The sequence below is a fragment of the Calonectris borealis genome, chromosome Z, assembly GCF_964195595.1.
Source record: "Calonectris borealis chromosome Z, bCalBor7.hap1.2, whole genome shotgun sequence".
In the NCBI taxonomy this organism is placed as follows: Eukaryota; Metazoa; Chordata; class Aves; order Procellariiformes; family Procellariidae; genus Calonectris; species Calonectris borealis.
This window is the reverse complement of record NC_134352.1, coordinates 28,174,368-28,246,456: the sequence shown is the minus strand read 5'-3', so window position 1 is coordinate 28,246,456 and position 72,089 is coordinate 28,174,368. Positions and strand designations below refer to the sequence as shown.

The 72,089-nt window shown below is 39.4% G+C and overlaps 1 protein-coding gene across 4 annotated transcripts; it reads left to right on the top strand.

The window, feature by feature from the left end:
* Positions 1-45,663: 45,663 nt before the first annotated feature.
* On the top strand, positions 45,664-67,290 carry FAM174A (family with sequence similarity 174 member A). 4 transcript variants are annotated; one of them, XR_012671105.1, is made up of 4 exons: positions 45,693-46,129; positions 61,337-61,471; positions 61,578-61,690; positions 66,818-67,290. XR_012671105.1 is itself a non-coding variant. In XM_075138439.1 (3 exons), the coding sequence occupies exons 1-3, from the start codon at positions 45,852-45,854 to the stop codon at positions 66,837-66,839; spliced, it is 435 nt and encodes a 144-aa protein (XP_074994540.1). In that variant the 5' UTR covers positions 45,664-45,851; the 3' UTR covers positions 66,840-67,290. The 4 variants fall into 4 exon arrangements, 2 of the variants coding, with proteins under 2 accessions (XP_074994540.1, XP_074994541.1); XR_012671106.1 differs by lacking the exon at positions 66,818-67,290 and adding an exon at positions 65,755-66,811; XM_075138439.1 differs by lacking the exon at positions 61,578-61,690 and having other exon boundaries at positions 45,664-46,129.
* Positions 67,291-72,089: the final 4,799 nt, after the last annotated feature.

Sequence of the window (72,089 nt, the reverse complement as noted above, 5' to 3'; positions counted from 1 at the left end):
GGCTGGGATTAAACCACGACATTCATTCACCCTCCTAAGTTTTAAGAGTTTTAGTAAAACAAAGTAACATGGTCTTATCTTCCAGTTTCAATCTGGAAAATTAGTTGGAACATTTGAAACTAAAATACTAGCCTTAAAATGGCTTTTTAAATAACGTTTTAATAAAAAATTTTAAGTGAACAAGAACATACATAATACACAGCTTGAAAGAAAGAAATGAAAAAGAAATGCCTACTTCAAACAATTCACAACAGACTATAATAAAAGACTAAACTTAAGTAATCTACAACAGAAAACAACCAGTTTTTAGGAAGAAAGTATTTTTTGTCAATTTTTTAATTGGCTTCAGAATGTTATTCAAAGAAAAACGATGTACTATTGTATTGATCACAGATTAAATGCAAAGCTGAATTGGATTTATACATAATCTATACTTGTTAAATGTAAGAAAGTAGATTTTAGACTTCCTGGCAGCTTTGTAAGTATTTTTTTATAATTGCAAAGTCCAAATCTGTATGTGGACTAAAAGATAAATTAATGTAACAACATAACAGTGTGAAATTATATTTCTGAATAAACTGTAAGGTAGGCAGGTATTGAAGGGTTCCCTTCAATATATGTATAGAACTTTGGTATATGGAGACACTTGGTTCAGTGTTTAGCATCTCTAAACAAAGAACTACACTCAGTCTTGTATAAGTAGGGGAAAATATTAACATTCAGATATCTGCTGAAACTCTGATCTGCACTTTCTTATCAGAAAAAAAAAAAAAGTATTAAATGTATTTCTCTGGTGCAGCATTCTTCTTCCTGAACTGAAATGTGCTCTAAGGCACAACACAGTGAGGTTCAATAAGGTACTGAGATAAGGAAGATGATATCTGGGAGGTTTCCTGATATGTGTTAGATATGATTTTATGTACTAAATTGTAAAGGTAAGGCAAGATAAGTTATGACAGATCTTTGTCATATACAGCTGTTTTATTTTTATCTGTAAATTTGTGCGTAGCCCACATCCTTGCTTTCATTCTTCTGATGTTTCCTTGTGGTGACACCTTATGGTGGTCCTGTCAGTGCTAAAATCCCAGTATTAAATTACATTAAGGAATAGCCTTTCAGCATATTTTGCTGTCTAGATCTATGTGTCTTCTGCGAAATACACTAAGCTAGTTGTAATCCTAGAAGAAACTTACCTCACAGAACAGATTTTTTTCACATATAATCCAATTCTAACAAATACTAAGAATCACAACAGCAAAAGTTGAAATCCATAGCAAATAGAACACATAATCTCAACATATATATATATTCACAGCCTTCAAATAAGAACTACTTTTTACATGAGATAGTCCCTATTTGTTTGAGCCCTGCAAAAGATTAACATATCTCATTTCTTTAGATCGTCACGAAAAAAATGTTTTCATCCCACTAAAGTTGGGTGTCGTAAAATTGTAAATTGTAAAATTTGAGGGTTTATTTACTATAGGTTTTTTCCTTCAATTAGACACTACCTTTCAGGATGCATTTACAGAAGCTAGTAATACGACAAGCAGAATAAGAATGAGAAAAATATTTGTCATGGTATAGGGTAAGAGAACGTACTGGTGCTAAATTATATGTTCTTCATTTTACACTTCTAAAACAAATTTTTATCCATCCTGCACTATATCGTGGGCTAAGAAATAGAGTTTAGGGTTGAGAAGATCTAGTCTGTCCAGGTCATTATGCCCTCAAAGTTGTTTAGTGGGATTTTATACTACAAAATCCAGAAGAGGGTCTGTGTATCTTCATTTAAAAAAGAACTTTTAGAATTAAAGGTAAATGTCAGAAAAGATAAGAGATTCAGAATTATCTTATTTTCAAAGGTCTTTCCAGTCTTGATTTGAATCTGTCTTTCCTTAGTAGCAATGACTAAATAATTCTCAAAGTGTTTTCTGATAAAGGGTCTGTTTCTAGGAAAAACACAGCAGAACAAGTGCTTGCAAATGAGTGACAAGATCCCAATGAGACGGTTTTCCTAGAAATGGAAAAAATCTCCAAGTTCCACAGCTAGAGAACAGCCACGGTATGAAGCTAAAAGAAAACTGTTTCTCTGTTTGCTGGAGCTTTGTTGCCATTTTGGTGAGGATTACAAAGGTTTTCCATACACAGCTTTACAAGTCATTTCTGGCTATTCAGATTTTTATGAGTGTATTCGATTGTAACTTCAAAAAATCTACGCAAGATTTGCAAAAAATCTGCAATCTAGCAGACCATTTTAACTATGGCAACAGTAAACATAAGTAAATTTTAGATATGCAGCACATCATCAGTATTAGTAAAGTGCAATTACTTGGCAATACTAGCTGTAAGTTCTATATTATTAATTATTTTATTGTATGGTATTATTACTTATTCTTATCTGCTTACACAAATTACAATATTTGTAATTCAGTACTGGATTATATTTATATATGTAATTTCAGTACTGAATCTATGTTGCAATTTAATCATAAATGGGCTTCAGAATGCCACTTTGTTTAGCATATTGCAAAAGCTTAGAATTGTCAATAAACTCAGGAAACAAATCTCAGGTTTTTTTGAGGTTTCTGGGTCATCTGTTTCAGTTACATAGTACAGCCAGAGAAATTCAGAAATGACCTAAAAGCTAGGACTAAGCCTTGAATTTAACATGGCAATGGTATACTAAAAACATAGTAAATTGTAATAAATTTATTTCTTCTTTCCACTCAGAGAAAAATTAATTGAAGTGTTGAAACAGACATAACATTGAAACATTTTTTCATCACATTCTCCATATAATCTCTCTATACTCTTCTGACAGTGAATCTCAGGTGGTTCTTGCCTCAAAATCATCTTGTATCACATCTGACTGTGAAAAAAACAGCTTACTGCCAGTTTCTCCCACACACCTTGCCAGGCCTTGCCTATTAGATTTTTTTCCAGGCAGTCCAAATGACCTCTGTGTGCTCTTTTTGCTGCTCACTTGTGAATGAGCGGCCGCTCGGCCGCTCGGCTGCAAATGTGAATCAAGGTCCAGCTCTCAACATTCTGCTTCTTGGCTCCATAGAATAGGAAGCAATTAAATACTTCTTGTAAGAAAATATTGGAAGGTCTAGCTAAACTAGTGGGGCCGTAAACAAAATGTTGATTACCTGAATGCTGTAAAATAGTACATTCAACAGTATAATTGACAGTCCTGTGGCATTTTTAAAACATTATATATACATCCTTGGACGTGCAAGGTCTACAGGGTTGGATGGAATAATTCACATCTCTTGCAGCTGTTTTTGGCTCGTTTTGTAAACCCAGGTAGGCAGTATTGTATTTGCTTTACATGAATCCATTTGAGGGCAATATGGAAGGATCATTATTTGTGTGCAGGTGATTCTTGTTCTGCTGATGGTCCACAAATGATGCTCGCAATCTTTACTCTCCTATTTGTGCCAAAAGTTTTAATTCCAATTTCTCTTTCGGGGTAAGTTATTAGAATTACAGTGGCCATTGCATTTCTGTGTCCACAGTCATATTTCTTTTGTGAGTCCTAGTCATCCTGTTAAGTAATATTTCTTTTTTCAATACATTTATTAGAGGGGCAATAATTATGTAAATTGGATTTGGTCTGTAAATGAATAAATAATCTATTATGTATCCAGATTTCACTTATCTGCTTCATAGACTTGTTCTGCCTGGCCACACTGCTGCACTGCATTTTTGCTCATTCCTGATATAATGTAACCCTTTTATATTTTAGCTCTGAGTGTGACTATTTTAATTTGTATGCTTTAGACTTACTTTATAAAAATAGTCTAGCAATTACTGTTAAGGTATCTGGATCTTCCATGTAATGTAAGACTATGTAATTAAGAGGATAATCTGTGGAATATGAATACAAAATAGGACTGAAACTAAGGAAAATCCTACTGAATAATTTCCTTCTCTCTGAGGGGGAGAAATATCAGTAGAAAAAACCTGAGATGTTCATTTTGCTCCTATGCTCACTAACAGCACTTTTATTCACTGAATGACAGAAATGCTGGCGGTAAGGGACCTCTTGGTCCCACCTCCCTCTTGAAGACTAACCACGATCAGGTCCTCAAATTGTATACAAATTCCATGCCATAAACATACACATCACCTTGTTAAAAGTGTCTGGTGGTTATAAAATGAAGTAGGCAAGAAAAGCGTAAAAATATTAATCCATGTATATAAAAAGTTGATAAATGTGTTGAACCGCAGAAAATTTGAGCTTTGACTCCACTCTGAGAAAGTCTAACCTGTTGTTTAAATTGTATTTCATAAGCTGATGACACAGTGTCTTTGGTCCTTTGCTAAGTGTTCTGTAAAATCAGATCCTATATCACTGACAGGGTATTATGAACAACTTAGCACTTTTCACCCTCATGTCTCTGTTTAAGATTGCCATCAGAAAATAAGCATAATACAATGCCTTCCTTTCACAGAAGTTTTGTGAAGATAAATGAATATATCTGAAGTACAAAATTACCCGTATTAATAACCTGTTAAAGCGTTCATGAAAACAGTTAAATATTTGATTCTACAATGAGAATAGTAATTTGCTTAACCAAGACCTAGAACTATTAAAGGATCAAAAAAAAAAAAAATCAAAAACCTTCTGAATAGCAGGCCAGTAACCATTTTATATCAGTCATATTCAGTATGTTTTCCTGCAAGGAAAAAACACTGCACTGAGCATTAAATGAAGGCCAACTTATTGTTGCACAGAAAATCTTCTCTCTGACAATTCCTTGTGTTTGAGTTTTTGCTTGCGAAGTATTAATTATTACTATTGTGTGCATATATGCATATTGTTTCCTTTCTTGTTCAAGACTACTTTCTGAATAAGTCCTGGTCCAGTCCACTAGAAAATCCTTCAGCAACAACATTTCAGATGTATTCGTAATTCAGGATTCTTAGTTAACAGACATTGTGTGTACTGCTAATAAGCTAAATGCAAAAAATAACAGTAATGGTTTAATTTGTTAAGAATATTTTTCAGAACGTTATTGAACTGGAGCCATTCAAAATATTTATTATTCTTAATTGATGTTAAAACTCCTAAATGCTTTCTATCTCTATTAAGGCACAATATTTCTGTGTGATTAAAAACAAAATTACATGCTATCATTTTTACTTCTTCAGTTGTCTCAGTTTTAGGATTACAAGGTTATGGTAAAATGGAGCAATTAGAATCAGTATGTACAATAAAGCAGTGAAAATAATGGCTTGACTGCTTTGTATCTGGTGTTGGGGTGATGAAAAGACTATATAATCCTTTCTATTCACTTGTACAAACTGACTGCAGGGGAATATGCTTAAGTGGGAATTTCTGTCAGTAGCCTAGATTACACAAGTGTGACAAAAATTTGTTATGGTATCAGCTGAAACTCTAAAGACATACTTTGTCATATAGATTTGAACTCACGCGCCAATTAAAGAAAATGTAAGATAGCTGTACATCTAGGCTTTACTATACTTGCAACAGGGAATTATCTGTTGTATCAGCAGATGTAAGAAGTGAAATTTCCTCTCATACAAAGACAAAAAGAAGGTTCCAGGTGAAACTGAAATTTTTATGAGTAGGATTACCATACGTTTATCCATGATTTTCCAGATAGAAATATGCTTGCATGCAGTGTACAGTTGAGGCATGTGGGCTTAATAAATATGACAGATGGATTAAATTTATGGGCAGTGGGCTGTATGAACTGCCTACCCCTATGCAAGTGCAATTGCTATTTGTCTGGAAAATCCTGAAACTCTGCTCATATGAAACATGAAGACAGAAAAACTTTTTTTTTTTTAAGGAAAAAGAAAAGAATTTGTCCAGAGCAAGCCACATTTAGCATCTCCCTGTTTTGGAGGAATTTCTATGAAACCTGAAGGTTACACACTAGAGCTTCTCCCTTCTACCACCAAGAGCTATGTTAAAAATATCAAAGAATCTTTAATGAAGTTATGGATCTAAATGATCAGAAATGAAGATGAAAATCATTGAGTAAATCATCGATGGTGACAGTATTGTGACATGTGCAGATGAGGTTCTAATGTGGCTGTCAGGTGAGGACCAGGTGGTTTTCATCTTGAAAAATGTATGTTGAAAAGTAGAGATAGCATGCAAAGTCAGTGACCTTGTCATAAAATATTCTGAAAGATCAAAATAACAGTAATGTCATTTGAATGCCATTAAATTCTGAACTGTTTCAGCCTTGGAATTTGTCTGACATATTATGACAGTGCAGCAGGCAATTAACCAAGAGGTTAGGGACACTGCTGTGGGATTATGCACAATTGTGGTTAAGCCTGAGAAGTAATGTTGCAGTTAAATGGCAGCTTAGTTGCCTGTGAGAAGAAGACAGTTTCAAAGTTGTTCAGTGCCAAAACACTGATGTTCTACATTATTCAGTTGTCTTTTTAATCATAGAAGGACAACAATAAAATATATGATCTTTTTTTTTTTTAAGAAAAAAGCTATGGTATTCACCCCTGTATTCTTGTACTTGATTTAGCGTAGTTTTAAGGCAAGAGGTGGTGGCATTTATTGTTTTTTTTAAAACTTATTTTCAACTTACTCTTTTAAGCATGTTAATAAGCATTTTTGCAGATGAACCATTGATACTACTAGAATACCTCTAATAATGTATTAATCACTGAGAACATTGTTTGCAGTCCCAAACAAATTGACATTCTATTGTAGTTGGCATCATGTTAATTCATTTTATTTAAATAATATGTGTAGTGAGTTTTGAAGAACTAGTGTTTTGTATAGAAGAGTAAATTTCAGGAAAATATTCAGAATTATATGAAGGAAACAATTTAAAAGTGCAAATATTTACATGAGTAATGGATTCTAGGCGTTACTCATTGAGATAAAGAATTGAAATAGCTCCAGTCTTGTTTCCAATTAAAAGTGATTAAAGCCACTTGAATTTTGAATATTAAATACTTCCTGTGAATAACTTCTATAATCCATCAACCATTAATTATTTCATAAATTATTCTGAAAATTAATTAAGCAAATCAAGCAATAAATTACATTTAATATAATCAGAAAATGCTTCATGGGTGATTTGCAAAATAAAGCCTATATTGATTAGATAAATTATTGTTTATGAATTATTAACCCAGATTTAATTTCTACCTCCTTTAAGGCTTAAACTTGTCTGTATGGTGGTTTCCTTGATAGTTCCAAGTTTTGAAGATTCTCTCAAGCTGTTTGTTGTTTATATGATTTTAAAGAAAAAAAATTTATATATGTATATATCTGAGATATATATCTAGAGAGAGAGATATAGATTCTACTGATGCAGCATTTTGAGACCTGTGTTCTGGAATTAGAGGTGGAATTCATTGACCTCTCCTGGAACCCCTGCAGAAAGAACCCATGCATCTTTCTGCAGCAATAGAAAGTGGAGATTCACTCGAGATAGGAACTATCATCTTTAAGTGTAGTGATCTATACTATGAAGAATTATATCATCTGGCCAGAGGTAACTCACACATAATACTGATGGGAGTTATCATATGCTACAAGCAGTGGCCTGTGACAGCTGGACACATCAAAGACTGTCAGGACCCATTAGAGAGAAATTGTTATGATGAGTGTGGTGTTAGATGTAGATGGTGTATTAAAAATGCTGAAAGCTGCAATTATCTACCTGCAACCACCAAAAAGCCACAGCAGCTCTTGTCTCTGCTGTCTGACCTAACCTTTCCAGATGGACTGCGTCTATTTGCCTTCCCTAGCTCTTATATTGTATGTCAATTTAGCATTGCTAGTACATCTCAATAATACAGGCGTTAAATGAACCAAAGCCACTACAGTTAACCTGAGTGAGCCCAGGCCTGTGCTGCGTTGTGTTGCACGTACACGGGGGCCTTCAGGTCTGTGTTGTGCAGCGCAAATTCCTTGGTCCCAGAATAAAGTCAGCCAGCTCCTGGGAACAGAGGAGCCTGCAGGCAGCTGCCAATGGCTACCAGTAAGGTAGCAAGGCCTTCTGTGTTGCCTTGCCCTTCTCGAACAGTGGAGCAAGAAGTTCCGATGTGAACAATATTTCTGTTTGACAGCAGAAATGATGAATAGAGTTGTTTTCTTCTAAGAAAATCCCATAATAGCTCAAAGAACCAAAACAGGAGAATCTCTTCTACGGATGGGGTCTGCCCAGCATGGATCAGAGGCCTGTGTGAGACAACGCCACCCCCAGTACCCAAGAGGACATAGGTTATCTATACTGTTCTCTCCTTATAGTGTTAGCTCTAATAAATAGCATTTTAAATTATATGTTGCAGAGTCTGAGAGCCTTTCCTGCTGGGATCATAACGAACTAGCATCTCCTGCTGCAATACACCAGATCCTCGCTATGTCCACTTGGCCAAGGCACACCTGTCTAGCTCTGCATCTATGTGGGCATCAAGTGTTCATATCTACATGTATGTTTGTAGGCTACTCACTTCAACTTCAGCTATAACTTACCCTTATTCTAGAAAGGTTCAACCTTCCTTAAGTATGATTTATCATTTTATTTGACACATGGAAAATGTATCAAAAGATACATGTCTTGAAGACAGAACTTGTACGACTTTCTTCCTGTTTTGTTTTTTTTTTTAATATCAGATAGTACTTCATTGAAAAATACTGTCAGTGTAGCAAAGTGGTAACAATAAGCAGACTACATGTAACATACATTTCATTAAAGACTCCCAAACCTTTCTTCATCTCTTGTTAATCAGCTAGTCAGAAAAAAACCTACAGCCTAAAACAAGCGTAAATGAGAACTCACAGGAAGTTCATGTTGTTTATGGGTAGTTCCAGGTGCTAGTGACTCTTTTAATTCAAGCTTTTTAGACAGAAATAAGGCTTTGGAGCTCTGCAGGAAAGCTGACCTTACAGCATGCAACTGTAAAATAATTTGTTTCCCCTACTTCTCAGTATAAAACTTTTCTTGGCAGTGGGGTCTAAATAAAGGATTATAGAATAAGTATCTCTTGCTATGCATGAGGGTGACAGATCAGGTTCTTACTGTTCGAAAATATGCCATACAATTTATTTTTACCCAGCAGCACAGCCTTCTTTCAGGTGCTGTTCAGGGAATAAAAAAGCAAAATATCTACCTTTAGTATATTAAAGTCTATTCCAGCATATTTTCACTGCTATTGTATGTTGTTAAAATTAATCTCCAGTATGTAGCAAGAATGGTTTTTGAAGAGCTTTTTCACAAATTACTTTCTCTCCCTGTTGATTTGCTATGGACAGTGTAACACAGAATATGCAAAAGAGTATTTCACAAGGGTTTCTGCAGGTATAAGGAGAGATTTATCAATCATACAGCATTGCAATTGTAATGTCGTACCTCAGTGGAATTGCCTATCCCCCAGCACTGTATTTCTCAGATCTCAGATCAAGAATGAGTAACTGAATCAAGCCCTGCATCTTTCTTCCAACAAAATGAAAGGGTCAGAATTTCAAAGACTGAACAGTTGCTCTGTGAAATTTTGAAGGTCCCTGCACCAATTAAGTACCTCATTCTCCAGATTTTGACAGGATTTTGATGCCTAAGCTTTTTGACAAATCCCACAAGGCACCTACATAATCTTTACTTAGATGTCTGAAACTCTTCATATATGCAAATAAAGAAACACCAGATCGCCCTGACAGTAGAATGTGTAATGACACAGAACTGGAGGAATTAATTTACAAAATTTTTACTCGCAGAAGAGGGGAATATTATCACAGAACTGCAAATAGAAAGAGATCACACTAAACACAGTTCTTGAAAACCAACACAGGGGATTGGCAGTGCTACAGCATTCAAAAGGCCTAGTAAAGATTGTTTGATCAAATAGCTATGCATCCTTTCTCCTGCAAACATGTGGAGCTGTTGAGGTTTTAAAAATACCCTCATGGTGCACTTGAGTAAACAGGATAAAGCCATATTTGTAGAATCTTCATTTTTTGAATGTACAGATGACTTAGTTATTTTTCTATGTGCACAGGGACATATTCACACTGCACAGCTTATAGAATGCCCAGAAAAACGATGTAGATATGAAATGTGGATTTGCAGAGAGCAATTTTGTTTGTTATGCTTTAATCACTTTGATTAACAGAAACATTATTTTGGTTCAGCATGATATTAATCTTAAGTAAGAATTGAGAAAATAAAAAATGTAAGAAAAAATCAATGCCTGAAGCATTCTCTAAATAAAAAAGTTTATGTAACACATAGTTGTCATTGGTCAGACCCTAAATACTGGTCAGAAATTTCAATCACTGTTGAAAAATGTAAAATGGAACCAGTTCTGCTAATTACGGACTTCCTTTCTTTTATATCACTTAGTGATGCAGATTGGTGGCTAGTTTCTAGAGTAAATACATTCTAACTTCTTTTGAGGGAAATGAGAGTTACACATCCAGGAACTTTGGGAATATTTTCCCAAATATTCATTATTGGTGGCTATACTTAGGTGTCTGAATGCTTTAGAGCATCTACCTAAAACAGTTCTGACTTTTTTCCCATCACTCTTCAGTTGTCATTAACATGACAAAGAAATGTACCAAAGATGCATTTCACCTGTTTGGAAAGATGACGTTTTTATCTTCCAAAACTCATGTGTCTTAATTTATCTGTACAGAAATATAGAACACAGAAGCCTACCTTTTGAAAAGCACCTTTATTGATTGCATATACTTATACCACCAAGAAAATGAAAATAATCTATGTGACACTGTCTTAGGTGAAAAAAAGGCTTTCAAGTAATCCACCCTGGACAAAAAGAGGGCATCTCAATTCTTCTGAAGAGAACTCTAGTGAAAGTCATGGCCTTTCATCCCTCAGTTCTCTGAAGAATGTCTGGGACATTGTTGAAAGTGACCAGTTTCACTCAATTTGGTGGGATAAGCATGGAAAGTGTGTAGTGATTTATGAAGAACTGCTCAAGAAGGAAGTGTTCGAAAGGAGAGAACCTCTGAGAATTTGTGAAATTGAGTGCATGAAAAGTTTCACTTGTCACTTCCATCTCCATGGATTCACCAGAAAGCAATGGGATTTTCCAAGATCTGGCTTGCTCAATGACTCACTAGAATAAGCAGCAGCCAGCAAGGTATGTCAGATTGTCTACATGCAAACTAACTCTCAGAATATTCTAGTGGGATGGATTCTAGTGAAATAAGCCTTTGCAATATGGGAGATGAACACGGTAGTAAATGTTCTGATTGTCATTTGTTTCTCAGCTTGTGTTCAGGAGTTTTTGGGGTAGTTTTTTTGAGTAGGAGAAATGCTGAAAAGTATAGGTTGGTTATTTCCAATTACTTTCAACCCATGAAACAGAAAGACCACATCATGATTTATTTTGGCCTTTGCTATGTGTCTTGCTATATACGTGCTATTTTCTTGTGGCATCTGCTGAATGCTAAGAAGGTACGTGTCAGTATCGCATGATTGCCCACAAATTCGTTCCACACTGAAGGTGCTAAAAATTAGTGCTGTTTGGTTTTTAAATCAGTTTGTATGCTTTTGAAAATCCCACTTCATTGCTCCCAAGTGGTGAAATCACAAGGCTGGTTACTTCCTAACAGAACTGTATGATAAAATTTTATTCAGCCTAAACTTCAGCTTGAGAATGCCCCGATAGTCCTTTTTTTCATATCCACATTTGTCCATTGCAATTAAAATTCTTAGTTGTCATATCTTTCTGTTTTTCAGTTTTTAGGTGGTGGCAACTAACTCTTTCCTTTTCATTTTTCAGTTGCTCTTCTACTATAACTCAAATTTTATGAGAGATTCTCCCCACCTGCTAATAAAGTGCAAAAGAAGCTTTGGGGTGAAAAAGAGAGCACTGGCAGCCTTTTCACTGGACCCAGATTTGACCAACCGCTGCCCAAGAAGAATCCCTGATGCCCAGCCTGCATAGGGAGCTGCTTCTGAGGAGGATCTGTTCGCAGCAGCTCCAGAGGAGAACACACAGACACCTGCACCCAGGAGGTTGCCACTTGCCAAACGACGTGCTAACGCGACCACCCGAGTCAGAAATACCTTTACACCTTCACACACAGCTCATCCAACATTTTCAGACCCTGCTGTAGCAATCAGCAGGGAGAAGTTAAATCCTCTGCCTCATTCCTCCCCCACCGCCTTTTACCATAGCACAGCAGCCATGGCCCAGCTGGCATCCAGGGTGCTGCTCCTGCGGTATCTGCTACTTCACCAGGTCATGCTATACCCACCGTGCCAAATAGTCCCTTTGCACCAGGGCTGGAACTTCCCACCTTTCCAGCATGCCAAATAGTCCCTTTGCACCAGGGCTGGAACTTCGCACCTTTCCAGCCATGTACCCAGCTTCAGTAGCTATGCAGCCTACCTGGGCAAGCCTGCCTGCCTTGGTAACCCATGGCTTGCAATGCCTATGCTGGCAGCAGCCTCTGCTTTTTTCATGCCAAGGCAACCTCACAGCCAAACGCCAACGTACCATCACTGTCCTGCTTCCACCTGTGGTCCAAATAGCAGACCTACAGGTGACAGCCTTGGACCCCAACCCAAAGTATGCTAGATACCTCCAATAGCTGTTTCAGAAGTTGCATAGACCAAGGAAATAGTTTTGTAAGCGTTCAAATAAATTATCTTCCTAAAAAGTCTTCATCAGTTCTCCTGTCCTGCTTTTACAGTAGAATCCCACGTAGGCCCTAAGAGGAGAGAACAGCAGCAGAACAAAATCAAGAGAGAATAGGGTTGTTCCTTTTCAATGAAGAGAAGGTATGCACTTGCTAAGAGAAAAACAGAAATGGAAAAGGATTCAGAATGCACTGTCTTGGATCAAATGTCTGGAGAAGGTCCCTCTGATTCCAGGGTCCTTGGCTGACAAGCAGTCTTTGAAATCAAATATCAAGCACTGAAACATTTCCTTTTTTTTCTGAAGGAAATCAAGAGTGATACTATTGAGGTCACTAATAGGATTTGGGAGAGGAATCCATCAGTTTTGGGTTTTTTTGACCTATTTGGAAAAGATAGGTAGGAGGCAAAATAAGAGTTTCACCTAGAAATAAATAGCACTGTAGTATTATTCCTCTGTTTCATGTGGGAAACAGCCTCAAGATCATTGTGTGAGTTGTATACACTGCAATCTAATAAATTCTTCTTCACAGTGGTGGGCCAGTCAGCTCCCTAGTTTTCTTGTAGTAATCAGTGCTTTTTTTGATTATCCTCTAAAGCATGAAAAAATGGAAAATAGAACATAAAGCAAAATAAGAAGAAATCTTTCTTGCTACCTAGTTCCAGAAGAACGTACCTTCAAAACCAAGCCATTGCCCATGCCAATTTTCTGTAGAAAAAAGTTTCAGGATATAATTGTCAAATTTTTCAGGTCTCAGTCCTGAACCCCGTACAGTTGGCTCCTGCACCAGATTCTCCCTTTGATGGGCACATACATTTTGTTATCAGCCATGAAGCATCGAAGTTTTGGGTGTGCCCCCCGGACATGATAATTTTGCAGCTGATGACTGCACCAATGATTTACTGCGTTAGGTCATGGGACAGAAAAGAGGGTGAGAGGTTACCCTAGAGTTGGAGCTAATGCCATATGCTGGAATTCATCCCTGAATTCAGACCCCACATAATACAGTGACTGGTAGCCTCCAAAGGAAGAAACAAAATTAAACCAACAGAAATTAAAAGAAATAACCGCTCTTTCTTTTGGAAGAGGGGATAAATTTTTTAATTTTAACAAGTACGCATGCATTGCATGCTTTTTCTTTGCTGGATTTCCAGGTGCTGTGCGTTTGCCACAGTGTGAAGGAAAACGGACCGGGCATCTGACACACTATATAAGGATTTTGGTTCTTTAAACTTTGAGCATAATGGCTGCATCACTTTTCTATTTGTAATACCAGCTTACTGAAAAGCATGGCAATCTTTCTCTTAAGAGACCTTATAGTTACGAGTTCTGACTCATATTTTCCATCAACAACCTTGAAAGTCCACCACAATAAAGCAGACAGCGGTTTTGACTTTTTCTTGTCAGGTTTTTTCTGTCACAATGCAGGCCACGGTTTCATGGCAGCCAAAGGTAACATGTCATTTTTGGCCTCATGTTCCTGAAAGTACCAGTGCTTGTATGGCCCTTCACTGACCTATTTTAGCACACAAATTCAAGAGGAAACTATTTGCTTTTTTCTGACAGAGCAGTGCTGAGTGAATGGTTAGACAAGTGCTAGAGCCAGCACAGGGAAGATGGCAAGAATCCAACACTGGGACTAAGGGAAAAGACAGGACTACAACAGACAGCTGCTACATTGGCTTAGATTATGAATGGCCTATACCCTCAGTATGCTTTTGATTGAAAACTGTTGCTTACTCCACCTTAGACCAGCCACACCGCAAGGAGAGCACTGTCTAAATCAGGAGAGGAAAGGCCAAACGCTCCAGTTGTCTATCTGGCAACAGAAATACCAATTAATTAGTTTTTTTTCCTTTTTGGTTTGCAGATTGCTCAGAAAGAGACTGAAGAACATTCAGGTTGGTTGCTGCTATATTTTTTCCACACATTTCTTCAGAGAATAATTTATGTGGTACAGACCATTAACTGAAATTAATAATTCATATGGAAGGGGTGAGCTCAACATGTCATGTTACTTTGTCGGTTCTTGGACTGGATGCTATAAGCACAATGCATCAGCACAGCACGAAGAGCTGTCAATTCTACAATCAAATATAAAATTCATTTTAAGGGTATCTTCAAGCAGCCAAGCTTAACAATTTCTTTTTATGGGTATTTATGCAGTTAGATCTCAAGCATTTCAGCATTTCATAGCTAGTGAACACAAAACAGTTATGAATACAGTCAAATTGAGCTTTACTTTTGAACTGGAGGAATGTTTACAGAAAACATACTGTGGTCAGTACACTATGGTATTACATTGCTAGTGAAAGAAATAATGTGGAAAGTCAAAATACTGATTATTTAGTGTCAACCACTGTATTCTTCTGAAGGACTATGAAAAGAAGAAGAGTGTGGAATGGTAACAGAAATACACACCCGCTGCTTCTCCAAAGAAATGCCTGGAAAAGATTGAGTGGTTGTTTCTGCTTTGTAAATTTGTAATAAGAAGAAATATCATATATGAGCTAAGCACAAAGAGGCTAGTTAGCCTAACTAGAACTAACACAGTAACTCTCTGTAACAACTTGAGAAAGGTTTCTCTTTTGCACAGAATCTATTCTCTGCAATGAATGCTCCTAACAGCTAGCTAATTTTGCAAACTTAGGAAGCGTCACATCAATTTGGCTCACCTGCAAGTAATAGAGTACCAATTTGACAAATATGGGTGACTCCGTACTTCTGAGAGTTTGTGAGCCTATATGCAAGCAAGAGTGCAAACTGCTCTTTCCAGCCATTATCTACATTTATGCCATTGGAAGTACATTCACAATTCATTTGTACCTCTCAGAAAACAAATTGTGCTTATAAAATTCAAAGAATCTCCTCAGCAGAACCTTGAAAGTGTTTTTCAAATCAGAAAGATAATTTGATTTCAGTGTATGTTTTTGTTCTTAACTAAATGTGAGAATTTTTAAAAAGTAAACAAAATGTTTTAGCAGCTTAAGGAATCATTGACAACAGGTATTCTTACTATGTCAAAATCATTCTCCAGAACAAAATTTGTATTTTCTTTAGTGCTTATTTTCTCTGTGGCATACTAAATATATTCAGCTACTACTGTTGCAACAAAAACAAATGAGAAAGGATCAGCTGCTACAGCAACTACAGATCACTTAAAAAAGAGTATCTGTGTAACTCTTGTATCTGTTATCTTGAGCTAGATAAGAAGTTAGACAGGACTTCCTTTGTTTTTCCCAGTGTTTTAAAGATTGCAAAGGCAATATTCTTAGTAGAATATTTTCTTAGCTCTTTACAACTTAGTATTGCTAAATTTGACTCTGCAACTTTAATGCCAACCAATCTCATGTGCAAGTATTGCGAACATTTCTTTAACATTCCTTGATTCTGCTCACTTACATTGTTCTTGGAAGTTTTTCCCAGTCTGTTAATTTGAATGAGGTCACCAGACATAGACAGACACTCTATATCCTCTCCTTGATGTTTATTTTGGGCTGGATATTGTAATGTTCAGGCTTTTGTTCTTAGCAGAGTACAAAAAGCTCCCAAATTATTTGAATTATTGCTTGTGACGTAATGGGTTGTACAGTATCTGTAACCTTAAACCATTTTGACACGTTGGAATGACTAATAACATTGATTCCATCAGGAAATTCTAGTGATCATTTTAGGGGTAGAAACTCTGAAGATTCAAAATTTTTATATAAAATATATTTGTCACACCTCTGATTCATTAATGAACATGAAAACCAATACAGTAGTCAATGAGGGATATGTTTAGAATTATTACAGCAGAATATTTTTTAAAACTTTTTTTTTTAAATTGGAAAATTTAATTTTGTCAAAACCAAATGTAATAGGAAAATACGAGGATTAATAAACATGACACTAGGAAATATCAAGTTTCTGAGATTTTTGTTACATGAGCATGAGATCTTAGTGGCCAATAGTATGATGGTTACATTACACATCAAGTTCTTGCTTGATCAGTCTCTTTACCCTAGAGAACCTTGATGATCAAATTATTAGCTATTTTGCAATATGTCTTTCTGAATTTCCTTTAAAAACTTTGAACGGTCTCAGTTTTATCTTGGTATAAACAGGGAAATATATTTTTCAATCTCAGGATTTCAAAGCCAGTAGAATATATTTTATGACCAAATCTAATAAGAGACATCAAGAACAGTGGGTAACATTTTCATACATTTTTCTTTTTTTATGGTATGTTGATTACTTGAGTTTTCCAATTGTAAAAGTTCTTCTGCTTGTCCTCTGCAAGAGTGATTCCCTAATTGGAATAGTTTGGTTCTCTCTTGTTCAGCTACTGCCTGTTTTGCCCCCAAAACCTGTGTAATTTTTTGCCAGGCTGCTCTTCTGAACCTGATGGGCCAGGGGATGTCTCCCGCTAGGGTAGAAGATGACCCCCTGAAATGGACTTTCCAGTTACTCCAGCCATCTGCAAAGCAAGATGCTGTCAAACACAATGAGGGTGTTTCCCAGGGGTCCAACAGCTGCTCTCCCAAGGCCTGAGGGGTCATCTGAAAGCCCAGCTTTACCTCTACCCTCAAATGTAGCAGTGTTGGTGGAGGAGGCAGCAGTTGGAATGTCTGGCAGTGGGAATCCAAACCCAAAAGTTCAGGCCTAGGCAATATGTAGAAGATTATATTCTTTTAACAAATTTATATATTTGTTAATTTAGATCAGATATCACTACAGGAATCTTATGAAATATTGCTTAGGGTGTAAAACAATTTTTTGATCATTTACACCAGATCTTTGAACGTCGTGATTATACTCAGTTGCGTCTACATGCCCAACTCCTTGTATTTTCCTGCCATTAATGTAAACAATATGAACACTGGGAATTTTTTAGGTTGTCCTGCAAAGGAAAAGAGAGCTGTGTTTTTATCAGAATTTCCACCTGGCTATCGTTAATGTAAAAGCTGTTGAGGGTGGGTACATAGGCCTCTATAGGATATCCCTCATTCCAAAATTATAGACAAAAAGTAGTGCTATTTAATTGATCTAAATAACAGTGATAATAAGCTCTGTTTTGCTTTGATTGCAGTGCTTACAACAGTGAGGGATCTGAGAGATAAAAAATTGCTAAGAAGAACGGAAGAGCTACATGACAAACTGGGGTGGCCTGTGCACAGGAAGGTCATGCTGAACAAGGGTCATCCCCTTGTCTGAGGATCTGCTACATGTTAATGTACACATCATCCTTCTATCTGAGGGGAAAAATGGTTGGAGGGGGTCAAGTCAAACAGCAGTCTTAGATATCACAAGACCTGCTTCCTCCTTGTACACAATGAACATTAATATGGTGCTGAGTATGTCAGGAAGGTATTTGGAATGAGAAACATTTGTGAGCTTTGTTATGCATTGTATAGCTACAGCCAAAGTGGTAAGTATTATTGCTGGCTCTGCTTGTCTTGTGACTGTACAGTTAACTTCGGGATAAAGATAAGGTGCCCCAGCTGGAAGCTGCTGCGTGGAGTGTTTACAGAGGCACAAAGTCTTGGCTATTAAAAAACAAATTGATTGGCTATTACTTTCTATAAGAAGTGCAAGTCCTAAGTAGATTAACATAATGAATGTAAAGGATGCAAGTGTGCCATGGGAAAAGGAAGAGGCGTGATCAGATTCAGCTACTGGAAATAGACTGGCCCAGATGATCTACCCTACCTATAAACACTTGCACTAGTACAAAAGATGAGTAACAGTCAAGATGATTTGCTGACAAAAAGTTATGATAGATGAATGTCATGTGCAGAGCAAGAAGTCTGATGAATACATAAGAACTAGTAGATGTCTTTACTTGATTTCATTAGACTCCTGGTACTACTTCATGTGGAAAGAGAAAGCAATGTTAGATGAAAGTATCATAGCATGGATCCAAGACTGACTGGAAAATAACTCAGTGTAATTGTCTATCAAACGGAAGAGAAACATAACATGGCACTCAGGAAAGTCTGTACTACCCATTAAGAAGCTTGGCAAGATAGTATGCTTACTTGAGTGACAGAAAGATGTCATGAAGCCAGAATACACGAAGTTCAGTGAAGAACAGAATTAAGAGTTCCCACTGGAAAATGATCCTGAGCAACTGAAGAAATAATCTGAAAAAAAAAAGATTTCATTTAACAGAGGCAAGCATAAGATACTACACCTATGCAAGAATAAGCTTTTAATGGATTATTTAAGTCAGATGAAGGTAGTCTACTGGAAAGCAATGTAAATGATCAGAAGTCTAGAAAGCAAAATCAAAGCGGAAGGGTTGAATGCATTGTGGTAGTTTAGCTCTAAGAAAATAATATGATTCTATTATTTATCTACTAAAAGGTTGTTGTAAATAGAAAAGGAGTAATCTGGTTTCCATACTCATTTCTAATAACTATAGAAACAGATATGCCATGAAGTTTAAAAAGGCAGACTACTGAGCTATGATAAGCTGAAACATACACATTGAGAGTGGGTTTTTGATTCTGGACAGGAAAAACATGATAAAACTCCTGGCCTGGAAGTGAGAGGTCCTGGGTCAAGTTTCCTGGCTGTAGGGTGACATTAGCCAAGTCATTTTGGCCTAACTTCACATAAATTGAGGTCCCTAATTGGGCAACTTTGGACCACTTAATCCAAAATAAGTTGTTATACTTCATGCACTTGCTACCTAAATTCATAGGTGCCTGAACATCTCTTGAGAGTTTAATTTTCCCAGCTTTAATTAATTTTCAACTCCATTTCTCATGCTAGTGTTGATGGACTGGTCCACATCTGGGAAACTTGCTGTAAGTGTTCTTCCTTCTCTTCCCAAATGTGTTTTATGCAGGAGAAGACTGACATGGTCTTAGCAGGTCATTATATACTACTAAGATGGGTATCTTATTCAAGGCTGTGCTATACTGCAGCAAAACTTTGTGAATCTAGTCCTTCCTGCTGTGGTTTCTTCTGTACAACAGTGTAAGACTGTTCCCCTCAATCACTGGGAAATAAATATTTTTATTGGATTTTATGGTGTTCAGATGTCGTAACACAAAGTAGTAAAAGTTTTATCAAAAGGAGTCTAAAAGTTTTAGTAGCAAGACTTTCTAAGAATAGCCCATGCAGGGGGAGGATAAAGAGGTGACAAGATCTATGGAGTAACTAGTGCTTGACATGATGCGGAACTCTGCTAAATCTGAGAGGCTCCTGCAGTTCTTTGAGACTTCATGAGCAGCATTATACAAGCAGCCACTGACTCCCTGCAAGGCAAAATTTGCAGGTCCAGGTAATTTTCTGTGATGACTTTCCTTCATACTTTGTTAAAGCCCTGACTGATTTGGCACTCTCACTTGGCGTTTGGAAGAAGTGGGTGTAATGAATAAATCCTGAAGGTGCCAGAGACAGTATATGGTAGTAAGGAATGAAAGAGTCATCTTTCAGATCTGTGGAACCTGTAAGGCAACAGACATCTCTAAGTAACTGAAGCAACTCTGAGTATGTGATTGAAATCACAAATATAATAGTATATTTAATAACACTTGTTCTTTGGTTTTCCAAATGGAATTAAACAGGAATCAGATCAATTCTTCCAGGTACAGAATGCTGCCCAATAGCCCAATAGATAAAGCATCTGCATTGACATATTCTTCTGGTTTGAAAACAGAAACATTTTCAGAAAAATGTGTTTAACTATTGAGTATTTCAGATATTGTAATGGTAATGATATTGAGTCTTGCCTTCATTTCTGTAGACTAAGAAGTATCAAAACTTACTTTCCAGATAAAATCTTTCAGGAAAGACAATGGGAGAAACACATAATAAAAAAAAGGTACAAATTTAGGCAGTTCTGTGCTTGCCTGCTAACAGAAATTAGGTGTCTAGAGCTGATTTTCAGTGGAGCTGAAAGCTATCAAGAACCAGCTTGTGAACACTAGTGCCACCAAGATGTTAGAAGCATCAAGTGTTTCTGTTCCAGTTTTAAATAGAGGCTCTTTGACTGTGTAGACGAGACACACTTATGATTTCAGTAGTATTTAACCAATGAAAAAGCAGAGAGACTTCGTTGTAAAATTTTGAATTCCCAGTGTGTTTTCTGTTGCTTAGTGACATAAGTCACCCAGTCAGACCATAGAAATAATACCAGATGATTTCTATAATTTGTGTAGTGAAAAAGGCAAATGTCTGTAATGAACTTGAAGCTCAAAAGCATTCACCGAATAACAGTACATCTTTTCAATAAAAGCACATTCAAGTATTTTTCAGCTCATCTAACAATCCTTTGGAATAGGGAAAAATACATTTTCACAAATTACTGGACAAGGCATGAAAGTGGTTTCCTGTGAGACAAGCTTGAAGTCTATGGAGAGATATCAGTTTTGTACAAAAAATATATTAATAGCACACAAAAATAATAACGGAAATTGCAATTTATAACAATTTCAGACAAATCCTCATCTGAGACAAGAGTAGCAAAGCAGAAAAGTTATGAAAGCAAGAGGCACCATGTCAGAAACAGAATTACTGTAGTCTCAGATAGCCATGTACCACTTACTCAATGCATCAGGGACCAAGAAGCAATATAATTTGTGAGCTGCAACATATCAACATTTACAGCAATTTGTAGAGATAGAATATATCCTCCCTATGTAAGGCTGCGTATTTCTAAAATACAACTCCAACTAAAATATATTTCTGGATGCTTGGCTTTCTTTACCTTCCTTGCTTTTTCTCAAGGGCCTATGTAGAAACAAAGATGAGAAAGGAACAGTATAAGCCTTTTGGAATTGTAGGAAAACAGTCTGGGACACAGACGGAATAGAGAGACCAAACTTGGTTTCAGTTATGGTCCCCATTCAGTGCTAGAGAGAAAAGCAGCTTGTGCAGATTCTCCTCCTTCTCACCAAGACGTACATCAGAATGTAATTAGAAGAAACTCACCCTGCTGCCAAATGCAGTGATTGGTTCAGCTGCGATGTTCAAATAACCACTACATGAAACAAACTCCATGAGTAATCCCAGTGCCAGTAGTCTCTAAGCAGAATTCTTGCATATTCTTCAAATTAATATTTTCACACCATAAACAGATGCTCTGCAAGAGGGGAAAAAAAAGTCTGTGAGCTAATCTAGCCATCTTTCTAGTGGCTTCTTCAAAGATTCTGCCCGGTTTTGAATTTAACATATTTACTACCTACAGGGCATAAACCTTGAAGTGCATTCAGTGTCTTCCTGTATTTAACCTAGATGGTAAGTAACACTTAGGTGGCGTGTAGATCTATGCACACACATATATAAACATACCTATGCAGGTACCCACACATATCTCTCTTTAGGGAAGAATTACTAATATGATCTAGTAGTGAATTCAGCTTTCAGTACCTATTAGGTGAACAGTTAATGCATTTCTTTTTCATCCTGGTTTTATGCTACTACAATCACCAGCTTCAATGAAGCTGGTTGTTTTGTGTACATATATGAGGAGTACAAGCCCATATGCAAGGAAGAGTTTCAAGAAGAGTTTTGAAAACTACTGTGTTAATTGCATTTGCATTGTAAACAGTTGGTACTGTCCCCATACCTTAAGTTCTCAGTATTAGATCAATCGAGTGTCTGGGATAGAGTCAGAGCGGGTGAGAAAAAGCAAATTACAAAAGGAAATCAAATGAAAGAAAAAGATAATTACATATAAGTTCTTAAATCAATAAATTTATTCAAAAACAACAAAACAAGTAATAATTATACAGTATGAGAACTGCATCACTGTTGAACAACAGTTCTGCTTTGCATGGTTGAGAGGGCCTGGACTCTATGAGGTGCATGTCATTCCCTCTGTTGGACTGGCTTCACAAATTAGTCTGAGGTTTGGACTACTAGCCAAAATGCTCTCTCAGCTACTGGAATTCATAGTTCAGGAAAAGCTTAGCAGAAATGAGGAAAATAAAAGCCAGGAAGCTCAAAAGTGAGTTTCCTAGGCTTGTTATAGGAAATGTGAAGCAGAGGTTTGTGCCTTAAACTTTGCTTTTCCAGTCCTACTCCAGCTTGGCAAAAAATGTTTTGTATTTTCAAAACAGATCTGTCCTTTTCTAAAAAAGCTTTTACACAACAGAATTTGAGCAGCAGTCTTCTCAGTGTAATGCTCCTTTGTTTTCTGGAGCATGTGATGAGCAGGTCTATTAAATTAGCCCCTGAGTGGTTGGCCAGACGGAATCCTGCTAGCACTCAGTCATGACAGGCATTGAGACATGCTTTTCTGACATAGCCAGTTCTGCCCGAGAAAAGCAGAAATATAAGGTGCCTAGGAACTTTAGTGGTCTAAGTGTAATTTAGATATTCTTCAGGTTAGGCAGATTGGGGGATATAATAGAATCACTCTTGAAAAACTGTGAACCCTTTCTGTCTAGTATGGTGATGGGGTCTTAGTCTGTATTTCTAAGATTAAGTCATCTAATCACTCTTACAACTGCCCTGTTTCTAGCCCTAGCATTCCCCCCATTATTTTAACTTTGCTACTCCTTCCCACTTTTCCTTGTATGCTTCCTCATGCTGATCTCTTGATTTCGGATGGATCTTACTGTCCTGAATACATTGTCCATTTTCACATCATACATCAAAGATCGACTTTTGTTAATCAGCTTCCAAATCTTGTGCTAGCTATATTTGTCTCCTTCTGAGTCTTATTCATTTACTTGATTTATATTTAACTTTTTTTTCTGTTTCACTTACACAAATCTGTGTTTATCCTTTCCTTCTCTGGTTGTTTTTTTTTTTGTGCTTGCTTCACACTGGGTATCTTTGGGAAACAATGAAATATGTATTAAAACCGTAACTAGAAGGAAAGATAAAAGTAAAAAGAATTAAATTAATGCTGTACTGATTGTATTGATAAAATCTTTCTGAAAAACAGATTTCAAATGCAAATATGCAGCAGCGATACAGTTAACTGCAGTTTGATTTTTTTTTTTTAAACTGCAAATCTAGCTGACCAGAATGAGGGTGATTTTTCAACATCACTGTGTCTGTATAGTGGCAAGAGCCACTACTTTTTAAAGTAGCTCTCATTTTGAAAAATGGGTAAAGCAGAATGTAGATGGAGAGAGTGGTTGATTTATGCTCTATCAAATACCCTGTATTTTCCTACGTCTTCAAGCATCACTAAGAAAAGAACCTGTGCTTTTTCTCCATCAGGTTTTAATGGATGGAAAAATTCGAAGAAATGTGTAAATGACCATGGGAAATAAGTGAGACCACTGATTAGCCACACCTTCATTGATTTCCAGACTGAAAATAGTAGCAGAACCTTTTTTTTTTTTTTACATACAGTATTATCACAATAAATATAAATACTGAAATGATCCCTAAAATCAAGGAAGTATATTATGTAGTTAGCAGAAAATGATCCACTATCCAATGGTATGAATACAAGTATTCTCCAGGACTGTAAACTATTTGGAATTACAGTTAGCTTTACTTACAGAGGGTAATGTTTAAAACAAACAAATCTGTATTTTGTGGGTTGTTGTTTTTATAGAGATAAATGAGCCTTGATGATAGGAATAAATTGGATATTTGTATGAAAACTGAAATGTTACAGTTGGCAACTCTCAAAAATGTGTTCTGCGATGACTTGAACAGCAGGGTTTCTGAGGATTTAGCTCTAGGAACCCAGATAGAGCACACTCCAGACTGGCTTCAGGATTGCTCTAAATTATACCTCACTGGCAAAGGTCTTTGTTACAATCTGCATTTAGGGTACAGTTCGCAGTATCCACAACATCTCTCACTTTGTGTTTGCCCCCCTTGTGCAGGCTAGCAGTACTGGTACAGTGCACGCCAGTTCCTGAGAGTCTTTGGCACTCCATTGAATAACAAAGAGATTACAGTGGTAGGGTGTAGTTTACCCTTGAATATACGGTGGTGCTGGGTAATATTTTCTCATCAGGGCCTTTCACAGCTACTATGCAAAACCCAAGGCATTTGTTAACGGCAGTGATAACCCTAGGGACTGAAAAAGAAACTCTTTCCTGTGGTCTCCATACAAATGCTGTCATGGACAGCAGCACAGAGAATTCATAAGGAGTTCAGTATTTCCTCCGTAAATCTACAGACAGCCTGAAACAAGAGGTCTGAAGAGGATTTACATACCCTATCCTCTCAATGGAGTATTAAGGGGAAAATAAAAATTATAATGCAATGCCTGCCTTAATGATAGAGCTGGTGAGTATTCTAGTCGAACCATCCAACTAAGATATTTATATTACAACTCAAAAGCTCTCTGACATTATCTCTGTTATGGCCCAACTCTCCCTTACATAGCCATTAAAGCCTGCAGATCTGTGGTCCTTACCAGTGCAGCTTTGTGTTACCAGTCCAGAAACCTCCAGCACACAAACAACTGGAAGTGTGGTGATGGCTTAACATAAACTGAATTTAATCTCCAAGAAAATAACACAGGAGACATTCATTGATTAAATAAATAAGAAAATGAAAAATGCAATCAATTTCTACTTCTTTGTGTATTAAATTGTCCCAGTCTCTCCAGTCTGCCACAGCATGCAGCAGAATTTAGTTCTGATGATTTGCAGAACATAAGACATGAGTATGATTTGGAGTACTTAACAAAATACTGAGGCTTTGTATTAATAATGATGATTTTCAAAAGCTAACACTACAAGAGACACGAAAACTTTTGGCATAGCAAATACAATGAGCCAATTAAGGTGCTCTAGATCAAATACTCATGTTTAATTCTGACAGCTCATGGTTTCTTCCTGAAGTTAGGTAAGTCTGTCCCTTTATCTGGCAGAGATGAAAGTTTAATTGGTAAATCCAGCCTTGTTTCCAAGATAGTCTGTCACTCATAGCCATGTATTAACCCTATTATTAAAATTAATCTAAGTATTAAAATGCCTTTTCCTCATTACTTGATAAAAAGATACTATAGCTGATCACAATTTCAGTGACTGGTGGTACTTTGAATGTCCCCAAATTCCTTTCCTTAGATCAAATGTTCTTTTGTGATGAGTTTCTATCAGTCTTCCAGTTGCCAACTTTTCTTTCTTAAGAGGACCATCATTCCTTTTCAAAGACTGACCTTTTGCATTAGGGAATGGAAGCATTTGTAGTGCTAATATTATTAGCTAATGTTTCATACATCTTTCTCTCTTTTGGCTAGTTTCAGCTTATCTTATCTTTTTTCTTATGTTAACTTTCTATTTTTATTACCATATCTATCTCTAGCAGCTACTGCCTTTAACTCTTAAAGTTTATAACTTCCACTCAGATTAATTTACATAAATTTATTTGACCTTTAAATGACTGCATGGCTCCAGTGATCATTGCCAGCAGATTCTGATGCTGAACTGAGGCTGTACACTGTAATTAATCCTACTATACTATTCGTTCATTGGTATTTTTATTCTCTCCTCTTTCTTAATAAAAATTTATAATATAAATATATACCTAATACTTGAGTAACTTTTACACATTATTTTAATTTCTCTCGGTTTAATTTTTAACCCTTACTAGTTTTGGATTTTTTTTTTTTATTTCTGCCCAGTAACATGGTTTAAGTGGGTCTTGTGGAAGGATTCACTGAGGAAGTAAGTTTAGAGTCTGTAAGGATAAATACAGAAAACTTAATTTACCAGAAATGGAAAAAAAAGGATGACAAGGCCCAGTCTGGTGGACAAGGACTGCATAGTATGAGGGAAAAACAGAAATGAGAAAAATAGCAAGCAAGGAGTGCGTACAGGCATCAAGAATTTTGAAGGCAATCAGAAGATTTAGTGTATTGCAAGGAAGAAGATGTTTCTAGCCAAGGGATTCAAACAACACATAATGGAGCTGATTGAAAGTCCAGGGGGGTGTAGCCATGTCTTTGCTGCACTTAGCTATCCAGGTCTGGATGCAGTCAGGCTGCATCCCTACTCCATATTAGGACAAGACTTAAACTACGTCTAGCCTGTGAGGGAGGTGTGCTTCATGACTGTATCTATTCATTCACAAATTAAAGCATCATTGAGAATACAGGAATAATTGAAAAGGAATAATGTATGTTAAAGTAGTATAAAAAAGGATTTCTGGAATCTTTGAGCTAGTGGAAAGGAAAAATAACAGAGGCGTTTATTAGGTATTTCTGGAGTGTGAAGAGCAAAGAGAGAGAGCTGAATGGTGAAGCACAACTGCATTGCATAGCACGGCATGGCATCCAAAATAGTTGTTCTCAGCAAGAAAGACACTTGTTCTCTAGTCATTGATCTAGCTTCTCTAAAGCCACCTCTAGTATTTTGTATTTCTTTGCCAGATTTTAAATCAGACGAATGGTCCCAGTAAAGTACCCTGTCCCTAACAGTGGGCAGCAGCTTAGGAAAAACTGCATGAGACAGAAGTACAGAATATTCTTTTTCTACGTATGTCTTCCCAGTTCTCATCATGTATCAGGAGTTCCTGATCCAGAGACTACAGAATGCACCTTTATGACTATGTTTAATAGCAACTGAAAGCTAAATTCTCCATGAATTTTTCTAACATTTTTTGGAACTTATTAATATTTTGGGTGTTTAGAATATACTGCAGCAATGAACTCTACAATTTAATTATGCACAGCAGATCTATTTCTAGGTATTCTGAATGCAAAAAACAGAACTGAATGTTGCTTGTGAACAAATGAAGCTGAGCGAGAGAAAAGTCAAATATTTAAACCCTTTCAATTCTCCCTCATGCAAGGTCACACAATCATGGCTGGTCCAAAAGTGACTAAGAATGGAGGACGAAAAGACTACAAACCCTGAATACTGGCAGGAGGTGAAATGATCGAGTAATGTAACATTTGGGATAACAACAACGTGACTTTGCGGCCTTTAGCAACCAGGCAAGAAGTCGTATGTGACACGGAATAGTTTAGTACTTCTAAACAGTTCTGAATGTTATGTTTTTTCTGTGCTGTAGTGACTAGAGAATTTTTACAGTTATGACAAAATTTTTATATTTCTGATCTTCTGTGAATTAAATTAACTTGCTTTAAGGCTTGATTTGTTAAAGTCGGCTCTGGGCATCACAGATTGTGTGTCTGTATCTTAGTGATTTAATAAAAGAATCATGCATATGAGTAAACTCTAATAATAAGCTGCAGAATAAGAGACTAAAGTAATCAGTGACACTTTAAATCTGGTAACATACCCAAGATAAGAGACCATGGAGAACCATCTCAATTTAAAGTATTGGAGAGCAACCAATATTACTGTATCAAACCATCATTTTTCAAACTTCAGAGAATTGGAATTCTAGGTATAATTTTAAAGGAATATTTGTAATAGTGAAACATTACAGTCATAATTAATTTCTTCAGCACATACTGCTTTGTTTAAACTTAGATCTGACAAGCATTAAGCTTTGAAAAGGGTAGTGCTGTTTATTTGTGTAATGCTTTTGATATGATTAGCTATTCCCTTTTGTTAATAAAGCCAAGCTTCAGTTCTTTTTTCTGCTGAGTGATTTTAATTCTTTTTATAAAGAAGGTAGATCATGTCTATCAAACTGATGTGCTAGAGAAAACTATGTTATTTGCAGTCCCTAATAGTGATCTTTTTATGATCAGCATAACCATGAAAATCCGTATGTATGCAGAAGACAGTGCTTTTTAATGACACTTAGCAACACAGAATGTGACAATTATGAAGTGTTTGCAATTGGTAAGATTGCATGCCAGAATGTTTTAAATAGTATATTTTAATATGATGGTTTTACATGGAAATAAAACACGCTTTTTTGGACTAAATGAAAAGAGAGCACTTTATAATCTAAGCTTTTTGATATTTTTCTTTTAGATAGCAGAAATGTATCCAGATTTTTTTTAAATTAGAGCCTGTAGAAATGTAACTGAACAACCTGCTATATTGTCAAATCTTTTTTTTTAACTTTGTCTGAATACAAGGGTATGACATGATCTGTGCAATCCAGCAAACAGTTCAGTGGTAGCTGCAAAGCTTCCCTAACAGGTAATTGGTATTGTACACTTCCTCACTGCCATTTATGTGGCACTTTTAACTTCCTGTTAAAACTACAGCTTTTAGCATATCCTAAATTGAAAAGGAAATAAAAGTTGGCTTATTAGAGGTCCTTTCTAAAATATAGGTATGAGAATTTTGAAATAATTCATGTGTATTTCCTTGGTTTGGATCAGTTAACTTAGAGCTCCCTTTTGCAGAAAGTTCAATGGCAAATAGTAAAACAAAAACAAAAACATTTGAAAAATTATGTACTGTGTTTTGTATTCACTCCTCTGACTGCTACAATGCATAATTTGGTGGAAAAAGCAAAGCTCTTAAGACCCTTTGTATTGCAGACAGCTGGATACAATAGTCATGATAGGGAGAGTTTCCACTGGAAATCCTTTACTGGCCTTTGATAGATAAGCAAAGATGCTACAATTTTAGAAAGATCTCCTCCACTGCTCCTCTGTGAGTGACACTGGCTTTGAGCAGAACCTCCCACAGATCATGCTAGCAAAGAAACATACCCATGGGCTATGAGAAAGGGCAGTTAGAACACCCTATTTCTACCTCCCTCAAACTGCCATGGGCATCATCAACAAATAACAGTATTTTTATTATTTCTTCACTGTTTGTTTATTTTTTTTAAGAGATTAACCTATGAACGCGTATTTCGTGCTGAACAACTCCCTCCTACATTTGCCTCATTTACATGTCTGGTTTTTTGTTCTTTCCTTTCTTAAAGCATTTAACAGAAGAAGAAACTGAAACCACACAGAATATGAAGAAGATCCATACTGCAGATGACCTGGTTCCAGTCGGATTTCCCATAAGATTATTAGACTTTTCTGGTACAGGTATGCCATTCTGTTTGCATGTTCATGTCTGTGAAATATGCCTGCCTCTCAGCAGGCTGGCAACCATGGAGATAAAAGGTATTTGGGCCCCACAAAAAACTAATAATCCTTAGAAAAAAATTACTCTGCCAAAAGTTTTGCACTTGAGTTTTGCACTTGAGAACACAGAACACCCGGCAGCATTGCAGCCAGAGCCACTGTTGTAGTTGCCTGATTATTTGCTACTTACTTAATAAAACACTAAGGGTAAGAGACTTTTTTGGTGCCTTTCTACTATGCTTCATGTTTTTAGTTTTTTTTCCATCTGAATGCAGTTTTTGAAAAGGATGCTATTAAAAAGATACTTTATGCTGCTACATTTGACTGACATCTAAAGGGCTCATCTTTATTTGGCATGTGCAATTCTTTAAGGTAATGCAGCAAGGAGCTCTTTGCTATGAAGAAATACTCAAGTCCTGACTTTAAAAAAAAAACCACCAAACAACCTTATAGCTGTCGTATAGCCCACAAAAAGCACTGGATTCATTTTCAGAAGTGTTAGAATTTCATGCACAAAAAATCATTATTGTATTTGAAGCACATTACAAATTTGAATGTTATACTCCTTTCCACTTACTTTGTAGGAGGTAGCACCTGCATGGAAAGACGAGCAAGAAGATAAGCAGAAATGAGAGAAAAAGATGAAGTATCTGCAGTATGTTCTTCCTTTTCAGCCTTTATTCTCTAAAGCTAGGGTCCATAAGTGTATGGAGTTGCATTGAATTGCTGGGAAGGCAAGAAGTGGCTAATTGCACACCGGCAGCCTGAGATGAATTGAATTTAGACCACCAGGCAGCTTGAATTTAGATCACCAGGGATCTCATGGCAAATTACTGAGGTCACAATCACTGCTTATAGAAACATACACTCTTCAAAAACCTCTCATTTTCTAGCCCATCACCCTTTCTTCACCCTTATTCTCATTTCAAATGTGACCACACTTAAAGAGCAGATAATAAGTGTACACGAGAGGGAGTACAGAAGATCCTCAGACAGCTGAACACACTTCCAGGGATTACCTGGGAGAGAGGAGGCCACGCTCTACTTTCTTTGCATTGTGACTTTTGATATCTATCACCTGCAATTCAAGTTACTTAGTCTGAAAGCCTGTTTGTATTCAACACAGACTCTGAATTGCTCACCTTACACAAATAAGGAGGGAGTGCTGGTCCTGCATGTCAGAAGGATGGGGTTGCTTTGAGCTGGTGAATACAAACAACTGGCTATCCTGGTTCCTGTCTGAGTTCCCTAGGAACAGCTGGTTTCTCTTTGCCTCACAGGGCCATGTTCAGAAAACATTTCAGGAAACAGTTTCAGCATTTTCCAGAGCAGAAGAGAACTGCAACTTAGACCTACAATTTAATTTAGAGTAATTCACATAAAGCATACGACTTAACTAAACAAAAATAATATGTTTTGCACATCATCAGTTTTCTCAGTCAAAATTCACTGGGGCACAAAATTTATTCCAAGTCAGATATAAAAATTTTTTTCCAGTCTTTCTGGAGAAGCCAAGTATATTCCTTTTTCAGCCTCCTGTACCAGGTAAATACATTGTTTGTAATACCTCTGCAGGCGCTCACTAAGAGCTCAGATATAAAACTTTCACCTTGATTCTACAACTTATAAGAATTTAGCCAAGTACTAAAGGTCAAGCATGTCCTTAAGTACTTTAATGAAAAAGACTGGACATGATGTGGCTTTTGAATAGAAATTCACTGAGCAAATAAATTCATAATTAAATGTTCTCCTTTGCAAAGTAGGTATTGCAAGTTTTAATTATCAAACGACAAATGTAAACTGTGCATTTACAATGATCAGTCAAAAAAATCCTATCTTTTTCTACAAGCTTATGGAAGAAAATGAGCTATATTAGTTCAGTGAAAAAGAACCCCAGTTGAGAGTAAGACACTGACCTTTACTATTTCTTTAGCTTTATTATGCACTAGAATAAGCTTTGAAATTGCTGGATGTAACTAACTTTCACACTGAATACATATAAAATGAATCAACTTCCATCATGTAACCAGGTACGTGAATCAATAGCATCTTCTATATTGTAAACAGGCACAAGAATTACAGAATCTTTGAAAATTTGATTGGAAGGAATTGATGGAGATCACTTAATCCTATCTCCCATTCAAAGCAGGATTATCGCCAATACTAGATCAGGTCAGTTATGACTTTGTCTAGCTGAGTCATGGAAACGTCTATGGATGGAGATTCTACAAACTCTTGACCCACTTGGATCCAGTTCTTACCCTTTTGGTACAACAGTTTTTCCTAACATTCAACCTGAACTGTCCAAGCAGCGAATTGTGGGTGTTGCTATATTATCTTATTATACTGTCCACTACCAAAAAGTATTTGACTCCATTACCTTTGTAATTAACCTTTAAGTAGATGTAGGTTGCTATTAGATTTTCCCTTTGCCTTCTCTTTGCTAGACTAAAAAAGCCCAGTTTTCTCTTCCTCTCCTTGTAAGTCATGTGCTCTATGCTCCTAAATATTGTTAGTCCCTGTTGGACCTACTCCAGCATCTTAAATGTTCTGTTTGAACTGGGGAGCCAAAACTGGACTAGCATGTCATTGGCAGTCCCACCACAGTCAGGCAGAATGGAATAATCACTACCTCAATATCCTAGGCCATCCTCATATACTCCTTGCTGAACTTCACAATGTTGCTCTTGACCCAATTCTCAAGTTTAACAAGGTTTGTCTGGATTGAAACTCTGCCATTTGTATGTGTCAACCACACTCCCATAATTCAGTACCATCCACAAATTTGCTAAGAGTGCATTCTATGTCATTATTTATACCACTGATAACAGTATTTGACCCTGACTCAGCTTGTTGGCAGCTACCAATCATATATTACTGTATTGGTTGTTAACCTTTGAACCAGGTGCTACAGCCCATTTTTATCCCATCTGACAGTCTGCTCATCCAGGCCATACTTCCAAATGAGAATCCTGTGAAAGACGGTGCCAACAACTGCGCTAAAATCAAGGCATATGACATCCACTGCTTTCTGCTCAGCTATTTCATCAGTGACGGCCATCAAGTTGGTCAAGCATGATTTGCCCTTAGCATATCTGTTTTGAATGTTCATGATTACCTTCTTGTCTTTCACATGTGTGGAAATGGATTCAAGACGACATACTCCATAATCCTTCTAGAAACTGAGATGAGGCTAACTGGTCTGTAGGCCCCACATCCTCCTTTTTCATAAAAGATGGGTATAGCAATAGCCTTTTTCTATTTGTCAGGGACCTCCTGTGATGTCCCTGACTTTTATTCAATGACAATGACCTCACAGACACATCAGATTACTCTATCAGCATCCTCACCTGCATCCCACCTGATCCCAATACATTTAACTTCTATAAAAGATCTGTTGTTCCCTGTTAGCTGTCCTCTCCTTCCCAAATATTGGTAATATACCTAGAAACCAGGAGCAAGGTTGCCGGTGAAGTCTTTGACAAAAATGGCATTGGGTACTTCAGTAGTTTTCATGTTGTCCATCATAAAGTTGTCTCCATGTTCAAAACCAGATCAGTTTTCTCTGAACCACCTTTCATTATTTCAGTGTATTTGTAGAATCCTCTTTACTTCCCTAGTAATTTCTTGTTCAGTTGGCTTTCCTGATATTGTCCCTGAGTACTTTTGTGATCTTCCTTAGTTGGCTGTCCATGTTTCCACTTCTTGCATCCTGTCTTTTTTGCATTTCGGTTAATTAAGATGTTCTTAACTCAGCCAAGCAGGCTTTCTGTCAGAATTCCCAGTCTTCCTGCACAACACAGTTGTTCCTTCTTGAGCTTTCAGTAAGTTCAATCAATCTGATCTGAGCACTCTTCCTCTTAGGACAGCTTCCTAAAGCAAGGCCTTTGCCTGGCAATTTCATAAGCAACCCAAAGTCTGCCCTTTTGAAGTCCTAATTCTACAGCTTGCCTTCCTCTGAAACTGAAGTTCAATCATCTTATCATGGCAACCCAAGCTGCCTTTTATGGCTACTTTTGCCACCAACTCTTCCCTGTTTGTGTGCCGCAGGTCAGGCAGAGGATGACCCATTCTTTGCCCCTCTAGCATTTCTGCCACTAACGCAGTTTAGGAACTTCCTGGATTGCTTGGGCAAAGTGTTGTCATCCTGACAGATGTCTGGATGGGCAAATCCCCCACAAGAACAAAGAGGATTAGCAGAATTGGGTTAGTTTGTCCACTTCCTCCTAGGTGGCCTGTTACAGATCCCAGTCACATTTTTGGTATTACGTTCTCCTCTAAGCTTGACCCAGACACCCTAAGCAGACATGCACTCAGTTTCAAACTGGAGTGATGTGAAGACACAGAGCTCCTTTACATACAGCACGATACTCTCTCCTCTTCTTCCCTCCCTATCCTTCCTGAACAGCAACCTGTTATTCGCTGCGAAAGCTGTGAACGTGTAGTTGTGGTATGCGGAGAACCCCTGAGGGTGCAGGCTGGGAATGCCGGCACCAGCGCCAGCCAGTGGCTAGGTGCTGTAGGAATCTGAATATGCAATCAAGATCACATATCCTCTACCCAATCTCCTGACTGAAGTTGTCTGTCACCCCAGGGAGACACCTGGAAGAGACCCCAAGACACATTCCAGACAGAGAATGCGGAGATGTCACAGACACTTGAGAGGGAACAGAGAAGACACCCAGCCTTGCCCCAAGACGATGCACTGCAGGGCTGGAACGGCCTCCCTGGCCTGCCCCAGCCTGTGCCGTCCCATGGGACAGGGAAGTTATATAATTAGTAGCACTGCACATCTATCCGTGACTGAAGTATCCAAGTCCACTTAGTCTCCACATTTCTAATTTGGCATTAAGTTGCAACACCATCGACCCCCCCGATGAATTTACTAAGTTAGCAAGTGTTCACACTGACATCATCCAGTAAGAACAGCACATGTGAACTGTACGAGTCTGAGCGAGAAACCTTACCTCTGGCCACCAGCCTCATTCACGTCTTTAAATTTCCACAGCTACAATGAAGTACTGCTACACAAAGTAGCACATTCAGTTTATATAACAAAGAAAACCAGCAAGAAACTAGCAAACAATGAAGTATTTCAGTTAAATGCCAGCAGTATGAAAAAATGATCACAGAAAAGACTGTAACAAGTATTTTCAACCTAGCCACAAAGATCAACCACTGCAAGACTGGAAGTGAGTGGAAAGCAAATGAAAAGACTGGATATGCAAGGATACACAACTGCTCTATTTAGTCCAGGGCACTTGCACAGAAGCATGGAGCATTTATATATTACAAGTATAATGGGATTTTTTAAAAGAAGAGGATTAACAGATGCTAGCTCAGTCATGAACTGTTAGATCAGATTTTCTAGGGCAACAGGTCATCAAAAGTCTTACGGAACCTAGAGGCTGGTGACAGAGAAATTTGTTTTCAAAACTGGATTTCTGGAATTCAAGCTTAAAATTCTGGGAAGTTGAAATTGTGCAGGAACTAGTAATTTGTTTGGATTTAACTTTATGGTGTAATAGCTGTGTACCAGAAGGTAGAAACAGCATGTTTTCAATCTGAAGAAGTTCCCTTGAAAATTGCGGCTCATGATAATTTGCATAAAAATCTTTTTCTAATTGTCCAGAAAAAAAAGGCCACATGTTCAACACAGAAAACGACAACAATTGGACAGACTGCCAGAAAGGATGGGAACTGGTTGAAATGTATAAGGGGAATTGGTATGGCTTTTGTCTTTTCTTGTGTATTTATTGAATGTCTGTGAAAAGCAGAAAATGGCAAATAAGGAATTCTGGTTACAACATATTAATTAACAGCTTTAGAAAACTAATCTGCAAGAAAACCACAGAGACTTTGCATTTAACTTACCTACTGGCAATTAGATATTGCTCTAAATTTAAACGGAGAACTGTCCAACACAGAAATTACTAAACTTTTGAGATCAGATATACACTTCAAAAGTTACTTCCTTTCTGATATACATACAAGTCATACAATGACCTACCCTAAACCAATACACTGCAGCCCTGAGTCTTTAGCTGTAGGAGTCCACACTACCTAACCTCCACCACCCTTGCACTGTAAGATCTAGAAAAGCCATCCTCACCCCTGCCCTACTAAGCATTTCCCTAAACCCTAGACCTCCAGTCCTGCCCTACATTCTCTTAGTCACTTTTAGCCCTAGTAGCCCCAAAAAAGCCCTTCCATTCTTTCATCTCATGTTAATTGTCCTAAGTTCCTATATGCCCCATCTGCAAGGACTTCCTCCAGAAGAGGATGCTGTCGTGGTTTAACCCCAGCCAGCAAAAATAAACGCCACGCAGCCGCTCGATCACCACCCCCCCGGTGGGATGGGGGAGAGAATTGGGAGGGCACAAGTAGGAAAACTCCCGGGTTGAGATAAAAACAGTTTAATAATTGAAATAAAACTAAGTAGAACAGTAATAATAACAGTGAGAACAACAACAATAACAGAATACACAAAGCAGGCAATGCACAACAGAACCGCTCACCGACCGCCGACCGCGTGTCACGAACGGGGGGCGAGCCCCCCCACACACCTGGTTTTTATACTGACCATGATGTCATATGGTATAGAATACCCCATTGGCCAGCTGGGTCCACCACCCCGGCTGTGTTCCCCCCTCCCGGTGCAAGCATCACCCAGCAACAGCCAAAGCATCAATGGGCCATCAACGCTCCTTTCACACCGAACCCAAAACACAGCACACCCCCCAGGCTACTGGGAAGAAAGTTAACCCTGTCCCAGCTGGAACCAGGACAGATGCCTTTCCTGACTCCCCATATCTGTGCCTTGGCAAATTGACAGTCCTTAACCTTCCCTGTTGGCGTGGTTTAACACTAGCTAGCAACACCACACAGCCACTCGCTCAGTCCCCCCACCTCCAGTAGGATGGAGGACAGAATCGAGAGAGTAAAAGTAAGAAAACTCATGGGTTGAGGTAAGAATAGTTTAATAATTGAAATAAAGTAAAATAGTAGTAGTAACAATAATAATAAAATAATATACAAAGCAAGTGATGCACGATGCAACTGCTCACCACCTGCTGACCGATGCCCAGCCAGTCCCCAAGCAGCGATCATGGTCCCCTGGGCAACCCCCCGCAGCTTATATACTGAGCATGACATCATATGATATGGAATACCCCTTTGGCCAGTTTGGGTCAGCTGTCCTGGTTATGCTCTCTCCCAGCTTCTTGTGCACCTGGCAGAGCATGAGAAGCTGAAAAGTCCTTGACTGCGTGTAAGCACTACTTAGCAACAACTAAAACATCAGTGTGTTATCAACATTATTCTCATACTAAATCCAAAACACAGCACTAAAACAGCTACTAGGAGGAAAATTAACTCTATCCCAGCCAAAACTAGGGCACCTGTGAAGGTGAATCTCTCTCCTGCACGTTTCAGTGCAGTTATCACAGCACATCCTGTGATCCCACTTGGCTTGAGTAAGAAAACCACCTCTGTTCCACCAGCAATTAAGTGAGCCACTGCCTGGACACAGTTAACAGCTCCTGTAGCTGTTGATAAAGTAAACTTGTACTCTCTGCTCCTCAGCAGAAAGGAGAGGTTTTAAGGGCAGGAGAGGGAGGGCAGACAGAGGAAGGGAGAAATGGAAAGTCAGAAAAGGAAGGTTTGATGGGATTTCCTTAGGATTTCGTTCTGACTGGATACATTCATTAGGGCCCATGGGTGCCCCCCACATGCAAAAACTTCTGTGACTGCAGTTAGGAAAAAGGAGTCAAGCCAAAAGAAATGCAGACTGATAGCTGTATCTTTGTGTACCGATTTTTCATTTTATCTTCCATTACAGTCATTGCCTCATGCTTTCATAGAAGGTAAGCTTCATGATACTTTTGAGAGACATAAATACTCAGGAACATTATGGACAGTCCTTTGCCAGAGAAGCAAGGAGAAATGTCTCACTGAGGTAATGCTGGGCACTGAGATAATACTGGGTACTTTGATGAGCTATCCAGAAGGGGCCCTTTTTTCACCTGGCCTGAATTTTACTCACATGGGATTTCTGTCTTAAGTTACACTGATCTGGTCCAGCAAAAAAAAAACTCATTTGGGGAAAAATCAGTGTTAATGCTATTAAAGCACCCCAAAAAGGCAAGTGCTACCTTTATAACTTAAAATGTAAATTTAGATTTCTCTAGAGCTGATTGTGGGCTAGTTTTAACAGCTCTTTCTCTAAAGCTTTGCTCCACTTTTCTAAATAAGCTGAACCATGAAGGTGGCAGGCCATCACTGCATAACAGCAGTTACCAAGCTTGTAAGGAGGAAACATGACTAATACAGACCATGTCATAACAGGCATTACAGCACCCAGGCAAGTCTGTATTCTCAACACTCTTCTTTCTTACCCTTCTGCAACCCCTTCTCCCTCAGTTGTGACTTGGCTCCACATACCCAGAATGTCAGGCACCTGGGATGAGGACATACAGGAGGCAGCTCTTCTTTTTACCAATGCCACCTGTACTACCACCAGCATCTTCCTCTTCAGAGCCTCTCAGAGCTCAGGAGCACGTTGCCATTTATTCACCTCCGTGGCTTCTCTGTCAGAGACAGGCACAAAGGAACCTGCTCCCAGCCCTCTGAGGCAATCAGAGATGGGAAAAGACAGAACTGATAAATGAGGTACGAAATATGCACACTGTATTGAGGAAGGGAGAGTGAATCATTCACGGAGGTGAAAGAGAAGGAAGAAGGAGGACCACAGACATAAGCATCATCACCACATACTCAGCTTTCCCGCAGGCAGAAGAGGCAACAGCAAGGGGGATTTGCCTCTCATACCCAAAAAAGACTTTTCAAGTCTATGTGTTACCATAGATAACACATAGGTGCCTTATATCGGCTTCTAGTATGTTCCTGCTTACTGCAGGACTAAACTATTTTTTAGAATGCTATCTTTTTCATTTTTTGTTAGTCAAAGCTTTCATTAAGAAATACAAACTTCTAATTATGTTTTAAAATTATATTTTGAAATTTGTATCATGAATGATACACATAGATATAAACAGTCACAAGTTTCTCAGAGGCAGACATTCCTCTGAAAAAATAAGGATGTAAAAATGAAATTCTGACTGAGTGTGAAAAACTGGTCTGAAAAACAATTCTATTACAGGCATCACTCACAGTCAATATACTTTTGCATTGCCCCCAGACACAGAGAAAACTTACGTAAAAGGTTCTCTCACTTACGTTCTAAATCTCTTCTGATACAACATGATCTCCTACATAGGAAGAATTAGGCATTACAATATTCATTTAGATGTGGCACATAATTGTTAAAAGGTTGCAAGCTTCTTTTTCTATCATAAAGTATTAGATTCAAATACCAGTATTTGATTTTGATATTGTCATTTTCCCCTGACATTAAAAGATTACAACGACATTACAATTTTAAAGGTATTTTCAACCTTCCTGTGAGGCATTTTTTTGGAATAAAATTGTACATAAGAAAGTATATTTTGAAGGTGTTCTTTTTTCACCCCTTTTTGTAAGTACTCTGCCGATCTACTTTAGGTGGAAAAGATGGGTGTTATGACCCTAAGAACCTAATTTGGCAATGTCATCTGTCATCAGCCTCACTTTACATTTGTCTATAAGGAACCTGTGTATAAAAGATGGTGAGAAAAATCCCCAAAGCCACTCTTGAAACTTTCATATTGGAAAAGCTGTTAATGATAAAAAGGGCTGACATATAAAAGGAAACTCACTATAAAAAATTACTTCCTATAACAAATTAGTATAGTATTACAGCATTTGATCACACAATTTTTTTTAAGTATTAGTTATGGCAATCATAGGTTCTCTTTTCTGCTGTATTATGATAATCTAGTGAAAGAACACAATGTAAATGTGCAAGACATTCTTGCTGGTTTATCTCCATAAACCCCTGATTTAAAGTACCTCTGAGTCTTGGTGTATGGCCTAGACAGGCCCTATTATGAAATTTTCTGCCCTCTTTAGGGGTCTATTTTTTGCCTACATCTTGCTTGGATATGACACACTTCATACTTTCTTTTGCTAAACTTCTCCTTCTCAACAAAAGGTTACCAATTAAAAATTATTTTTCTGTCTGTATTGTATTTCATTGTTGACAGGTAACACCTCCAAATATTTAATAATAATAACAAATAACAAGTGTCATAAACAAACAAGTGTTCTCCATATTTTCTTTAAATAGAATTCAACAGTTCCCCCAATATGGTCTGCTCTTCATTTCCCTCTTTCACTCAGTGTGTCTTTGAAGACACAAAGTAAGGAAAGATAAAAACATTTCTTAAAGTCCAGTTGTAAAGCTATGCTTTTTGACACCTGACTTATGGGTGTAGGCTGTATGTGAAAACATTTCTAACTCACTTTTATGTTGAAAACCAGTTAGGTATTAAACCAACTATTCTTTTAACACCATCATCTGTTCTAGGATTACAGTAAAATTTGATAATGAACTCTACTTTGTGCATCTTCAAAGTACAGTTGCATCTAATCTTACGAGTTTTAATGTAAATTAGGTGCGTGCACGTAAGACTGAGAGTATAGGCCTTTGAGATTTAATTCACACTTTGTGAACAGCCCAGGCAGTTCTAAGCAGATAACCATGGTATCATTTCAGAGTTTCACAGAGCAAAAAAAGTGCATTTCTGTAAGTGATTTATTTAACTGTTGTATTTTTATTATTCCTAAAACAATAGCTTTTTTGGCAATGTTTACAACACAAGAAAAACTGCAGAGACTTTATTTTTGTTCTGCCTTTTTTTTTAATCCCAGTTCATGAAAATCATCTTTCAGGAGTGCAATAAAGCCCTAAACAGTATACTTCTCCACTGAGGCAACATACTGAATTCTTGGTGCTTTTGCAAGGAAGAATGCAAGCAAGCAAAACACAAAAGCTTCAAAACTAGGTGAACATATAACTTTAAAATGTAAATAATCATGCAAGCCAAGAGCGTACCCATGCGTGTGGAAATTATTGATAAATTTCTGGCATCTAATGAGACAGTCATAAATCTCTAAAACGGATACATTAGATTTTTAAGAAGTAATAAAAGTGGTAAGCAGTACTGTTTATTTTGAAGCCCCAATCTCCAATCCTTTTCAACAGCGGACATCCTACATGCTTTCAGCATCAGGAAACAACCACAGGCTACTTACCCTTTTAGAGAATATTCCATGTTTCCAAGAAGAGACAGGACTACCATGGGTGCATCAGTCATGCATATCATGCAGACAAATTTTGCCAAGAGTAGCACATAAGTGCAGGTGAGTCTCTGTGTACACTGGAGCAGGCCAGAAAAGAAATGAGCTGCTGTCACGAGAACAGTTAATATATTGTGCTCACTGTGGCGCTCTCTATTGGGGCCTTTTTGTCCTTTTGCTCATCACTTGGCCAGGACATAGCTGTGATTTAGGGGGAGAGAGCAGAAGATTTTCAAAAAGCACTGCAGGTGACTGTTTCGTAGCAATACTTTTTTACTTCCAACCGAAACACAGTGTGCCTCCAGGAAGTTTACAATGTCTCTGTGACAGAGGAAGAGGCTGCAACGGTCCATAGGCTGAAAACATGTAGGAACCACTGATTTAGGTCAATTCAGTTACGAAAAAATAAGCAGGGGACTGTGATCGAAGGTCAAGTATAACAGTGCATGATACAAATCGTGACCCCTTCTGGTTTTCATCTTTAGGTAAACAGCCCAGATTCTGTTGGAAGCTGTTGGATCTAAAGATAAATGTCAGAGTAATGAAAGAAAAATACTGTTCACTGGAATACTAGAAGACACTGATGTAGATGAAAACTTTCCAAAGAAACATTTGTTCAGACCAGTAATAAGAACTCATTTTAAAAGCCTTAAGCCAATTTCTTGCTGCTATAAACTACTGAATTTTTTATAGTTGTATATAAAATGAATTTTTCTTTGAAACAAATTAAAGTAGCTTGTCTACCCTCAGTAATTTGCCTTTATACTAAAAGCAGACTGCATCTGGCAACCCAATTTTACAAATGCACTATAAAAGAGCAACATTTATTGTTAACTCTTATTATAGTCCTGCTTAAAATAAGAAAGCAAAATACAGACTGCATAAAATGCTGTGATTTTATTGCAAATATCACCCCAAACATTCTATTCCAAAAAGAATTTAAACTTATGTGATATATTCCTAAGTACATGTTCATGATTTACAGTAAAAAGCATAAGAGAGATGGGTTTTTTTGCAGCATTCTTTTTTTCTCTTAATTACTTCATGTTCCTGAGCACAAGAAATTGATCCTGGCACTACCAGAGCCTTTTAGTATTACAAGGACAAAAGGTAATAAACAACCATGAAAATATAATACTAAACATGGATGAGATTCCTCAGTCCCTTCAAGGCGTTTTGTCAAAAACTTACACAGAAATACAACCAATTATTTTAATTATCATAAACATTTTGTGCAAGACTACCATGACAAGAACACCATAGAATTGTTTTACCTCAATGGTACCAGATACAGTAGTCTCTGGTTCTGTAATTGCACACGTACAGGAAAAGCCATTCCACGTCTCCTCTGGCGTATGTCTGTGTGAACCACCAGAATACCATTCAAAACCAAATTTTTAGAGAGTATTTTCTCAAACTTTGAAAAGATTCCTTATCTTCAGATTCTAGATAACATTTTTACACCCAGGGAATCATACTGTTTTTTTCACAAAGTTTTCTTTAAATACAATAGCTTAATTAGTTTGGTCCAGGGCTAATGAAGACATTCCAAATAACAATTATATAGACCTAAATAGCTGGATTTTTAAAGGCAGCTACCTGAAGAGGCACTCAGCTGCATTCTAAAAAGCAGTCAGGGACCAATTTCCAGTTGACAGTACATAAATGTAAAATGCATGACTTTTTTTTTTAGAAAAGTTATATAAATTTACAAAATGTATCTGTAAATCCTTTGCAGAGTATATTCTTCTGCAATCCTCTGCCACAGTTCATAGTTACTTAGCTTGCATATCATCGGGGGAAGAGTCATTAAAAGAAAAGGGACAGATTAACCTCTGGGCTTTTTTTAATTAATTGCTCAAAAAGATTTCTGACTTATGCAAGGGTAAGTATAGCTATATTTGTACAATGATGTCCTCAGAGAGCATAAATAATAGTGAATAGAATGTGGTTTGGAGACCTATAGAACTGGATAGTGCTATTCAGGGTTGAAGAGCTTAATATGGCTTATAGGGGCAGAAGACACCTTGCAGCTGGGTAGCTTTGTATCAGAGCAGAGAAGCACGGTCACTTCTGGTTTCTTCATTTTTTAATACCACCTGAAAGTCATTCTGTAAGGACTTCATAAAGGATGACATCGACAGACTGACAGGGCTAAGGGAAAAGGAAATAGATGTGTTCTGTACTGTGCCCTTTGTCGCTACAGGAAGCGCACAATGCCATTTTATTTGAACTAGCAAAACGAGAAAAAGAAAGAATATACAGAGCTCCTAAGTGCCTTTCTCCGAATTACCATTTCATTTCCTGATGAAAAGGCCCCTTCCCAGACATCCTTAACACTCACATAATCTTGCAAAGTAATTTCTCTGCTCTTTCAATTCATCTACAAGGCCTATTTTAAGGAACTCAAAAAAATTGGCCATTATGTTTTTCTCAAAGGTGAAAGTCAAGTAAGCTCCATTAATTTTAATGGACAATTTAGCAGTCTCAGGGTCTTTCACTGGCACTCAAGTTCTTTCACCTTTTGGGTGTAAGATATGAAAGTTCTTTATGTCTTTTGTAAGTGAGAAAAGTTTTACAATTTACACATGGAATGGGGGAATATAACCCTAAGACGCCTCTTTCAAAAGCTGCTGTATACGAAGATGATCGCAGAATGTCACCATTTGTTTTTCATTCTCTTTCCTGTCTTTGGCTTCAAGCAATAACTTAGACAACAATTACTAACAGGCAGGTACACTTAAAAACTTAAATATGACTGTCAAATCAATTTCCACATGCAGGTTCAAAGTTATGTCACATTTCGTTGAAGAATTATCTTACAGCTCTCTCAAAGCAAATTTTTGCATACAAACTTGAAGTCTATTTATACCTGACTTGAATACTTCTTAAAAATTTTATGCATTTCAATGATTAAAAAAAAAACAACAAAGAAATCTACCAAGACTTCAATAATTGTTTTTGTTTCAAAATAAAGAACACAAATTGCTGTACTTTTGTTTTCTATTCTGAAAATTCAAAGACTATCTTACCTTGCTGAAATAAGAGCACTAGCTTCTCATTTTGGAAAAAAAACTCAAAAAACAACTTTCCCTGGCCATACAGCACTAGAACCCTTGGTTTTAAGGAGGGTAGTTTTGCAAATACGGACATTGGAAAATGAGAATATTAAGTCATGCCATAGTCTTCATTGACTGAGACAATCCCCTTTTTTTTTTCCCCTCACAGTTTGCCATGCAATATACCGCCGCATTCCCCTGAGTGACATCTCAGCACTGTTACATCTTACACAGTCCACACATCATTGACATTTCCTTAGGACAGTTTAACATCAATGACTGATGTTGTAAAAAGTATTCCTCCTTGACTTTTGAATATAACACTTTCCTCAGTCATAAGCCACTGTGCTGGAAGGCAGTTGCATGGGCTTGTCAGGAATACATACACCTCAACGGAATTCATGGGTAAGAGGAAGTCTGATAGATATTGGGGGTGGGGGGACTTGAATCAGTCAAGCTCTATCGAAGTTATAAACCATGGAAAAAGCTATCAGGAAAGTTTACTCACATGCTCCCTTCAGCACCTTCAGCTAAAACTGTTGTTCAAAGCATCTGAAACAATATTCCCATAAAAAGGACCATGATTTTTCAAGGGGAAGACATACAGATGACAGTTAAATGGCACACATGCTATTTAAATCAGTTTCACCCTTTCCAAATCCTGTCTCATTGTCTGTGTGACACAAAACCTTGAACTTGTTTTCCCAGTTAACTAACAGCTAAACTTGTTAATAGCTTATTAACTACTCACTGTTGAAATTATCTATATGTGATTTTACAGGACCCAATACGATAGATAAACTGAAAAGTTTGAGGCCTCTGGGATATCAAAAAAAGTCTGCTCACAAAATCTGGTTGTTACCCATTTTACTTCAACTGCAGAAATATTACTGTACATGACTTCTTTGCCACTCTGGTATTTTACCCACTTCCCTCTACACTGTGACAAATGAAAAAGTGCTCACTGCCACTGTGGATTTCCTCTTTTTCCATACGCATATCTGACCTCTGAAAGCCTTGCTGTAGTTTCCTGTTCACAAAAAAAGAGCCAAAGAAAATAATCTAATAATGGACTCTAACAATTGAAGGATTATCCTACCAGAACAGCATTTACTTCAGGAACACGTCACACAACCGTAATAAGCATCGCAGCAGATTCACTCTGTACAACGCGTTGACCTAAGTCAGGGTCCTGTCTCTCAGGTTCATGAATGTCCACTAGCTTCGTAACTAGTACCAACTGCTCCACCACCTTCGGTCATGGTTTGCTGAGGCACAACCACTTTCCTGATCTTTCCACCATTTGACCTCAACTGAAGCAAAAACTGTAGTCCAAGTCTTCAGGCCCTAACATTTTCCAAACCCTCCTTTTGCGTATCTTTTCTTAACCATTTCACATGAAGGCTTCATAACAGAAAAGCCGGGCAGATCATGAATCTGACACCTCACCACCAGATCCTTAACGTCTGGCCATTACGACTGAGAAAATGAACGTCCCTTACTGGTTTGACCTACAAAAGTGACCTCCAAGTTCTGAAAGCCAGAATGCCACCCAACAGCCAGAAGGCAGAGCACGCTGCTCTGGGTGCCACCGTCTGCAGCCACGCCTCTGCGCGCAGCCCACCCATCCAGCCCACGCAGCCCCCATCCCGCAGACGCCCGCGGGGCCCGGCAGCTGGCGGGCCCGGCCACACGCACAGCAGCTCAAGCGCTGCCGCGGGGGGGCGCTCAGCGGGCCGCTTGAGCGGAAGGCAGCACGCTGCAGCGCCGGGTCGCCGGGGTCCCTGGCGGGCGTGGGGAACGCCCGCGCCCTCTGATGTACCCGCCCTCCGGCTCCCGCCCGTCCCGGCGCCGTCCCGCCCGCGCCCCGCCCTGCGTCACGTGACTGCAGGCGAGAGCGGGGCTGGGTGCCCGCCCGGGCTTCCATGGCAGCGGCGGGCGCCTGGCGATGAGCGCTTCCGCTTCCGGCGGCCAGACGGCGGCAGGGCCCGGCCGCGCTTAAGCAGGGCTGGGTGTAGGGGGATCGGGGCCCGCGCCGGGCGGGAGGAGAGCGGGACATGTGGCCGCTGCCGCTGGCCTGGCTCCTGGCGGGGCTGCTGCTGGCTGTCCGTTGCGGGGAGGCTGCGGCGGCGGCCCGTCCCCCCCGGAGTGCCGCCACCGCCTCCTCGCGCCCCACGGAGGTGGCCGGCGGGGGCGTCACGCGAAGCAGCAGCAGCCGCCTGGCCGAGGTGTCGGCGCCGCCCGAGCAGGGCCAGCCCATGACCCAGCGCGCCCTGTCTGTGCTGGTGCTGGCCAGCGCCGCCCTCATCGTCTACTTCGTGATCCGGACCGTGCGGTGAGAGCGGGGGCCGCTCCGGCTGGAGCGGGGAGCGGGCGGGCGAGCGGGGCAGGCGCTGTTGCCCCCTCCAGGCTACCGTGGGGAGGCAGCGTGCCGCCGGGGGGCCGGCGCCTGGCCTGCTCCTGCCAGCGCCGCGCCGGGCCCGGTCGGTTGTGTTGGCTGTCAGGGTCCCCTCGCTCCTGGCTGGGGCCGGCGAGCAGGGCCTGTCGCCGCTGCCTGCGGAGAGCGCCGCCGGCTGAGGCGTTTGGGAAACTCTCGGCGCCGCCTCCCCGCCGCGTATGGGCCGAAAGATGCTCGGTCGGGCTCTGCTCGCAGTGATGATACCACTCGTCACTGTCGGGCTTTTCCTGGCTCCCTCCTGTTCTCTTCAAGTGGACTTGTCACTAATGACATCCATCAGTCTACCTGAATTTAATTTTGTACATTCTGTGGGTTATTTTTGTCCTGTTTGCAAACTTCTGTCACGCTAAGCTGCCGAATTTGTCCATCTCCCCTTCTTTGTCAGTAAACATCTTTCTTTTGTGCTTTCTTTTTCATTAAACTTACCTGTTACGTGCTTTCTTAAGAAAAGGGCCCGTAGAAAGCTTGCGCTACTAGTCAGCTGCCTTTATGTTTCTCATGGAAACTATTCATTGCATAACTCTACGTGCTTTTACAGTTAATTACAGTGTTTGTCACTGTGTTTTGTTTGTCCTTGCAGTTTTACTCTCTCTCGTGCTTAAACTGTGAACTCTTCTGGGCAAGGCGGAAATGTGTAATTATGCATAAAGCATATTCATTATGCAGTGAGTTCTCTATGAACTTTTCATTGTAGTTAGATATATTGATGATTAATATCCAGTACCTTCACCATTTATTCCAGAAAGGTACTTGAAAGATGGTGGTCTGTGTGGGGCACTTACTAAGACACGCAGTCCAAGTAAACCAGGATATCCTGATTGCTCCATATTTAAAGTTTAGGTACAAACCTCCCCGTTTCCTTTTGAAAGATTTTCTCAGGAAGAAACCATACGTATTGTTACCAGACATAAAAGCTTCGGTGATTTTTACAAACTTTCAATTGGGTCACCTGCCTAGGGGATGAAGGGAACGCATTGGATGTAGTTTTTCTGGATGTTAGTAAGGCATTTGATACTGTCCCTCACAGCATCCTGCTGGACCAGTTGTCCAGCTGTGGGATGAGCAGGTACTGTGCTGGGTGATGAACTGGCTGAAGGGCAGGGCTCAATGGGCTGGGGTGAATAGGGCTACATCTGGCTGGCAACCGGTCACCACCAGTGTTTCTCAGGGCTCAACTCTAGGGCCAGTCCTGTTCAATATATTTATCAGCCATCTGGATGCAGGAGTTGAATGGACCATTAGTAAGTTAGCTGGGAGGTGCTGTTGAGTCTCTTGAGGGACAAAAGGCCTTGCAGAAGGATCTAGATACATTGGGAGCATTGGGCAATGATTAATGAGGTGAAATTTAACAAGTCCAAATGCTGGACTCTGCACCTTGGGATGGAGTAACGCTAGGCACAAGTACAAACTGGGAGAGGAATGGCTGGAGAGCAGCCCTGCACAAAGAGATCTGGGGGTGCTGGCTGACGATAAGCTCAATATGAGTCAGCAGTGTGCCCTGGCAGCCCAGAAGGCAAATCGCATCCTGGGGTGCATCAAACACAGCATAGCCAGCCGGTCAAAAGAGGTGATTATCCTGCTATATTTAGTGGTGGTGTGGCCTCACCTTGAATGTTGTCTGCAGTTCTGGGCCCCACAATTTAAAACCAATGTTAAGGTCCTTGAATGCGTCCAGAAGAGGGCAACAAAGCTGGTGGAAGGGCTGGAAGGCACGTCCTGGTGAGGAGCGGCTGAGGACTCTGGGTTTGTCTAGTTTGGAGAAAAGGAGGCTGAGGGGCGACCTCATTGCTCTTTCTACAGCTTCCTGAAGAGGGGAAGTGGAGAGGGAGGTGCTGATCTCTTCTCCCTGGGCTCCAGTGCCAGGACACCTGGGAAGGTTTAGACTTGACAGTAGGAAGCATTTCTTTATCGAGAGGGTGGCCAAACCTTGTAACAGGCTTCCTAGAGAGGTGGTCGATGCCCCATGGGCTGTCAGTGTTTAAAAGGCCTTTGGACAATGCCCTTAATAACATGCTTTAACTTTTGGTGAGCCCTGAATTGGTCAGGCGGTTGGACTTGATGATCATTGTAGGTCCCTTCCAACTCTGTTCTAACAGAAAATACTCTGTTCTATTCTAGCTTGATATATACGCACCCTTCAACTTCATTTATTCAGAGGGAAGATCTGTAGTTTTTCTCCTGGTTCCAGCTGGGACAGGGTTAACTTCCTTCCCAGTAGCTTGAGGGGTGTGCTGTGTTTTGGGTTCGGTGTGAAAGGAGCGTTGATGGCCCATTGATGCTTTGGCTGTTGCTGGGGGATGCTTGCACTGGGAGGGGGGAGCACAGCCAGGGTGGTGGACCCAGCTGGCCAATGGGGTATTCTATACCATGTGACATCATGGTCAGTATAAAAACCAGGTGTGTGGGGGGGCTCGCCCCCCGTTCGTGACACGCGGTCGGTGGTCGGTGAGCGGTTTTGTTGTGCATTGCCTGCTTTGTGTATTCTGTTATTGTTGTTGTTCTCATTGTTATTATTACTGTCCCACTTGGTTTTATTTCAATTATTAAACTGTTTTTATCTCAACCCGGGAGCTTTCCTACTTGTGCCCTCCCGATTCTCTCCCCCATCCCACCAGAGCGGGGGCGGGGTGAGTAAGCAGCTGCGCGGGGTTTATTTGCGGGCTGGGGTTAAACCACGACAGTCCTTTTTGGCGCCCAACGTGGGGCAGGAAGGGTTGAGATAACGACAGATTATTTAGAGCATATTAAGGAATTTGTCTGGTAACATATTAATTTGTTCTGCACCATGCTCTTGTTTTTACTGTACCTGTTAAAAATTGGAGTTGGGTTTTGTAGTCTGTTGTGCTCTGCCGTGATTAATGATGTTTTGCCTGGGAGATTTGTTACTAAAACTCTGGCATTGGGGGTTATTTGGTATTTGGGATTCGTAATGAAGCCGTTTCTGCATTTCGGGTACCACCTCATGGAGACCATTAGCAATTATACCTTTTCCTCCGAGAGATTTTTTATGGAGGAAATAGAGAATGGCAGCCTCGCTACCTTTCTCTATGATGTCATCTCCTTTGTTAAAATAACTTGCCAGTACCTTGAACATCCCTGGGTAGTTAAGATACATCTATTGGTACTCCTTGGGAACATTGTTGTGGTTTTATCCAAGGTTAGTAAGCAATTTAAGAATGTCATCCAGAGATCTGCCCCAAGGCTGGATAGTTATGAGTGGCAGGGCGAGTGGGATAGCATGGGCAAATGCCTAGGACGGTGGGCACCGGCAGTGTTCTGGAACTTTACCCCTGAGCAAGTGCAGAACCCTGAAAAATTAGTAGAATATTTGGAAGAAGTATGCCGTCACCCTGGCCATTCTAGGGAGACGCAAATCACTACAATGTGCTGGGGCCTGGCCCACGCCTACCGAGCCCTGTTTAACACCACTCAGAACCCCCAAGGGGAAGGAAATGTCTCTGCAGCTGATGACAAAGCAACAGGCCCTGTGGCTACCCCACCCCCCACGGCAAGCACAGCGGCTCCCTCACCCCCCAGGGCAAGCACGGCAGTTACTCCGCCCCCTGTGACAGGGAACCAACCCATGCCGCTATCAGTCGCCCCTATACAAAAAAGAAAATGCACAAGAAAGTCATATCGTCTAGTAAGGGATGAAGATGAACCAGGGCCATCACGAGAACAGGAGGAGGAGGAGGCAGAACCCGTAAATGAGATGGTGACCACCCGATCCCTATCTCTGGGTGAGCTGCGAGATATGCGAAAAGACTTCAGCCATCGTCCAGGCGAGCACATTGTCACCTGGCTGCTCCGATGCTGGGATAACAGGGCCAGTAGCCTGGAATTAGAGGGTAGGGAAGCCAAGCAGCTGGGATCCCTTTCTAGGGAAGGGGGCATTGACAGAGCAATTGGACAAGGGGCACAAATCCTCGGTCTCTGGAGGCGACTCCTGTCAGGTGTGAAGGAAAGGTATCCCTTCAAGGAAGATGTTATATGCCACCCAGGCAAGTGGACCACCATGGAGAGAGGTATCCAGTACCTGAGGGAATTAGCTGTGCTGGAAGTGATTTATGATGACCTGAACAACGAGCAGTTATCCAAAGACCCAGATGAAGTCAAATGCACCCGATCCATGTGGCGGAAGTTTGTATGGAGCGCACCAGCGTAACATGCAAACTCATTGGCAATAATGACCTGGAGAGATGGAGAGGAGCAAACAGTGGATGAACTGGCTGGCCAACTCTGGCAATATGAAGAAAGTCTCTCTTCCTCCCTATGGGCCTGTGTCTCTGCTGTGGAGAAACTGTCTCAGGAGGTCCAGCAACTCAAAGAGGATATGTCCTGCTCCCCACCTGCACGGGCCAGTGTCTCAGCCATTAGGAGCAAACGTCCCTCTGCTCAAGAGAGGAGACATCGTGGGTACACACCCCGGGGCACCCTGTGGTTTTACCTGCGTGACCACGGAGGGGACATGAGGAAGTGAGATGGAAAACCTACCTCAGTCCTACAGGCACGGGTACATGAGTGGCAAGGAAAAACAACCACAAAAGGGGGTTCTTCCAGGAAAACTGCTGCTCCAGTCTCCAGTGAGCAGTTCCCCAGACAGAGTAGAAGGGCTGATTCCACTTCCGACCTTAACAAAGGGACTTCTGATTCATACTTACAAGAAGTGGATAGCAAATATGATGACCAGGACTAGAGGGGCCCTGCCTCCAGCCAGGTGGAAGAAAGGGACAACCGGGTTTACTGGACTGTGTGGATTCGATGGCCTGGCACATCAGATCCACAAGAATATAAGGCTCTCGTAGACACCGGTGCACAGTGTACATTGATGCCAACAGGCTATAAAGGGGCGGAACCCATTTGTATTTCTGGAGTGACAGGGGGATCCCAAGAGTTAACTGTGTTGGAGGCGGAAGTGAGTCTAACCGGGAATGAGTGGCAGAAGCACCCCATTGTGACTGGCCCAGAGGCTCCGTGCATCCTTGGCATAGACTACCTCAGGAGAGGATATTTTAAGGACGCAAAAGGGTTCCGGTGGGCTTTTGGTATAGCTGCCCTGGAGACGGAGGAAATTAAACAGCTGTCCACCTTGCCCGGTCTCTCAGAGGATCCTTCTGTTGTGGGGTTGTTAAAGGTTCAAGAACAACAGGTGCCGATCGCTACCACAGCAGTGCACCGGCGGCAATACCACACCAACCGAGATTCCCTGATCCCCATCCATGAGCTGATTCATCGACTGGAGAGCCAAGGAGTGATCAGTAAGACTCGCTCACCCTTCAACAGTCCCATATGGCCAGTGCGAAAGTCTACTGGAGAGTGGAGACTAACAGTAGACTACCGTGGTCTGAACGAAGTCACGCCACCACTGAGTGTTGCCGTTCCGGATATGCTGGAACTTCAATAGGAACTGGAGTCAAAGGCAGCCAAGTGGTACGCCACAATTGACATTGCTAATGCATTCTTCTCCATCCCTCTGGCGGCAGAGTGCAGGCCACAGTTTGCTTTCACTTGGAGGGGCGTCCAGTACACCTGGAACCGACTGCCCCAGGGGTGGAAACACAGCCCTACCATTTGCCATGGACTGATCCACACCGCACTGGAACAGGGTGAGGCTCCAGAACACCTGCAATACATTGATGACATCATCATGTGGGGCAACACAGCAGAGGAAGTTTTCAAGAAAGGGGAGAGAATAGTCCAAATCCTTCTGAAGGCCGGCTTTGCAATAAAATAAAGTAAGGTCAAGGGATCTGCACAGGAGATCCAGTTTTCAGGAATAAAATGGCAAGATGGACGTCGTCAGATCCCAACGGATGTGATCAATAAAATAACAGCCATGTCTCCACCAACTAACAAAAAGGAAACACAAGCTTTCTTAGGCGTTGTGGGTTTTTGGAGAATGCATATTCCAAATTACAGTCAGATCATAAGCCCTCTCTATCACGTGACCAGGAAGAAGAACGACTTCAAATGGGGCCCTGAGCAACGACAAGCCTTTGAACAAATTTAACAGGAGATAGTTCAGGCAGTAGCCCTTGGGCCAGTCCGGGCAGGACAAGATGTGAAGAATGTGCTCTACACCGCAGCCGGGGAGAATGGTCCTACCTGGAGCCACTGGCAGAAAGCACCAGGGGAGACTCGAGGTCGACCCTTAGGGTTCTGGAGTTGGGGATACAGAGAATCCGAGGCCCGCTACGCTCCAACTGAGAAGGAGATATTGGCAGCATATGAAGGGATTCAGGCTGTTTCGGAAGTGGTTGGTACTGAAGCACAGCTCCTCCTGGCACCCCGACTGCCGGTGCTGGGCTGGATGTTCAAAGGGAGCGTCCCCTCTACACATCATGCAACTGATGCTACGTGGAGTAAGTGGGTTGCACTGATCACACAACGGGCCCGAATAGGAAACCCCAGTCGCCCAGGAATCTTGGAAGTGATCACGAACTGGCCAGAAGGCAAAGATTTTGGAATATCCCCAGAGGAGGAGGTGACACGTGCTGAAGAGGCCCCACCATATAACAAACTAGCAGAAAACGAGAAGCAATATGCCATGTTCACGGATGGGTCCTGTCGCCTTGTGGGAAAACATCGGAGATGGAAGGCTGCTGTATGGAGTCCCATACGCCAAGTTGCAGAAACTGCTGAAGGAGAAGGTGAATTGAGTCAGTTTGCAGAGGTGAAAGCCATCCAGCTGGCCTTGGACATTGCTGAATGAGAAAAGTGGCCAGTACTTTATCTCTATACTGACTCATGGATGGTGGCAAATGCCCTGTGGGGATGGCTGCAGCAGCGGAAGCAGAACAACTGGCAGTGCAGAGGTAAACCCATCTGGGCTGCTGCGTTGTGGCAAGATATTGCTGCCCGGGTAGAGAACCTGACTGTAAAAGTACGTCATGTAGATGCTCACGTACCCAAGAGTCGGGCCAGTGAAGAGCACCAAAACAACCAGCAGGTGGATCAGGCTGCCAAGATCGAAGTAGCTCAGGTAGATCTGGACTGGCAACATAAGGGTGAATTATTTATAGCTCGGTGGGCCCATGACACTTCAGGCCACCAAGGGAGAGATGCAACATATAGATGGGCTCGTGATCGAGGGGTGGACTTAACCATGGACACTATTGCACAGGTTATCCACGAATGTGAAACATGCGCTGCAATCAAGCAAGCCAAGCGAGTAAAGCCTCTTTGGTATGGAGGACGATGGTTGAAGTATAAATATGGGGAGGCTTGGCAGATTGATTATATCACACTCCCACAAACCCGACAGGGCAAGCGCTACGTGCTCACCATGGTGGAAGTAACCACAGGATGGCTGGAAACATATCCTGTGCCCCATGCCACCATGTGGAACACCATCCTGGGCCTTGAAAAACAAGTCCTGTGGTGACATGGCGCCCCAGAAAGAATTGAGTCAGACAACGGGACTCACTTCCGAAACGCCCTCATAGACACCTGGGCCAAAGAGCACGGCATTGAGTGGGTCTATCACATCCCCTACCATGCACCAGCCTCCGGAAAAATTGAACGATACAACAGGCTGTTAAAGACAACACTGAGGGCAATGGGTGGTGGGACATTCAAGCATTGGGACACACGTTTAGCAAAGGCCACCTGGTTAGTGAACACTAGGGGATCTGTCAGTCGAGCTGGCCCTGCCCAATCCAAACCCTTACGTACTGTAGAGGGGGATAAAGTCCCTGTTGTGCATATGAGAAATATGCTGGGGAAGACAGTCTGGGTTGCTCCTGCCTCTGGCAAGGGAAAACCCATCCGTGGGATTGCTTTTGCTCAGGGACCTGGGTGCACTTGGTGGGTGATGCGAAAGGATGGGGAAGTCCGGTGTGTACCTCAAGGGGATTTGATTTTGGGTGAAAATAGCCAATGAACTGAATTGTATGATGTTAGTTATTACATAGTACTGTATGTCATCACTTCTATGGTTACCATATGCCATATTAACAGTATTACAGTAAGAATCACTCAGATTAATGTAGGATGAACTCCGATGAAACTGAGCAAGGTGCAACAATGATAGAACCGGATGAGCGCCCAGAACTGGCCTCCGCATGCAAGAGCCCAACACCACGCACCATGTCTCCTGCCCTGCAAGACTGTTATGACAGGTGGAACCCGAAGTCATGGACTACATGAACTCAACGGACGTTTTAGAGGGATGGCCCATGGACTGAGGGAATGATATCTCTGTGTGTGTATATATCAAAAGGCAGGGAAAAGTAGCGGTGACTAATTGGAATGTATGGGAAAATGTGAGACCTGGGCATGATGTGGATGGTATAGAATAAGGGGTGGATATTGTCCTGGTTCCAGCTGGGACAAGGTTAACTTTCTTCCCAGTAGCTTGGGGGGTGTGCTGTGTTTTGGGTTCGGTGTGAAAGGAGCGTTGATGGCCCATTGATGCTTTGGCTGTTGCTGGGGGATGCTTGTACCACCGGGAGGGGGGAGCACAGCCGGGGTGGTGGACCCAGCTGGCCAATGGGGTATTCTATACCATGTGACATCATGGTCAGTATAAAAACCAGGTGTGTGGGGGGGCTCGCCCCCCGTTCGTGACACGCGCAGCGGTCGGTGAGCGGTTCTGTTGTGCATTGCCTGCTTTGTGTATTCTGTTATTGTTGTTGTTCTCATTGTTATTATTACTGTCCCACTTGGTTTTATTTCAATTATTAAACTGTTTTTATCTCAACCCGGGATCTTTCGTACTTGTGCCCTCCCAATTCTCTCCCCCATCCCACCAGGGGGGGGGTGTGATCGAGCGGCTGCGTGGGGTTTATTTTTGCTGGCTGGGGTTAAACCACGGCATTTTAAAATAAAAAATAACATTTTTCAAGTTCTGGTAAAGATTTTACCTGGAAAATCTAGCTACTCCTGATTCAGTAAGGTAGCAATATCTTCCCTATCAATTTCATACATTCTGATAACGGTATGACTTTTCTGTTTTCAGACCCATGTGACTTTCTTTGAAGATGGTGCCCTGAAAACACATTTTCAAGAAAATCTTGTGCAAGCTGATATAACTTTGCTAATCTGGCTAATACTTAACTTCTCTCCACGTAGGAGATGAACTTTGGTTGGGAATGGTTATGTAAACTATAGCAATCTCCCATTGGCCTTCTCAATTGATACTGTTAATGGTACGATTTCTCTGTCAGGAAAAAAAAATCTTAAGTTCATTTCTAGCTTTGTATGGGGACTTGTTGTTTGAACCCACTGATTATAAAGGTTGAGCTGCTTGCACCTCTCCTCCTGGTACACAAAGAAGCTTCATTTGGGAGGTATTGTCAATGGTTGTGACAACTGAAATGGACAATCACAGAGTGGCAGAGGCTGGCAGGCAGCTCTGGAGAATGTCTAGTTCAATTTCCTGCTCATGGCAGGGTCACCTATAGCAGGTTGCTCAGCTCTTGTCCAGTTGAGTTTTGAATGTCTCTAATGATGCAGATTCTACAAACTCTCTGGGCAACATGTCCCTGTGTTTTACCACTTTCACAGTAAGAAAGTATTTTTTTTTCTGCTGATGCTGTTATTGTTTTTTGGTTTTCCTCAGTCACATTGGTGAAAAAAGTTTTTATTGTAGTGAAGCATTAGTCTTCTGGAGTCCCTTGGACTGGAGGTCTTGCTTGCACAGGCTTGTTTTGCTGCAATAGCTAATTCTGCCAACTACAACAGAACTTTTTGGCTTTTATGGATTTTTATTCCGGTATATATTAAACTCCTTTTATAACTCCTTTTATTTTCTTGCAAAGAATAAAGTATGTAGCACCAAGATCATACAGCACGTCCATCAGAGCTAGGAATAAGAAAACTGAGACACAGTAATGCCTTGTTCAGTCTACCAGTATAGTTTTATTGCCTTTTTTGCTTCTTAGTTTTGATACTTAGATAAAATACCTCATGTGTGTGATTGCCCTTCATCATGCATACAAAGGCTAAGGTTACAATTCATATGTCCTTTTAGTTTTTCTCCCCATTACTCTGTCTAGAGAGTTTTGTCTTTTTTAACTTAAAGCCTATTGCAGCTAAAGGTCTTATTCCATGTTGATGTAGGAAGAAGTGCATGCCCTTAGATCTTAGGTCTTTCTGAGATGATGAGAAAACAGGTGTAGCAGATGAGGTGAAATAGCTTTTTTTCTTTTTAGAGAAAAGTGTACTACATAATTTGGCATGCTAAGTAAGACATCCAAAATATGTTTCAGTATGAATTGTGTATCATGATTTTAATTTAAAACAAATTTCTAGGAAGTTATTTATAAGCCTTATGAAGGGTAATTACAGGTGTGAAATCTGAAGGCATGCTCATGCATGTCTTTCACAGAAGAAAGGCTCAGTTAGCTTCAAGTAATAACTTTATGAGAACACGTTTTGTAACGACATAGCTCATAGTTCAGGAAAAATGAGTTTAGTTAAAAATATGCATTAATGGAGAATGTGAATTAACTATACCATATTTTGTAGCACAAGGTATGAGAAAACTTTCGGATGGAACTTTCCCAGCACTGGGTCAACTCTAGGACAGATAAAACTTAGTTCTGTCACACAGGTTGTAACCGAACTCTTTCATGATATTTTTGCTGAGCTGTGAGTGTTTCCGATAATTTAACCACCTATTTGAAAGTAGTCTGTCTTTGGAACTATTGAGCAAGAAACTCTGAGACTTTTGAGAAGGCATATACTGACCCATAAGTAAGACTTGTCTGGACGTTGAGGTGATGGGAGAGCTGCAGTTTCCTTGGCACATACTTCTCAGAATCCTCTAAAATATTGTGAAGCTGAAGGGTGACAAGTTGGGGAGGTTGGTTTATTGTAGAGTTTACTAACAGGAAAAAGCTTCTAGTGGAAAGGCAGGGTGATTAGCAATTGCTACTTTATTGAACTGATCTTGTTTAAAGTGTTTGTGGCTTGCAGCAAGGGTAGTACCTTACACCTGGACAAATTACGATAGTGTAATATAGCTTGTTTGTTCTCCTCTTATATAGGTGGAAATGACTATAGGAAAATGTCACTTTGTGCTAACATTTCTTTTTAGCATTTAGAGACATCTCTATGTTAAGCTTGCAGTTTGCAATGAGTATGCCATAGATGATGTATGTAATCATGATAGAGATTCTATATATGTATTGTGAGTCCTGGTCAATCTTTTATTAATCTATGTAATTCTGTTAGACCAGTGCTGCTGTATTTGTCAGTCTTCTTTAAGAAAAGGTATTGCTGATTATGCTCCTAGAGTGGTGCCTCAGTCACGGCACTGATACAATATGGATTTATCCCAGCCTTTTAAATTTAATTTAAGTTTCTTGAATTTGCATGGAGTGGAATCATATGACAGTAGAATGAGGAAGTCTTGAACTTTTTGGAAAGCATTTACAGACTTGATGCATAGAACTAGCTTCTCTGTGTGATTATTATCATTGAAAAGCCATCTCATTCGAGAAGAAAACCAAAAATCTATTTTCTTTTTGATTGGCTAGGTTTTTCTCTAATGCATGCAGTGTTTTTTTCTCTCTGGTACAGTCTAAGGACAGAGTAGATTGTCTCAGGCTATGTTTGCATCTCTTGTTCAGGATTTCCCTAAAAGAAGGTGAAAGTTATTTGGAGGCTGGTTAAGTTACATCAGCTTGTAAGCAGCCATTATCCTGCAAATCCTACAGCACTATGTTCTACACAGAAAATACACGAAAAGATCCTTGGAAAAATACATTTCATACAATTATTATGCTAAATTAATTTCCTGGATGGAATTAAGGATAAGTATTGCTGTGACCCTTTTAGTTGGTATCCGATTCAGGTAAGAATTGTGTTTGAACTGTCTTTGTGCTTAGAAGCAGTTTGCCTTTTCTACGTGAAGTAGTATTTGACCCTGAAAATACCGCAGTTTCTCGAGATATACCCTATCAATGTGTTGATACAAAAAACTAAATCAATGAGTGGTCAAGACTTTGTGTCAAAATGAAAATTCTTTCATGTAGGTGTACCTTGCCCTGTTGCATTTTGCTTTTTAATGATTCTTTTGCCACTGTTCGGTGCAGACATGTTCAGAAGAGGTTTGTATTTGATACACCAGATGAGCATTCAAAAAACTTACAGATATGTAACTGAGAATATCTTTTTGTTCATGGAAGTTCTGGGATCTAAGCTAACATTTAACTGCCTGAGATGACTGAGATTTTGAGACTTCTGTCAGTAGTCAGTTTTGGAATTGTTTCCCCCCAAAAAGAAGGTCACATGTTATGTAGTGACTGTTTCTTTACCTTACTTTGTGGGTTTTTTTAACTCTTCCCACTCTGCCAGGTCCCTTGCAGTTTTATGTTTCTTTAGTCACTGGATGTTCTTTAAACTTGACCTGTTGTTTTGCTTCAATTCTTGTTTTCTTAACATACTTTCTGCTTTTTTTTTTTCCACAACGTTTTTTAGTTTTCTCTTATTTAGCTCTCCTCTTGGTTTATAGTCTATTATCTATGCCATCTCTGATGTTAGTCAGATAGTATTTGTTCATATTTGCTTGTGGATTCCTCTACTACTGTATTTGAGGGAGGATTCGGTCTGAGCATGTAGAAATATAACATTAACTTTTTATGTACTTTTAAATCCATTTTCATAACTTTCTCTTATTAGACCCCAAGGTATCCGTAGTAACTATAAAGGTAAAAATTATCCCTGTTAAGTTCATGAGAGGCATAGAGAGCGCTACTGACTTTAATGAAATTGGAATTTTGTCCTAGGTTTTCTTCCTAACAGTCATAGCGTAAAAGGTTTTAAGTTAGTTTTTGTTAACACTCATGACACTACTCTAGTGTCATAGTTACGACCTTATATGTATGTTGCATAAGCATCTCCATCCTTCTAGCTTTAGTCTTTTGACTAATCTGTGTATAGAGAAAGTTTTCGTGTCACAATTAATTCTTTTATCCCTTTTTCAACAGGATTTGTTTGAATCTAGAAATTGTGCCAGTCTTGTGACACAATTTTTTTTGCATTATCTGCAATCTGGACATTTGCTATGACTGTCTTAGGTTATTCTTGACTCACAGTAGCGACTCACGTTCCTTTTTACCTCATTAAGTAAAAAAAGTCAAGGGTATAGTAAGATTGATAGAAATATTGACTATACAAATAGCATGAACTGCCTCTCCTTCATTTCCTATTTTATTTGTGTTCAGAATAATTTCTAGTCTGTTAGAATATCTGGGAGTGCTTGTCCTAGTGCCAATTCCTTAGCTTCTACTTCAGTAAAAACAAAGCAAAAGACACAATATGTATGAAACAACCATATTTTTCATCACACTTTCATCTTAAAGTTTTAGAATTTTCTTCTACTTGGTGCTTTGAAGTATACAACTTCTTTCTATGTTGAGGACTAAAGGCCAGGTGAAATGAAGGAAGAAAATGGAAGGAACTTTGTCTTGAACCGAAAGGTGAAATTTGCATTTTTGTTATTAGCCTTAGCTTTAAACAGTGAAGTTAGGTACTTTAAGTTGTGCTAAAGCATTTAAATGCCTGGCACAACAGTTACTGCTGTTTCCAGAGTTGATTTGTCCATGCTGATTATTTCTTCTTATAATATCAGAAGTTGGAGCACTTTGAAGAAAGGTGTGTATTTTATACCCTTCCCATCCTAACAAGGTTACACTTGCTTCTCAATTCCAAAAAGAGGTCTGATTCACTGGAGTATAGTCTAAACCAAGACTGGATGCTGCTGTGTGGTCTTTCAAAGTTGCCCTGGTGTGAAAAGGTGAATGTTTTTCCACGTTGCATATTAAAAAAAAATTCTTTAAGCACACCAGAGGTCAGGACAGAATCTGAAGCTGAGAGTCTCAATATCGTATTTTATATCTCTTACAAGGTGATTAAGGTGGTGCCTCAGTGTGGGGCAGAGAGGTGATTATGCGCAATATAATAATAGTATAATATATTATACGTAGTATGATAGTACATACTGTAGTAGCATAATACATTATACATAAATAATCTTTTTGATTATTAGCTTTGAAATACCCAGTATTGAAGTTCCTGAATGTTGTAAACACGTTTCGTAGACACCTAGCTTGGGTTTGTAAATTCTGGAGTTTCTAAAAGAAAGAGCTACTATCACCTTTGAGTTTAGCACTAAATGCCTAGAAAGCAGATTTTTTGTTCTTTTAAGTCCAATTGCTTTCATGTAGCTGCTGTTTGCTAGTATACAGTAGTTGAAAGTGGCTCAGTCAGCATTTTGTAAACAAACGCCTTTGCATAGTGTTTGCTGAGTGGGTAGGGATCCGAGTTCCTGGTCCTCAAAGACTTGAGCAAGGCATATTCGATGCATATAGGAATAGTGCTGCAAAGCCAAACAGAATGATTCAGTGTGCGTAGTGCTTACGTGGGACCCTGGGCCATGCAGAGAAGCCACAGAAAGTGAGAAAAGCAGATGCAAACAGTCTGTTCATCTGCGATAAGCACTGTGCCTTAATCCTGAAATGTGGATCACTGCCTTTTCCATCCGCGTTTTGTGAAGCATACAAGACATTGACTCTACAAGTTCCCTCTTATTCCAAAGTGTAATTGTAAACAATGTTTTTAACTTGATAGCTAGAAAAGACTTCACAAATGATAATAAAAAGTTTCAATGTCACCCATGACTTGTGTTACATTTCTGCTGTAGTTTTGTTGAGTTTCTCTCTGATTTGATCTGCTGTTTTACAGAGACGCGTAAAACACATAGAGAATATGTAGCAAGACAATATTTTTCTCATTGTAGGATCTGCTAGAAGTATCCTTTTGCATGTATTTTTACCTGGCTCTTGCATTTAGCTACCAAGTGCCTGTTTAGACTTTTTGTAGTCACTACAGTAATTCCGTATAAAACTACAGATGATGTTCTTGTTGGCCTTAATCATTTCATGTAAACTCTTGACACTTAGAATTGTCTGACCTCTGAATTTCATAGAACTAAGTGTGGACATCTTACATATGCTAAGTTTTTTAAAATTTATAAGTATCAATATAGCTGTATTTTAAGGAATAGTTTTCTTACATTGTTGGAATAGAAAGTAGAGAAGAATTTATAGAACTTAAATGTTTTAAAATACATTTCAGGCTCAGAAGGCGAAACAGAAAAACCCGAAGATACGGTGTTTTGGATACAAACATAGAAAACATGGAGCTGACCCCATTAGAGCAAGACGATGATGATGACGATACAACACTGTTTGATGCCAACCATCCTCGAAGGTTTGTATATAGAAGCTGAATGTACTTCTAGCAACAGAAGTGAAGGAGTATGGATGATAAGCAGTTTCACTGAGAAAGCTCACTACTGTGTTTCATATGCATGTAGTTGGAGAAGGGATGTCAAGATCACTTGAATTTTAAATGGGCAAGAATTTAGTGGGCAAGAAGATAAACATCATTTGTCTTCAACATGTGAATTCCAGAGAAATGGAGAGGAAGGTAGGATATTTTTGTTACAAATACAGTGTCATTATTGAAGCTTTTGTTGAAGTCGACAACTAGCTTTTACCTTTCTCTCTCTTTTTTTTTTTTTTTGAATTTTGGAGGCTCCTCAATTTTTCCTGTGTATTCTCTCTTATGAGTTCTGCTTCCAGCAGCTTCATTCCGCTTTCTCGTTGCTGAAGTAGTCAGCAGTTAGTTGATAATGATCCTGCACCAAGTTTTAGATTTGGTACTGCTGCACCTGAAGAAAGGTTCATATTCTTAAGTCACTCTCTGAAACTATGTAGATACAGGAAAATTTTGTTATATTTTCCTATTGTCCTTACACTTAAACATTATGATCAATTCAAACTTAAACTTATGCAATTCAAACTTAAAAAAAAGTTTTCCTTACTGAGTAATGATGTCACATTGCACATGCAAAGGCATAGTAAAAAATTTGATAGAATTGTCTTAGTGAGGATTACTGTCAAGTATCAGAAGAGAGAAAATGATGAATTCTGCCAGTCACAGCAGGTAATTGATTCAACACTGTTTAATGTGAAACTGAATTAGTCTCAAGCAAAATTCAACAAATGCAATACGTGATGTCTCAAATGAATTAAAAGTTTTGGAGTAGTAAGTCAGATGTTCTGCTGTTTGTTAGGAAACAACTTTGGATGCAGTCTGGAACATGAATTGAAAGGTTCAGTCTTTTTTAACTTTGCCTCCTTAGGGGGAATCTTTCAGATTAAATTTTGTTCATAAGTCAAAGTCGCTCTTTCCTTTTTCTGTCCCCCATATGTTAGAAGAAACTAGTTGGAATGTCTCCACTTACCGCTCCTCTGTATTAGAGAGTCATGTGGGAGTTACGGTTACCCCATGTTACTAGTCTTGTTCCAGTATAAATTATGCCTATTATGTGATAGGTAATTGTCACATTATATCCAGGAATTTCCTCGATGTCTTTCCTAGATCTTTTAAGTTCTCTTGTAACTCAGCATACTTATTAGACTTCGAGGTATTTGATGGCCAGTTAACATGATACTTCCTCATAAATGTTTGTCTACAGGACTATCAAGTAACCTTTTTACTAGGAATGAACATGATAATATGGCTAGTCCTCATTAACAAACAGCATTATACAATTAACAACAGTATTGTTGTATTCATGTTATAAAGGTTACTTCATACTTTTGTATGCTTATTTGGAGACTAAGCATGGTTGTATTTGTTGTTAAGTTTCAAGGAGCTGATTATGTGTCAAGAGCAGTATTTATCTAAAGGCACTGTACTATTAATATGTTAAATAGGTATATGCACTGTGTCTTCCAGTGCAGAGGAGACTGTTAATAAGTGGTATTGAAATATATGTCTTACGCATGTGGATAGGTGTTCTGATTTTTTTGATTGCTTATAATAACTTCCAATTCACCTATTTTGGAAATTTTGTGGGGATTGTATTAAGCTTTTCAGACACTGAAATGGCAGCATGCGTCTTTTTACCCTACTCTTTTACCTTATTAGGTTGCTGTCTAAATTTAGTTCACATTCTACAGATGAATTTAAAATTCCCAGCTTGAAGCTTACTGTTTATTAAGATAAACAAGATTATATTTTTGAAGTCTAAAGCTACAAAAACACCCCAAAGTGTCAAAGTGATTGTGTTTGTTTCTTTAAACTTCTTTGCATACCTTAAAATAGAAGCAATGAAAACCCTAGAGGGAAAGTTCACTAAAATAATATCAGAGGTTTTCAGAGTGAGGATTTCTGATATTTTTTTCCCTGTACATTTCTAAACACTTCAGTTTGAGGGAGAAAAAATTTTTATTCAAGTATTTTATTGTAGAAGTATCTAAGATGCACAGTAGTTCTAAATTGTTACAAATCCATTTTGCAATTATAGCCTTGCAGCTGCTTATGGAGTAACCAACATATGTAAAGCAGATAGATACCATTCTTACCTGGTTTACATACTTCAGTTATTTCATTCTTGGGTATTTCATTCTTATCCCTGACAGGATGTATAAGGATGAAACAAAAGTGAAAACAGTAAGAAAAGAAGTATGGTTTAGACTGAGGTCCTTATTTTTATTTTACTTTTCCCTTTTTGTCACACAAACATGCTAGGGTGATGCTGAGGTGTATATATGCTTGTTAACTGCCTGTCAATCTAAAGAGACAAACCTGAGAACTTCCAAAATCGAAATAGAGCTGTACCAAGGATCCTATATATTTCTATCATGGTTATTCAATCAAGTAGAGCACATTCTATTCATTCCCCTTCAAAATTTATCTTGGAAACTCATATTCAATGAAGTGGTTGTCTTATGGATTGCCCTGTCTCTGGTCCCAATATGGATTTTTCAAATTATGTCCTAAATTAATGTTTTTGCCACTACACTACTTACGGTTCTGTGGTTGAAATTAATTTGGTTTATGATTAAGAAATTAACTTGCATTAAAGCAAAACTCTTTATAACTATAGACAGCATGCTTTGAACTGCACTTGCCCTTAACTGTGAGAACTACAAAAAAATTCACATTAGTGTTGTAATTGGGAACGCCCCCCCGCTCCCCAAAAAGACCAAAAACAGAAACAAAACAAAATTAAAAAAAAAAACCAAAACAACAACAAAAAAAAAACCACAAAAAAAACCCTGTCCTAACTTCCAAATGCTCTTTAAAGTCCTGCAGCAAATCATCATTTAATTTAGCTATACCAGGCAATTTGGAAGTATTTGAAAGTAGATTACTGATCCAGACCATTTTAAAGATAGTCCTTTGGATGACATATAGTACAAATAGTTTGAATACTTTAGTAGTGTTTCATTTAGCAGATGGCGTAGCTATTGTAAGATAAATCAAGTATTTATTTTAATAGATACAGTTCCTCACACACTGTTGTATCTTGTTGATGAAAGAACTTCTGCTAGATAAGTAGTATGTGATTTTAAAAGCATCAGCTTCAGCGGGAAAAACAATACCTGATGTTTTGGTTCAAGTCCAAAGAGCCGAGAAAAAGTGGAGAGAGAAGTGGCATGTAATGTTTGAACATGTCATAGTCTGGAGTAAATACATAGAGTGATGTAACTTGTGGCGTAGGCACAGCTTTATTTCTGCCTTATGGGGCTGCAAAATGACCTCAAATTTGATGTTTGCTCACAGAAGAGATGATAATGTTAACTTCTCAGTCAAACTGCAAGAAAGTAATTGTATTGGAGTAACTGAGTGATCTAACCAAACAATTTCAACATGTTTCTGTTAACTTGCTGAGGAAAACTGACTAAACAGATCAGAATTAATACCTTCAGAAGATAGTAACTATAGATCATAAAGGAAGAAGATGTTACTGTTGTTCCAAGATAGCTCAGAAAGTAAGTGCTTAAATTATCAAAATCATTATTTTGATATTGGGAGCTTGAGAAAACAAGGACTTCAGTTATGTTTAGTCAATAATTTGAGTATATTCCATTTATGTATATTGAGAGCTTGCACTCCACAAATCCCTATAAAACAGCTTGATAAAATGCTGTCCAAACTTTGCAAAGCAGTGGCATTGCTGGGAGGGAAGTTTGAAAATTAATATAGAGTACCTTAAAAAAAAAAAAATTAAAATCCTTAATTGGGAGTGTGCTTTTTCAGTTAATTTCTTTCCCCTTCTTTTAACTAAGTCTTTTGAATCTGCATTGAAGCTTAGTAATCAGTCTTCATATCACTACTTAACCAAGAATGACCAAAGGGAGTACAAAATGTACAAAGTAACCAGCTGAGGACAACTTGATGATAATGATACTCAAATATTCTCAGGAGAAGTCATTACACTGTGTGCTGACATTTGCAGTAATTCAGAGGTACGGTTGGTTTGTTTTTTTTAAGGTAGCATAAATATGCAGTCAGACTTGGAGCAACTGATTAGGGAACAAAAAGGGGCTTTTAATGGTTTTTGAGTTTAGTCCTTTGTTAAGTAAATCACAGTTGCTGTTTTGCTTAACTACAGTCAACAATCAGCTTATTCAGTTCATAAATTTCTTACCCTCATAACTTATACTAAGGCACTAAAAAACTAAATGCTGTTACAGGAAGTTCTAATCTACATGTTCTGGTGGGTTCATATACATTTGTTATGGATAACAAATTACATAAGTATTGTTTTATATAGAAAATAGTTGTCTTTTTCCTTCTTTCTTTATGATCTGCTAATAGGCTGCAGTAGTATCCACTCTGCTTTCATTTTTCTTGACTAAAACAGTTGAGCTTTTTTCTTAAGGTGATGCTCTACAGCACAGTATGCATATATTAGAAATCCCTATTGGCTTGTTTAGGATTAGCTGGTAAGTATTTGACTCTTTCCAAGGCTAGGCAGAGAAAGTGGCTTCTTTCCTAAAATCAGCATAGCAGTGTTAGTATACTGGTGTGCTGATATGGTTATTATTTTGAGTGTTGTTGCTGTTTTCTTTCAGAACTATATGAAAAAAGGTCCACAATGTCCTCTGTTGTAACATAGATGTAATTTACGTGTACTCCCACTGTCGTCATCACTCATGTAGCTAGTCTCTGTGCCTCTTCCCTTTGGAGCATCTTACCTGAATGGGATGTTTCAGCCATTTTGTTCAATAGCATGCTATTGCATGTCAAAGTTTGAAATTCTAACCTTTGGTTTCTCACCATGCAACTTTGTCTACATGTAAACTGAGGTACAGTATCCTAACATCACATCTTTGTTTTTCGAAGGAATATCACACTAATAGTTTACAATCCTCATTAAATCACTTTACATACACACTACTTGCTGCACTGCAAGGCGCAAGGAATAGCATGTTATTCCAGTTATGGAATGCTACAAAGAGTTACCAAAGTTTGAATAGAAACTCAGGAGCCTTGGAAGTTTAAAAATATATCCAACATGGTAAAAACCCAGTTTTTTTGTAAGCAAGCTGTCTTTCTATTTGGGAGGTTTAAATGAATGGAGTTTTATGGCACTTTGCTTCACAGTAATATGGTAACTATGAGTTTTTACAAATTTAATAATAAAATGTTACATCTCTGTGGGTTTTTCATAATGTCTGGTCTTCAAAAATGTAGGCTAAAGCTCCCCTTGAAACAGGGCATTTCAGATTAATGCATCTGTTTCTTCTGTTGTAGAGAAGTACGTGCCTTTCAGTGAAAGAACTTAATCTTAGAACCAGAGAAGGAGACTGCTTCATGGGAGGAATAAGAAGCAAGAGGGTATGCAAGTTGGGGGGACTAATTTAATTTGTGTATATTATGGCATCCTTAATTTGTTGCAATAAATACTGTACCAATTTGTTGTACTTTTTTGTATATAGAGGATTCTAAATGTAAAGCCTATGGAGAGAGAGTGCACTAAAATGAAGACCTATTTGGAGGGGAGGTTACTTTTAAAACAGGGTATTTTTTGCTTGTTACAAATCTTGTATGCCATAAATGCGGTATACACTTTTTCTACAGTAGTCTGGAATGTTAACAAATTTTTTTTGCTGATATTAAATTGCAAGTGAACATAGCCTCTGTGGACTTCTCAGAATTATTAGAACTTGGTTTTAGTTGAGGAGATGCTTTACCCTTTACAAATAAAAAGCCAAACTACTGCCTTTTGTGTTGAGACTCTTTTTTAAACTGAATTAACATGTTTTATGTAAACTTTAGTGAAAAAATAAAAACTGTTTACAGTGTTCCTAGCATTTAGCGTGATACTTCAACACTTTATAGGTTTTAAGGATATTAATATGATCTTGTAAAACAGTACTGCAACATCTTTTTGCTGTTAAGACTACTGATGACATCTATTGAGTCAATTTTTTTGTGAGGTCCGTCTTCAACTTGTGTGAACAGATTGTTGCTTGCTGACTTTGGGATGGTGCTGGTATAATCCACGTGGTGTCAGTGTTCAGACCCATGGTAAAGCAGAGATAAGCCTTTGGGTAGCCTTGTTTACTTTTGTACTCTTTAAACAATCTAAGTCAAATACTAAATTTGCTGTAGCTCCAAAATGGAAAAAGTGACATCAGAAGCAGCTGTTACTATGAAATGAGCGGCAACATTCACATGAATCTAGTTGGTATCCAGCAGTTACATTTATTCTTAGGTAGTGCCATAAAAGTTAATAGAACAAGCTTTAAGACCTGGAAGACCTAATTTTTTAAAAATGTGTTGCAGTTTCCACAGGAATCTTGATAATGCAGACAAATGTTCAAATTCCCGTTCATTAAAATTACTGTGTAAATTTATTGCTAATTCTGTATACATCTAGTATCGAGGCATAAACTTGCTATAGCAGTATTGGTGGGGCTGGCTATGTTTCCTGAAAGCTCCTGTGTTATGGGCTACAGGGAAAGAGGAATTATCTTTCCTGCTTCTTCAGTCCCCTCTTGGTGTTTGAACAAAATACGAGTACCTTATTTGTCTTTGAGGTTATTTCTACAGTGATGGGGCGGGGAGGGGTCGACTTTTTTAACCCTGTATCAGCTGATTTGCCGTACTGAAAGCTACTTACTTTGCCCTAGCAACAACTCAGATAAAGTCCGAAGTAATGGATGCCAAATCAGCCTCCCAAGGTAATTTTCATCTACAGTTGCCCATGTGCCGCACACAGCTGGGAGATAAGTTGTATTTACAGTAAATGCAAGTCTTTATTTTGCTTCCTCTCCTTCTGTACCCAACTTTTTCTGTCCATATTTAAAGATAAAATTGAAATGAAAACACAGCACTTCATTCTCAGAGAGGCTTAGTTGGGGAATCTAGAGATGTATTGAAGAATAGCTGTGTCATAGGCTGCAGTGAGAGAACAACAAATGATAGAAGGCAAAGCATGTTGCCTGCCCATATAAAAGTGTTAAAACTAAACATAATTGCAATCTTTCTTTAGATTTTAATTTTTCTAGCAGTGGCACATGTTAGCCCTAGCAGTAGAGACTATCTTCCTGACATCCTAGAATTAGTTGTTTTAATTCTGTAGAATCTTTCTAGGCTTCGAGCTGAATACATCCTGAGGAGCTGTTACACTAAGCACAGATACTTGAGCTGTTTAAGTATGTTAGAAACACTGGTAATGCAAACAGTCAGTTTGTAAGCTCTTGTGTTTCCTGCAAGTAAATCTTGACATTTTCCTGGAGAAAAAAACAAAATAGAACAGGTTATTTATGTTTCTAAGCAAATTTGGGGGGGGGGACACCCAACAAATTTTCCAAAAAAATTATGTGGGCTTCTTGAATTCATGCCTCCAAAATTATGAGGATCTATTTTGTAGGACAAGTGTCTATGAAGCAGTCATACAACTGATAATAAGTTATGACAGTTTTATTTTCTGGTATGCCAGATACTATGTGGTCCATGGTGCCAACTTCCTCAGCCTTGTCCAGACCATATCTAATTTCAATAGCTGAACTGGCTCTCATTGCTTTTGCAGACACAAAATTAGTCAATTGTGTTGTATGTGTCTTAGTCTTAACAGTTCAAAATCTGCTCTGAATTATGTGCAACACCATCAGTAGTATTTCCAGCTGTGACTGAAAAGCTGTTCTTACTCTTCTAACATTCTTTCAAAAATTTTGGGAAGAGTATGCCACCCTAGAGGCCAGTAACTGAGTAGCTGTGTATGGAAAGTTTTATTTCCATTTGAGTCAAGATGTTAATAGGCCAGTAAAGAATGGGAGCTGATCTGCTGAAATAAAGCTCCTTAAAGATATGAGATAGCCCAAGTTTAATGGGAAATAAGCTGGGAGAGAGGCTAGATTTCTTCAATAACTTGAATTTCTGGAGACAGAAGTGGAATGTAGCGAAAAAGCTTGCAAGACTCAAAGAAAAAAGGTTGTTAAAAGATACCTTTACAAATTTTACAGTATTAAAGCTATCATGGTATATATATAGGGCTTCGTGACTTTTTTCTTCATTAGTGCAATTTGAGACATAGCATGTACAAGAATGTGTGAGTGGAAGGAAGAGAGTGCATGCTTTGTACATGCTTAGCCCTTGACCAACAAGACCATTTGGGGTTGATAAGAGACTGACCTATTTTGACCATTGTTGCTTGTGCCAATAATGTCCTTTGCACCCTTCAAAATTGTATCTTGTTGAACGTGTATTCTAGAAATCTCCGTGGCAGACTTGCAGGGACTCTGTTAACATGCACTGAAATACAACATCCCCTTAAAAAAATCTGCAGCATATGCAAGGCCTCCAAGGTATACATATGTCTCTTCTCTCTAGCTAGCAATCGTACCTAACGTATGAATGAAATATGTATGCTATAAGAACCTTACTGACATGGCAAAGTTGTATTTTCTAATTACTTGTACCAGCTTGAAGTTTACAAAATGAGCTACTGACTACAGAAAGACTTCCACGAGAGTGTTGGTGGTTGTGGGAAGAAGATGGCACTTTCTCTTGCCTAATGCAGAAAGTCCTGAAATGTAGAAGGAAAGCCAGCGTTCAGCCTGTATGTTCTTAATGGGAGAAGTGGTATTCTGTTACAAACAATGATGAAAATGGAAGAGTTAACAAGCTTTTATCTTAAGGATATTTCTGCATAATATCACTGATACCTCTGACAGAGTTGTGTGGCTGCAGTTATCCTATCAACACTGACGGAGCATCCGTCCACTGATGTTACCAGCAAGAGCCAGATGCCCACCTTGTTGGAGTCACTGCCAAACAGTAGTCAAATATTCCTTCCAGAATATACTCCCTAACAGTCTACTACTAGCTCCTTGGCTGAGCTGGCTGGTAGCTCAAGCCTCTTTTTTTTTTTTTTTCCTTTTTTTTAACCTGTCTCTTGTCAGCCAGCATGGACTTCTCTTCAGCAGCAGCTCCCAAACTGATCTCTGATCAGCCAGGCTTCCTCTTCCTTATCAGCTCAGCACTCAAGAAACGTGTTTGGTTGGGGATTTTTCATGGGTTTATTTCCAAGTCACTTGGCCAGTGTAAACCCAAAAGTGGACCCCTCCAGCCACACAGTGAAACTGCTGTGGAGAAGGACTTGATCTTCACAGTAGGTAAGCTCCGTGAGCTGATCCTAGCAATGTAAGAGGGAAGTAGCCTTTACTGGATAAACAACTACCAGTGGAACAGCGATGCAGTACTGCCAACATCTTTCTTCACCTTTTATTGCGAATTTCTGTACGCTTTTGGCACTTGACAACACAACGAAATAGTTGCACCTTACAACATATGGGTTATCTGTCTTGGAAAAGCCCTAATTTTCTCTATTTCTGTGACATGTAAATGCTACCCTGTATGACTCATCCTGCTATTAGCTTCTCAAGGAAGAGAGACTGTGTCCAGATCACTTCAAAGAATATGAAGTGGAGTGGAGGGTCCTGCCTTTGGGGAGCCATGAAAGGAAGGGAAAAGTGAACCTCCTTGCATAAGTATCATTCACAGATGGCATTAGGACATACTGGATATATGAAGCAAGTGATTGCATTTTGCTGGACTATGAATAATTCCATGTCTTGCCTTCCCCCTCCTTCCCGCCCTCCTCCTCTGCCTTCCTCCCTCTTTCAACAAATCCACCCTTTTCTATTGTGTAATAAGTTCTGGCAAGGAGACATACCCTTCTTATGAGATGCCCTCTTGAGGAGGATCACTGTCCAGAAACGATGTATGAACCTGCAGGCCACCAGGTTGGATGGATTTGCCATTCCTCACGTGAATTACAAAGTGTGCAGCAGATCATGATAATCTTGCCAGTGCAGAAGGCAAAGCCGATGTGTATGGAGATGCCTGAAGGCCTAGTTCATGGTCACCTGGCAGAAGTTAAAGACTCACTGAATTTCCAATAGCTTTGATGATTGTACAGAACAATGTTAGGCACCAGCGCAACAGAGGTAAGGCAGTGCTGCTGACAATCTTGTAGTTGACCCATGTTTAAAACAGGTGCTAGCTTATCACGAGGGACAGCTACTGGAGTTCTCATACTGACACATACCAGTGTTGTTTACAGCCAGTAGTCTTAATGTGAGTATGCATGAATCCCTTCTGCTGAGACGCTGCTGTCATTTCACTCTGTTTTTTTGACTGTGACAGCAGACTTCCTGTGTTAGTCACTGGATTTCTCGTCTATGGGCTGGCAGTGTTGGAGCTGATACGTGTCCTGAATTCTGTGGCCCTTGCACTAAATATTTCAGGTGGTGCCACAGACCTTGATTATAATTATGTTAACTATGTAGTACTGAACTGCTGTGCTGCTCATCCCTTGAAGATTAGTGTTGCCTGCTTCTGGATTGCAACAAAAGCCCAGAAAATGCAGGTTGCTGAATTGAACATAGCACCAGCTCCAACAACTGGCTTAGAAATGTATGGGTCCAAGAATTCGAGGGGATCAGCCTGTATATCTGTAATTTTTTAACAATGATGGATGTAGGCTCAAAAACTGCCATTTAACAACTCAAAACTA

Bases quoted from the DNA above. Each gene is read 5' to 3' on its own strand.
- FAM174A (XM_075138439.1), top strand. From the start codon at position 45,852: ATGTGGCCGCTGCCGCTGGCCTGGCTCCTGGCGGGGCTGCTGCTGGCT. The intron at 46,130-61,336 runs GTGAGAGCGGGG...AATACATTTCAG, and splicing joins TTCGTGATCCGGACCGTGCG to GCTCAGAAGGCGAAACAGAA. The intron at 61,472-66,817 runs GTTTGTATATAG...CTTCTGTTGTAG, and splicing joins GATGCCAACCATCCTCGAAG to AGAAGTACGTGCCTTTCAGT.